Here is a 71,641-nt window from a genome sequence, read left to right as displayed (position 1 = left end):
ATTTATCAACCAAATCAATTATCACGTCTTGGATCAGGAGACATAAAAGACCCGCTAGACTTTCAGAGTTACAGCAAGTGAAATCAATGAAGCAGCCGCTCCTTACTTTGAAATCTATCACACTTGTGCAGCGTCCTGGGCAGCCGTGGTGTATCTCAGGGGGTCAGCAGCACTGAAGGATCTCCACTGTGCTGCTAAAGACTGCCTGGAGGTGTGACAGCCGCCCTCTGATCTGTCAGCGCCTCTGAAGATCTAACGACAGTCTTTGCGCCCCTCACATTAAGTTGCAGCACTTAAACAAGCCACACAGACACACAGACACACAGCATGCCAGCGATTTCCACCATCTTCCTGAAAATAAAGAGCTAGGGAATACCTCCAAAGGAAATGAGGCAGTCCCAAGCATGTTTTGAATAATTTTAAGCTTGTCTTAATTAGACATTCATTATCCAATGGCTCAGTCGGTGCACAGTAGAGCCTCAGCGCAAAACATTTTAACTAACACCCACCATGCTTCACACCTCAAATGTTAGAATACACTGAATGCCATTTTGTACCCCTCAGCAGCAGCTTTGCTGAAATTTGTCAGTCAGTGTTAAGAAATGATCCAGTTACCACGCAGGAATTTTATGCTCGCAAAATTCTATTTTCTGGTCAATTTAGGAGGAGGCTGCATGACTGAGGTGCGAATTAATTTTACTGTCTTTGCACTGGCTTCCTTCCTCATTTCCCAAAGGCTTTGGGTGACTGAACCTGCTACACACAGCACATGGGCAGCAGATGTTACATTTGTACCAGGTTTGTATTGCTATCATTATAGCACTTGCGTCATGCCAGCACACGAGGCTCTATTTCAGACAGACAGTGTTGGGAACGCACCTGTGGCCAAGGACCATATGTATTCGACGGCCACCACATTCCTGTTGCTCGGAACCAGTGAAGAATAATGGGGCTGTTGTTAATTCACTGAGTGCATCCACATGTGTCGGGGAATGGGGGCGGGATGAGATAAAGGCAATAATTCGCAAGACTACCTAGCAAACATGGTTGACCTGACGTCATCTCCCTGGTCAAAACTGGATGCAATAGAACCGCACAATGTGATGGAGTTATGTTGACGTTTCTACTTGGAATAAAGATCTAATTAGACCACAGTTCTCCTCTCCACATGCATATAATGGTACAGGTTGTACCAAAAAAAAAAATGCACGTCATATCTCTATACGATAGTTAGACTCGTCCAATACTTTTGTGAGCATGTCTGGAGTTACTGCAGCCACTGCTGTTGTTATGCTACCGATCAGCAACCATGTAAAACTCTTTAATTCCCTCTTTCTAACAGTACGCAATCCAATCATTACCGGTGAATGGCAGACGAATTAAATGGCCTGGCCTGTATAGTGCTTTACTAGTCCCTAAAGACCCCAAAGTGCTTTACACATCCAGTCATCCACCCACACATTCACACACTGGTGATGCTAGCAAGCTACATTGTAGCCACAGCCACCCTGGGGCGCACTGACAGAGGCGAGGCTGCCGGACACTGGCGCCACCGGGCCCTCTGAGTAGGCAACGGGTGAAGTGTCTTGCCCAAGGACACAACGACCAAGACTGTCCAAGCCGGGGCTCAAACTGGCAGCCTTCTGATTACAAGGCAACCTCCCAACTCTTGAGCCACGATCGCCCTTATTAAAGCACTTTGAAATCACTTTAGAGCCATTAGAGCCATATCGACACCTAAATTCAGTGTCATTTGTTGCATGGTGAACTTAACATTTTAAACTGTTATAAGAATCGCCTCTGTCATAAGCCTGGGGATGTCACCTCTTGAGTGTAAAAGTAGTTAGCTTAGTAAAAAAAAAATGAACAGTGTTAGGTTAGCTGCACATGCAAAACTGTGTAAAGGTGTGAACACTTATCTGTCACTATGTGTGAACAAATTAGTGACCTTCTCACTCTATGACACCTTGGGTAAGTTGCAGCACGTTCCTCCCTGAGCTGAAGAAGATGGATGGATTCAGGGTATGTGTTGCTTTCAAGAAATCGTGCCTCAAATAGTGGCACCAGAGAAAATATACAGTTATCCAACTGGATTTCTCCCCTGAGAAATTTCACAGCAATCCACCCTTGGTACACACTTATAAAAGTTTAAGATCAGTGCCTAAAAATTAAGAGAAGATGTAATGCTGGGAGCATAAAATATGACAACTTAATGAGCAGAGCAGCAAGCCATATGAAATATTTAAAGATGTTTCCATGGCAGGGGTTTTTAATTGTGAGAGAATTCTGTTCTGTCTAGTTAATAATAGAGTTACTAGGTAGGCATGTGAATAGCAGCGACGGCTGGAGATAATGTCTTTCTGCTTGGAGCATTTTCATACGGATCATACAGCCACCATCCAGAGCTGTGACAGTCATGCATTAAACTGAGGAGTTCACAAAGGCGAATGTGTCTCTGCTGACTTGAGAGAGGATGTGCAGATTTTGGCATAGTGAATATGAGCTGCAGCTCGCTGGTCCATACATAGCCGGCAGTCACAGTCAGTCTCCTCATCTTCCCCCAGTAATCGTCCCAAGGGAAGCAGGAACTGACGTGCCGTTAAAGAGACTTTGAAGAGAGGCAACTGTCAGCATAATTGCTTCTGCTTTGTAGCAGTGCAGAAAGGAAGTGCAGATCTGGGTGGGATGAGGACAGAGTGTACAGCTGTGGAAATACATCTCTATGCAGAATGTAAAAAAAGGGATAGGTCGGGCTGTCACTAAGGCAAAAAGCTGTTAAGGAATGTGCAGTTTTTTTCCCCCCAGAAACATAACAAGAAAAACAAAATTGCGACTGTGACTGCTGATGTTTTACACTGAACTATCAGAGTAGATGCAATAAGCAGGAATATATTTAAAATATTTTTAAGGAGTCACATTATAAATGCTAATATTTGAGTACAGTAGCTGTATAAGTAGTGAAGTATAAGTTCATCTTTGACTTTAGTGATAATAACACACACGAGGGGGGGAACCAAGCGTGAAGGACCCTTCAGTGATGTCATGTGCTCGGCCATTGCTAAAATGACTCGGCAGAGGAGATGACCTCATTTCCTGTGTGGCTGCAGTAAAAAGGGACTTTTGGGGACTTTTTCCTTTCTGCCTTAAAGTTGTTATTAAGATTAAAATTAGATCCCAAAACAGCAAGATTTATGTTCGTTTTCTATGAGATTGAATGTTTCTTTAAAGCAGACTCGATTTCAGCATATAAAAGGTCTGAAAATTACACATATGGGTGCATCAAAGCTGTGACATCGATACATGTTACAAATACATTTGCCTAAAAGCCTTTTTGTTCGATAAGCGCACACTCAAACACTCAGTTGCACAGTTAACAGCAATTTTCCACAGAAGCATTCACACTGAAATTTTCCTTGAATGATTCTTGTTATTGTCTATGAATAAGCGCGTGCCCCACCCTGGTAGCACAACTGGTGCAGGATCAAAAGACTCATGTAAACAACCCATGAAAAGGGTTATGTTACGGATGACACCATCACTTAATTACAGTGTCTTTTACACAAAGCAGATCTTGCTTGTAACTTCCTTCGATATACAACCATGGCTCCAGATGATACCTGCTTTTACTGGGATCCAGTTTATTTAACAGTGAACCCAATAACACTGTTGAAAAAAAGCAGTTTTACCCATGTAGTAAGGTGCTGTTTGTATTTTTGTAAATGTATTACTCTGCCTGATTATAATTCAGTTCAATTCAATTTTATTTATATAGCGCCAAATCACAACAATAGTCGCCTCCAGGTGCTTTATATTGTAAGGTAGACCCTACAATAAAACACAGAGAAAAAAAACCAACAATCAAATGACCCCCTATGAGCAAGCACTTTGGCAACAGTGGGAAGGAAAATCTCCCTTTTAACAGGAAGAAACCTCCGGCAGAACCAGGCTCAGGGAGGGGCGGGGCCATCTGCTGCCAGTTCTCACATCCAGCTAGTGTCCCTCACTACTCATAAGCCATTTAACTTGTGTCACATGAGTGGCTCAAACTTAAAAATTGTGAGCCTATAAAGTATTTGCCTCCTTTTTTGTTATAATATGATAAAAAAAAAAAAAAAACATACTGAATTCTGTATTTAATCAGTTTATTTTTGGTCTAATATTTGTTTGAAGATTTGAAACATGTACGTGCTACAAATATATAAAAAAAAATATATGAAAAAAATCTGGATGGGAGCAGTAGGTCCCATGTAATGCATGACCTTTGACATTATTTCTGCTGTTTTTCATTCATAGCACTTTTTTTCATTAATGCTTGAATGTTTTCAGTCCTTGAGATTTTAGGGTTTCTTTTTCCAGAAGTGTACCTTGTTTTCTTTCCAGACTAAATTACTGCCATAACATTCACATGCTGACTTCATTTTCTTGAGAAACCCTACGGGTCGTGGATGTTTTTAGAGCCATCGCTTTGAAGTTCTCACCTGTTTTAGATGAGGAAGTTCATGTTTGCTCGGGATTAAGTGAAGGGAGAGGCATGTGGGTTGGCAGAAATAGCTTCAAACACTTTCACCCATTTTTAGGTGGGTGGATGAGACTTTGGGGTCACCGCAAAGAAAAACAATGACATCAGGATAACACCCCACACCTCCCCCACCATCACCACCACCACCCACACACTTCGCAGCGGTCAGCCTCGGCTTCTGTGATGAATGGGACATGGCCACCTAAAATGATGTCACCCCCTAAGCCGCTCTTTCGTTGTGTCCCTCTGGGACCCCTCTGGGACTCTCCAGGAGCACCTGCACCTGTGGTTCATAAACACCCACACATATATCAAGGGGAAGTTTCACAGAAAAGGCCACAACTCAGATGTTAATGTTGGGTGGCATCATGAATGGAAAGGGCCCAGACCAGTGCATCACAGCATTCCTTTTACATTTAGTCAGAGTTTTCAGGGGAACTCCACTTCAGGAATGTCAGTGACCTTAGTGGCTAAAAAAAAACTTTGTCAATGAGTTTGAGACCTTTTGACATGATGACAGCCTTACAATTGTTTTTGCTCAAACTGATACTGTTTTGAACTGCTATTAATAACCTCATATTTTATAACTTATAAAATAAGGACCAAAATCTGTACTTATACATACAAACACACAAAGGGCATGTTAGGAAACTCACTTCTTTGCTTTCTTGCCAGGAGTTTCATGGAAAGACTGGTTCTCTCTGATAACCCCATGGGACATTTGGGGCTGTTTTTTACTTTGCCGGCAGAAACACTACAATAAGTCTGAGGACATTGTGATTAGACCTGAGTTTCTGCTGTGTCATAGGTTGCATGATAACAACAGAGCTGGAAAGGAGATGTATGACTTCAGGCTATGAGGTTGAAAGCACCCATTTATGTGCTCTTTTTATACAAAGGCACACTAAGCTTAGACACAGGCTTCCTCTGGCAGACTACAGCTCACAGCACTACTGATGAAAACCTCCAGAACCCCGAAGAACAAATCCTTTGTAGCTGCCTGCATATTCGCTTTGGTTGTTTTGGTCTTTTACTTTCTTGTATTCCTATTTAAGCCTCATCATTTTCTCTCTACATTGCTTCCTTGTGTGTAGATAATTGCTTGTTTTTAAAATCATTTTGCTTTGCTGTTTTCAATAAAGCTTGAACTTCAGATGCCCATGTTTTAGTCCATTTCAGAGCTATCTACAGTTTACATGACTAAAGTCTTTTTCAAATCTCTGTTATGACTGTTTTTCACCACCTCGTGTTACAATACCTACATTCATTTTAGATTCAGATTTATACATTCTTTTTTCCCCCACCTTTATATGTTTGCTATTTCACTGAGTTTCTTCTTTAGTGTAACTTTTAAAATGACTGCAACACAGTCATTTATCAACTTTGGGGATAAATAAAGTATTTCCTATTTTTTTTATTCTGGTTCCTTTTTTTGTTCTGTTTTTGTTTTCCTCTTATTCTTATCAGTGTACACTTACATCACTCAAAGTTCCTTTTTGAGAACTTTCTTTAAAAATTTTATTAGGTAGGAAAACATTTAAAGCATTTATAATTTCTCCTTTAGCACATGCTAAAGTTGCTAATTGAGTAGTTATAAGTTTTAGACAACACAACATGACAGCTTGGCTTTTTATTTCACAGGGGTAAGAGATGGACATCACCCACTGGTTTGCAACTTTTAAAGTTTTTATTATACCTTTATGAAACCAGAAAGTGGTATTTAGGGACAAGTGGGAAAAGTGCTAAGTCAAACTAGCTAGCTAGCATATTGCAACTCAGCATAATGACAGATACTTGCTAATTAGTCCTAAGTTAATACAAATAAAATGCTAAAATTTACTAGAACTTACCAAAACCGAGGCACAGACTTCATGCAAGGCTGTAGGAACATGAACTATAACACCACAAACAACATCAGATATGGAAGCTTGTTTCTGCCACCGGAGAAAGACCCCATCAGAACAAAGACAAAATTTAGAGTTATTATCTCAAAATGTTAACTGTTTTGCAGAAATGTCTGACTAAGTCATAATTTAATGTTTTAGGATAGTAACCCAAAATCTTGAGTAATAAATAAATAAATCTGTGGTGGAAATAAGTTATGGATCCATAGAAAAGGGATCCAGTTCATGTAAATTAGCTAAGATGACATTCGGAAAAGCTGTTTTTGGTACTTGGGTGCTGGGTGTATTTTTTAGCCCTGAACACTGCCGCATCACTTTAAAGGTGATGTGTGTAGGTTTTTTTTTTTTACCATAATAGGCATATATGTCTTAATTCTTTGGTTTTTAACCATATATTAGTTTTTAGACGAGTAACAAACACTTTACAAAACCATAGCTGCTATAGGGATATGCAAGAGACTGGTTATGTATTCAAAACGTCCCTGAAGCCTTTGCTCCATGTTCCTCAGTTTTCCCTGAATCCTGTCATATTGTTAAAGTTACAAATTAAAAAAAAAATACCTGGAAGTACAACCAAAACTGACTGGGAAGAATTTATTGGAAAATCAATAGGCATGTGTACTTCCTCCAGTACCATCCAAGTTTCTGCCATCTTTGATCTCTGTTTTCATATGTCTTCAAGTTAACTCTATATTTATTTATTAGAAGTATATGTATTTCCAACTGATGATATGATTACGTCATGTGTCCAGTCAGCAATGTTCTGAGATAATAAAAAAGTAATAGTATGTTGCTTAGTTTCTAAAGAATCATCAAGGGGAATCAAAAAGCCAAAAAAGAAGAAGAACAAAAGAGGAAGAGAATTTAAAAGCTACACTGTTTGAAGCTGTGCACATCAGTAACTGATTAACTAAAGCCAGTAGCCTTATTAGACAGTGGCACAAATTTTCTGTCTTCACTTGAACTGATTACCTAGAAAGTTCCCCCAGAAGCGCTGTACCTGTGCTGTGACTTATTAGCATAAAGTACAGGAAACCTGAGAGTGCTTATGTGACTCCTCAGGTGCTCCAGAATATCTATGCATCTTAATCAGCGCTCCTGCTATCCATCCAGCGCGGGGAAACTCTGCTGAAAACAGCTCAGGGGTGATAGAAACAAGCCCACTCCTTACAGACATTGATGCGTGTCTAATGAGTCCATCAGCCTGACAGTGCTGCATCCCAGGGGACCCTCCGTTCATGATTACCACTGTGTCACATACCAATGTTCCTAGATTGAAAATGCCATCTGTCATTACATCTGACTATGTTTACCAAACAGGGGCGCGAGGTAATTCATGTGCAAGTGCACCTGTTTGTTGTTTTGGCAAATTAAAACAACCTCTCGTCACATGTCGCACCACTCTCATTTCCTCTATATTCTCCAAAAGTCAAATGCTGTAATTTTATAGACCCAAAGGAGTGCATAAATGTCACAAGCCACCAGACTATGAATGATTAACCAGTTTTACCTCAGGAGCACATGCTGTACATTAGTTTGAAAAAAAAAAAAGGATTTGCATGCTGTTAGTCATCAGCACAATTTTCACACATAGCATGAGGCAATCATACTGAAAATGATGTATATGTCAGAATTGAAACAGGATCCCTGGGGAGACACGGTGATGTGGAACCACTCATATAATATAAAAGGCTGTTGCACACCACACATCAAAAACCTCTTCATTTCACTTAATGCTGAAAGGTTTTAGCACTTTAGATTCCGTCAACACTCGGAAAAAGCAATTTCCTTTCGCTCTGAATACGGTAAATATTTTCACTGTGTCTCCTTTGCTATGAATCCCCACCTCAAGTCTGAAGATGGAAAGCTTTTCATCAGCTGAGACAACGGCAGCCACATAAAGAACGCTTTGCACATCGCCGTTCGGTAATTTACTTTTATCTCCCACTACGTACAGGTGCACTTCTCTTACTGGAGGTGAAAAAAAAGCAAAATGAGGTCAAAAGAGGTGAGAAAGAGTATGTGCAAGAGTGGGTGGTTGTGTTTGATTTGGCAAACTGGATTTAACGAAGCACGCTTAAGCTCTTTGAAAACATAATCATCAACTTTTTGCTGCATAGGAAGTGAAGCCTGCAAACCTGCTATTACACATTAATTACCATGTCATTATCATGTCATATGACGATGTCAGTGTTGATGATGTAACAAATTTTATAATAAATGTTACATAAAAAGTCACAGCTGTAATGGTCATGCAGCTATAAGGTAAGTCATCCTTATTGTGTTGTTATTTACACACAAAAACTCGCTCACATGGCATTTAGAGTACACAGCCTTAAATGTGAACATCTAAAAAGGAAGTGGGACTAAAAGCGTCAGAATTGAGAAACACATCGTGAATTTCCACAGCTATACAGTGTGAGAAACAAAGTGGCGTGTGTTAGACTTCAGCAGTGTTTAGCTGCCATGCTGCCTTGTTATCGCTCATGTTCATATTCCACTCTCATCCGCGGACAGTTTTTGTCTTTCTGCAGTTTGTAACATGTGCTCCTGTTTCTGGTCGACTTCCTCTAGGTGTTAAGGGAAGCCTTCTGTGCCCCGTGATTCAAGTGTGTGACATACAAAAAGCAATCATATGATAAGACAGACGCTTATGGTTTCAGAAAGCTCTTTTTGCCCAGATACAGCCTGTGTGTGTGTGTGTGTGTGTGTGTGTGTGTGTGTGTGTGTGTGTGTGTGTGTGTGTGTGTGTGTGTGGCAGTGTAGGTGGGGGGTGGGAACTTGTTTACAGCTCACACACGCTGCTTAGAGTCCTCTCGACAGGGGAAGAAAGACGGCGTAGCAGAACTTGGCAGAGTGAAAGTGCAGTGCACTAGCGGTGAGTTTTCAGGGATAAAAATACTGCTGGTGAGCAGCCTCGAGCTCAGCGGTAAGACTAGAGGAGCAGCAGCCTCTGGGCTTTGAAGCATCACTTATCTATGGCAATCGGCCCAGTGTGCTCAGGCAGGTTCACCAAATCTCCATAAAAATGCAAATTGCCTGTAAATCTTCAGATTAAACTTTCTGGAAGTAAAGTTGAGGGGTTTTTTGTTTTGTTTTGCTTTTTTATAGCACTGAATACAGCGATCACGTGTTACACCGGATGATAGATATTGATGTTTTGTTTTTCACAGGCATCTTGTTTTAGAATAAAACTCTCCCACAGTGCACTTTATTTTTCTTCTTTTTTTCTTTCTTTTTTTTTTGCAACCAGCACAAGGCTTTGGAGAGGATAAAACCACTTAAGCCATAGCTGCTCACTATAATACACAGTATATTACATTTCTGGAGAGAAATGAGGGTTGTGTGAAGCCAGGGAAACCTTAAATGAGCAGATCCTAAGGGTGAGGAGCTCAGTGAAGGACCCATTGCCAACCAGCCCTGCAGCCTGGCAGCTCTGTGCTTGATTGGTCTCGGTGGGAAACCGGAATAAAACGAGGGCAGAAATCCCATCTTCATGCACGTGCATGCACACAGTCAGCATAGACATGCGAGTCTGTACCCATGCTGGCAGATGCACACATTAAAAGTGATGTGTAGGCTTTAACAACATAAACCACCACTCATATACAATCTGGCATCCTAAAAAAAATCCCAAAGAGTGGGGAAAGAAAAAAAAGACAGGCATGTCCATATCAAAATCCACACACACACACACACTCCCACATATTAAAACACATCACACCCACGTTCAAACACATGACACCCACACACATTAAGAGTCTCACACATCACAGCTACAAGCACAGCATGGGGGGTGGGTTCACATTGCCTCTTTTGCTCTGTGCCTATTCAAAAGCTAATTCTCCTGCACTGGGATTCAAAGAGCCTGGCCAGCCACCTGCACCGAGGATGGGGAGGGGAGGGGAGGGAGGAGGCCAGGAGTGGAAGGAAAGCAGGAGGAGGAGGAGGAGGCGGCAGTGGAAGAATGACATCACCTTTCCTGAAATGTCACCATTATCTCAAGCCTTAGCTTTAGCTGTCTACAGAGGTGACATCATCCTATTGGTGCCCCTCCCCCCTCTGTTCTCTCCATAGCTGTGTGGGGAGGGAGTGTGCTCATTTGCGTGCATGTCCAAGAAGGCGTGAGTGAGGGTGTGCAGGAAAGCATTGTCGAGAGAGAGAGAGAGAGAGAGGAAAACATGAGAGGATGTTTGTCTGCGCTCCTTCTTTCACGCTTCATACCGACAAAAAAGTAAAAACCCTCATTGCTGACAATTTAATGACTCTTTTCCTTGTCTGCTGTTGATAATATCACACTTACTTATGCTTGAAAAAAAAGAGTTCAGTTTCAGGAGATATGTTGCTTTTATTGTACATACAATGCGAAAACAATATAATAAAATAATGCTGGAAAAAAAAGTGAAAGACACAGTTTTAAAGCTTTGTTAGTTGTTTTGGGTCATTTTGAAACACAGTAGTTGACATTTAAAGTGGACATTTTTTTTAAATAGCTGATTAAATGTGCTGGTGTTTACCAAGCTGTTTACTTGGACTGCAGTTGCAGCACAATAGAAATACTGATTTAAAAACTTGAGAAGGGAAATTAAAAAATTACAGGGATGGTTTCCTTTGTATAAAGTCCTTTTTTTCTTGATTCGGCATGCTTACACCTCCTAGAGGACCAGATCAGTACAGAGACAACATGCGAAGGGACTCAGTTACTCAGTACATACTAGAGTGTACAAGAACAAGAGGAGTGACTGAATTTAGCATCAAATGCACAAGGACAGTGACTTAGCCATCATTGTGGTTTGCTTTGATTTTATTGCTAAGAGAAGAAACAACCTTACCCGTGCATATTCCAGGAAGTTAATGAGTATTTTCTTCAAACTACCTCTGGTAGTTTTGCAGGGAAGGATGATTTTAAGAAATTTAATTTAACATGTTGAGTTCAAGCAGTCAGAAGGTTATCAAGTGGAAAGAATTTAAGTGCAAGGGTGGTCTGAAAAATCTGTTTTTATATTTTTGAAATTGCATCACCTTGACTTTGCACTCACCAGACACTTTATTGGGTACACCTTGCTGAAAGTGGGTTGGAACCCTTTTGCCTTCAGAACTTCCTCAGTTCTTCATGGCACAGATTCAACAAGGTACTGGAAACATTCCCCAGAGATTTTGGTCCACATTGGCACGATAGCATCGTACAGTTACTGCAGATTTGTCAGCTGCACGTCCATGATGTGAAACTCCTCTTCCACCACATCTCATAGGCGCTCAGTGAAATCTGGTGACTGTGGAGGCCATTTGAGTACAGTGGCAAACACTGATGATCTGAGCTTTATGACATGGTGTGTTATCCTGCTAGAAGCAGCCATCAGAAGATGATTACACATAAAGAGATAGGCATGGACACCAATGATACTCAGGTAGGCTGTGGCATCAGTTGGTACCAAGCTCACTCAGAGACCATTGTCTGTAAACCCTAGAGATGGTTGTGTGGGAAAATCCCATCAGATGATCAGTTTCTAAAATAGTCAGACCAGTCCATCTGACACCAACAACCAAAAACATTCAGAGCTACCTTTTCTCTCCATTGTCGTGTTCAGTTTGAACTAAAGAGTTCTCTTGACAAGAGAGTCTGCCTAAATACACCGACTTGGCCGAAAGAGTATATTCATTGTTAAGTTGAGAAAAGATTAGCTGAGTGTTAACTGACAAGACTCCTAAAGACTATTGAGATTCATTGGAATCTGTCTCCCTCCCCTCACCCCAACTTGAGGCTGGTTCACCTGGAGGTTTTTCTTCTGTTAAAAGGGAGTTTTTCTTTCCCACCTCCTTCCCATATAAAGGGCCTTGAGGCAACTGTTGTTGTGATTTGGTGCTAAATAAATACAGTTGAATCGAAATTGAATTAAATTTATATATTTAACTCCATAACTATATTACTCTCACCCATTAGGATGCGGGACCTGCCTTGGTCATATCTCTTGGTTTACCAGTGCAAGGATTGACCTCTGTCATGGTATTACACCATTCGATGCCCTCGGCAGCTGCCGCTACTAAAACACACCACAGCATGCCAGTCATGCCATCACTCCCCTTTATACATGTCCCAACACTCCCTGAATATGCCCCCTCTGGATGACATCCCACAAATGCCTTTAGACCTCGTCAAAGCTGCAGCGAGGTGACAGGTAAATATGTCAAGTCGGTTCTCGTGTGCAGTTGAATCCAACTTTTTCATTGCTCTTTACAGCCCTGTTATTTGGCACCGAAGAAAGGTGGAGGAGGGTGGTGATTTTACATGCAACCAAAGGGTTTTTTTACACCCCGAATAATTTAATATTTAATCACTTCTAACACGTGTGTGACCTGGAATTATAGCAGTGAGTCATCCCACTAACATATTATGAGTCACAAAATCAGTGCCCCATTCACTCTGGCTGGACTCGGAGCAGTTCGGGTTTTATAGCTCAATGAAAGCAGTGATTAATATACACGTGTTGGAAACTTTGTGCTAATGCACGGATTTACATTAATAATGGAACCAATGACTCCTTAAACGCTCTGCAGTAGGGCAGCTAAGCCAGTTGGTCAGGGGTTAAAAACTGAATAAAAAAGAGAGCGGCTAATTGCATTCATCAGATGGACTGAAACATGACTTCCAAATGAATGCTAACGTTGCTCCCTATCTGCTGGATGTGTTAACGGCATTAATGTGTCAATGGGTGTTTTTTCTTTTCAGAGTAAAGTGCAACACTTTCGCATTTAAGCACGACTTCTTGGTCACACTGCCAGACTTACCAAAAACACTTACGTTTGTGGCTCGTTCCCTTGAAATACTTTTTTTAAAATTATTTTTTTGTAGAACAAACCACATAAAATCCAACTAATCCTTATTTATGAGTCTATGTGAAAATAAAAATAGTATTTTTTGTGTGTTATCAGCCCATTCTAAGCCATATTTCTTCCTAGCCTAGCCTATCTTTAACACCCTGCTGTTTTTGGATGTTTTTATTATGGGGAACCTATACCTATTTAACCTATTTAATCACCACTATGACCCTTACTCTCCTCCCCTGTAGGCTCTTAATTGTATATTATTTTTAAACAACAGGTCTCCATTCAGCACACTACTTTAAGGACATGCATGGGGAGTTCTTGTGCATTTTAACTTGTTTGCTAAAGCTGTTATGGAGGGGGCCCCCCCACTGCTTCTCACCTTTATTGTAATGCGGGGCCAGCTTTATAATCCAATCCTGGCCCAGGCCACTTCACACCTCAGTGAGAACTGTGACCCCATGCTGAGTTTGGATGGGATTCAATGACCAGTTTTGTACAGGGCACACATACTCCCACACACACATAAACACCCAGGACCTACACACCTGCTACCCAAATCAAACAACACCCCCCTTTTTCTTTTTCTCCTCTGCTGTTCTCTTTGTCTTGCAGATGTTCACTCCATGAGTCAAAAGGTGAGCAAATAGAGAAATAGGGAGAAGCCAAAGCTGACCATTACTCAGAGCGGTGACCTCAGGGGTCACAAGTGGTGGAATATGGGCTTGATGACCATCAAGGGAAAGATAAATATCTCAGACGTTATTAAGCAGACAGAAGGTAGATTTAGTGTTTCTGCAAAGGGCCAGAAAGGGGGAGACCTGTAACATCAAAGCATTCTTTCTTAACCATATGCACAGCAAGCGTTCAGGGTGGGGTCTGTGGTCATTAGAGTGGGATGCTTGAACGGGAGTGGGAGTCATTAGAGCATTTATAACAGTTCATCTCTCATAAAAGAGCAGACTCTAAAAATAGGGGCAAGTCAAACAAGTTCAGCCTGTGGAGAAATATTTGCTCTCCGGGCAGTCAGATGTTCTGGGCAAAAGTGTGAACGCTTTTAAATATAACTGCCTGTACTTCAGGAATCCTGTAATGTGTGTTATGAAACCCCGTGTGGATGGAAAAGGAACTGTAAGTAAAAACTAACACAACCGAGACTGCTGTGCTTTCCTTGTGTAGACCTCCAGTGTCGTCCAAAAACCCTATAAAACATTTCAGCGAGCATTGCTGATGTCCCCTCTTTTGGCAATGCTTTTGTTCCCTATACGGTATTTTGAAAGCTGGCTGTGAGTAAAACTGGCTCAAAAAGTTGCTTCTCAAACACATTTTTAAATATTAACATTGTCACCAGCGTGAACTCTGAATGCACTTTCTTTAGGTTTCATTATATTTGACACAACGCTCATCCTCACTGCTGCATATTTATCAAACGTATACATTTTATCACTTGCCAGTGACATCTATTATTCACCAAGCCCTCCCCCTTTTTTTTATTCTTTGCTGTAGCATCCAGTCCTGTTTTTCTGTGCCTGAGGGTTTGGAATAGCTATGTGGAACAGTGACAGCTGTAAGGGAGTTCAAGTCTGGGGCAGAACGGGACCAAACCACACCCACTATCCAGCAGACTGGAGCAGAGTCAAGGGCAAGAATCTCCAACAGGTGCCCGTTAAGCTCAGATTTGTATGCATTCAGACAGTAGCAGCCACCGGTGGGCAGACAGGCAGTGGTAAGAGTCAGCAGTTACAATGGTTTGCGATCATTAACTCTGATTTTAAAGATCCCCCGACTCCTGCCATGAAATCATTACCATCAAAGCTCCCGCTTCCTTTATTTGTGCCCTTGCTGGGTTGCCACCTCTCTGCATGGAGCTGTGCCAGTATTTGGAAACAGAGAGCACACAGCTGGCTTTCTGACATGCAGAATAGCTTTTGCACAACTCCCTTGGGAGTCAGAGGTGTGCGAGGGAGAGTATCATATATGTTTTGACAGTGCACAGCAAAGGAGCTAATAATATGATTCCCTGTCCTAGTCAGTGTTTCTCTGTAAGCATGTAATGTGATATTAGAATTACAAACCTTCTGCTATTTTTTATCACGTATTAAAAAGCTGTATTTTGTTATACCGTAATGACAACTGAATAGGAAGTTAACCTTCATTATATATGTATGACATGTATGCGTACATATTTTTTATGCAGTGTCAACAAGCAGGAAGTTACTTTCAAAAACACATCACTCATGTATCTAAGCTAACTGGCCATTTCATTAGACATAACTGATCAACTGTTCATTAACTCAAATATCCACTCAGCCAATTATATTTAAAGCAAATCAATGTCTTTAGGCATGTAGAAACGATTGAGGCAACTTGCTGAAGTTCAAATGGAGCATCACAATGAGGAAGAAAGGAGATTTAAGTGATTTTGAAGGTGGAGTAGTTGTTGGTGCCAGGTGGGCTGGTCTGAGTATTTCAGAAACTGCTGATCTGCTGGGATTTTCCACACAACCATCTCTAGAGTTTACAGAGGATGGTCTGAACAAGGGAAAATATCCAGTGAGAGGAAGTTCCCTGAGAGAAAATGCCTTGCTGATGTCAAAAGGCCAGAGGAGAATGGCCAGACTGCTTCTACAGAAGTTTAGTGCAATTGCCTTTAGCTACAACAATGGTGTGATCACTAGCCAAGCCATGCAGAAGACACACAAAGCATTGAACTTTGAAGGGGATGCGCTACAGCAGCAAAAGACCACATCAGGTGGGACTCCTGTCAGCTAAGAACAGCAAACTGAGGCTACATCATATCTGGACAAAGACGGAAAAACATTGCCTGGTCTGAAGAGTCTTTATTTCTGTGTTAACACTCAGATAGAAGGGTCAGAAAGTGGCATAAAAAAGATGAAAGCACAGATTTAAAAACTGACTTTTTTCTACGGTACAGTGTGCTGCTTGTGTAATAGTGTGGGGCATATTTAACCACACCCTACCTGAATATAATTGTATGCCCACCCCTTTATGACCACAGTGTACCCAAGTGCAAAAGTAAAATGGCCGGTGAGTATATTTGTTTAAATATAAATTGTATTTGCACCAATTTGTACGAGGATGGAACAATGTAACCATTTATAGATCGAGCAACCTTATAACGCCCGTCCCTAGATCGAATTACCTATCTAAAGAAAATTATAGGTAAGTGGTAAACACTGTTGGCTCATTTGCCTCATTGCGGCTGGTTGGCTGGGACCTCTATGTGGAGCTTGCACGTGCTCTGGTTTCCTCCAGCAGTCCAACTGGGAGGAAATTAGTTAAGTGGTGATTCTAAATTAGCCCTGTGTACCCTGGACAGGGGCTGGGATAGGCTCCAAACCCACCGCTATCCTGCTAAGAAAAGTGATGCTTTGGACTGTATGTATGCGTTAACTAAATAAAGGGTTAAAAGGAGATAAACGTCCTTCAAACCTGTATTATCCTAAAGACTGTCCTTCTGCTTATAATCAACGAAATCAAAAACCTCAACAGGAAAGTTCAGTGTAGATGAGTCCACTTTTTTATAACATGAGCTATATAAGGAAAAAATAATAGCTGATCTAAGGTCGCGTGAGACAACTGCATTCAGGACTTGAGTTATATCTGCTATACAAATAGTTGGAGTTTGCAGGTTGGCGCTTAACGTCAGCCCGATATTTTTGAGCGTACAGCACCCTCTGGTGTTCAGAAGATTTAGCTACAACATAACACCAGTGAAGGTGACTTAACGTAGAGGAAAAAGTTTGTTAGACGGGAGAGAATAAATATAAGAATATTTCAGGACAGGGTTTGTGCAGATTTGATTTTAAAGAACTCGGTTTCTCTTTGCTTTTTTGTATTATATTTCAAAAATCATTCCTGGGTCGTAAACAGTTCAAAACTGTTGGGGAGACAGTTTATTTATCCCGGATCATGAAAGACTCCTGAAATAAGGAAGTGGACTCACCTTAGATCAGCACGCCAGAGGTGAGGGAGTGGCTACCTGCCCCTTCTGCTCGACTAACAGTGCGAGAGAGGCGAACTGACGTGCACAGGGCTCTCCGGGAGGAATTGTACTTTCCATAAAGCTTTTATTCTCAGGGAAGTTCAATCAGAATCAGGTAAGACTCAAAGATTAACTCGTGTTTATGTTTCTGTGAGCACAGGGGTTTCCAGATACTGCTGAACAAACCATTATGATTAATCCGAGTGTTTGCCATAGGCCCAAATGTACTGTACAAGTTAATAAAAGACTGATTGGCCAACATTTATACGATCGCACAAGCATGCAAATCCAGAATTTGTTTTATTCATTTTCATTCTTTAAACTATCCACAAACGTGAGTTTTAAAATATTTTCTATGACTGATAGGAAAGAGAAAAATATGTGAGGCTTGTGCAAGTGTGTTTTCAGGATAAGCAGCTGAGTGTCACGGCAGATTGTGGAGTCCTAGCTGCTGTTTTTTCACATAGAAAGAAAACTTTGTTCATTATCAAAGCATGTCTGTGCAGGTGAGGAGGCAGCCCGCTGCATTCCAGTGCCTGGGGTCATGACGTTGCAATATGCAGACCCTCAGCACAAATGTGTTTAGAGAGTAAGCCTGCCTGCCTGCGCTGCGTTTCCAGCAGGAACAGAGGTTACACAATAACTGCTGTAGTTTTATCATCTCTACAGGAGAGGAATTAACTTTTTTTTACTCTCAGATATCAAGAGTAAGATTTGTTTCTAATATATATACACACACATAGTAAAAAAGGTAGGTAAGATAGGTAAGATAATGACTGGTGAGAGTTTTCCGATACCAATTCCCAGAAACACCATGTGATGAGACTTGTTCAAGGAATGGATGTTACTGTCAGGTGTGCATGTCATGACAGATTTTGGGAAACACAGTGTCTTCCATATACACAGCTGTCTGGCTGCTGCTTTAGAAAGAAACCCGAGAGGCTGTCAGAGGATGTGCAAAATAGAAAGCCTAACTAATATCAATACTAGATTTTTATTTTATTTTATAACTTTTCACTTAGGCCCAAATAAATGTCAGTAAAAGTGAAGGATTCAGTCATTTGACTGAAAAACAAAATAACCCTATCAGAGAGTTGCAGAAATTTCAGGAGCGGGCAAATCAACAGCCTGGTACATTCTTAAAAAACAATGAATGCACTGGCCACCTCAGCAATACCAAAAGGCCTGCAAGTCCACAGAAGATGACTAATGTGTGTGATGACAGGATTATTTCCATGGTTAAGACAAACAACTTCACAACATCTAAAGAAGACAAGACTCAGGGAGATAGGTGTATCATTGTCAGTATCTACCATGGAGGCGTCTGCATGAATGTAAATATAGAGAGTTTGCAACAAGGTGCAAACCGACAAGTTATTCAAGGCAGTGAAATGGGATATTCTGCAACGGGCAAGTCAGTCAACCGAGCATGCTTTTCGTTTATTAAAAGAAAAGATGACAAGCATCTCTCAGCAGTAATTTAAAACGCATGGTCATATCTTTAGATACATGTTTGCTTTAATGCAGGAGTCATTTAGATGCTGAATAGGAAAGTTTACAGCTAAAAGGAGAGGTTGAATGTAGTGAACAAACTTTAAATTACTGCAAATTATAAACTTAAAAACTTGAACTTTGTTCAAGAAAGGCAGTGCCTAAACTCAAGATTGTGAAATAAAAGCATCAAATATTTCATATGAGGATTGGTATCTGGGTGCTGCTCCCTGAGCCTGGTTCTGCTGGACGGTTCTTCCTGTTAAAAGGGAGTTTTTCCTTCCCACTGTCACTAACTGCTCGCTCAGAGAGGCTTTTTTGATTGCTGTTTTCCCCCCGTTTTTTTCAGGGTCTTTACTTTGCAGTATAACGTGCCTTGAGTTAACTGTCCCTGTGACTGGTGCAAAATAAATAACACTGAACCGAACAGCAACTACTGATATAATACTTACTAATGAACAATTAATTAAGGACTAAAAACCTACCATTATTTTTTCACAATTATATAAAAGAGATCACTTCACAAGCTTGAACAAAGATATTTAATCCATAAAACAATGAAGAGAGACTGTTTTTATTTCAAGCAACTAACTGATTAATGAACTTGGAGTTGCAGCTTAAGTGTTACTGGTCTCACTCTGATGGGAGCTTTCCAAATAGACTGAATGTAAACAGGAGTAAAGTTTTATATGCAAGCTTAAACTTAGCAAAAAGCCAGGTCGTGGAAAAAAGCAAGTTTTTACATAATAAAAAAAGGATAAAAGTAATCAAAAGAACCTTACAGTGTGTTAAACATTCCCCAGCTGCGTGTTGGTGGCCATTATTTCTCTGAGACCTACTGCATTGCAGAATCAGTTTAGCGTTTCTGTATACCCTCCACTGTCCTCTAAGTGCAGCCTTGTTTAAAGTTTCTGCCTTGCCACTCATTTTCTTGTGGAATTTCCTTCTCATTTATCAGCGTCCATACGCCCTCCTCAGTTGATGCTGTTTTCATTAGATCCCAGCGGAATAATAGCGGAGACATACAGCAGTAACTCCTCTAGATAATTGTCTGCGGTAATGAATATTTCCACTTATTGTCCCGCTGAGGCCTCTGTTGTGGATGAGTGTTGAAAGAGTTAGTTCACTCCACCTCGCTCTCAGTTTGTGTAAAAAAAAAAAAAAGCCTCCCTGGAGAGAACAGTCGTTACCATAACAACTCAAGTGCCAGCATGACAGTGTGTGAGCGGCAACAACGCGTGTGCCTGGCAAGTGTCACTTTTGTTCACTTATGAACCAAAAAACTAAAAAGAAAACAGAGTGTTTTTACAGACAATCAGAAGAAAAGACTTCATGGTTGTCTGTGATTACTTGGGGACTTTTAAAAAGTGTGTGTTTGTGTGTGCGTGTTGACTTTTTTTGAGAGCTCATTCTGCCTGACATTACTGTCCTTCTCTAGAATTGGATGGCTCTTTTCCTATAATCAAGAGAGCTCACTGCCATTAAAACACAGGAACTTACTTTGAGGTATCTGAACATTATTTCTAAATGTATTAATTCATCATTGATATATTAATCTAATCTATCTGATTGTAAAATGAGCAAAGAAAGGCAACAAATCTAACCTGCCATTTTGTGGGAAATTATTTTTGTTAATGATTGAATTGAGACTTGCTTTCTTCATTCCTTTCATCACGATAATTCAAAAACCTAAAAAAAAAAGCATAGGTTTTTTTTTTACCATCAGTCTGAAAGTCAGAAGGAAGTAATCTGCAGTTACATAAGAGGAACTGAAATCATTAAAAAGCAATAAATTGGTCTATCTGAGTGACACAAGTGCTCAGTTGACTATATTTGTGTGTTGTCAGGTTTTGTTTCTTTTTATTAATTGTGACTCACCGCCAACAAACAAAAGGTTTTTGTTAACGCTCGCCTCTTTCCAGAAATACTTTGCTTGGCTTTTAAAGCCAGTCTTTATACTTGGTAAGAAGCCCAGTTTAAACAGGGACCTGTCCATGTCTGTGCCTCGTTGTTCCTGATTTGTGTGTTGAAGTGTTAAAAACTAAATCTAGTCTCACACGCTTGCCCAACAGCGTGTTTAAGATCTTACGACAACCAGTGGTCTTGTTTCAATGATTTTTTTTTTCTGTCTTGTTGTTGCTGTTGTTGTGGTTGTTGTTGACCCTATGACGTCAAACCCTTCATGGTATACTGTGTAATAAGCCTTATGCAAATATTTTGTCACAAAGGATTTTGCAATGGTGTTTGGCCATTTGTAGCAGTATGTAATGTTTAGATTTACTGACAGCAACCAGTGGAATCCACATGTTCAGTCCATGGATGCTTTTTCTTGGAAGTAATTTTAAACTTCACTCTGTCTCTTGGAACCCCTCTTTCAGGCTGCCCACACCCAGGTGATGGTGTAACATGCCGCCTTTGCTTCACACTCATCTTCTCTTTTTCTTTTCTACACATACACACACACACACACACACACACACACACACACACACACACACACACACACACACACACTTACACACTTACACACAAACACACCCACTCAGCCCTGCTGGGGAATTCATGGCCTCAGGCTAACAAACACAGTCGAAAAGCAGCAGAAAGCCCTGAAAGAATTAACGCTGCTCGGCTCCCTCACGGACTAACAGCGTGGAGTTTCAGTTGTACGGAAACACCTCATGACAGACAGAAGACACTTTTCCAATCGACAGTATTTTGAGGTACGCGTGTTGCAGCTAGTTTCTTTTGCTCTGTTTGCTGAGCCTTCAGTTTCTGATTGGTCATAAGAAGGTAAGAGCTTCTGTGCATTTATTTATTTAGTTTTTGTTCACACGGTAATTCCTGCCTTTATCTGTGTCACGTAACTTCGTTGGTCACAGGGTGTACAGCACCCTTGCTTTTCAGAACAGCGAACAAATTATCGTCTAATTCCAAAAGTGTTTTTATAGCTGTTATTTTATCACAGCCATAAGAACTGTTAAAATCTCAGATCACCAAATGGTGCAAAATCTCCTGTTGCTTGAATGCGTTTAAAAATATTCCTATCTGCTCTTGTAGGATAGATAAATATTTCTACATGAAAAAGAAAGGATTTTTTTTTTTTTATCATTGCATGTTGTTTTAACAAGCCATAATTTTAATTCAGGACAGCACAGCGGTGCAGTGTTTGGGACTGATTCCTCACACCAAGAAGGTCTCAGATTTGAATCCACCGACCGGCTGGTACTTTTCTGTGTGCAGTTGACCTGTTCCTCTTGCTCTCTCAAGGTACACTGTGGATTTCTTCCAGTCCCAAAATGCTTGTTAGGTCAATTGGCGATCCTAGATTAGGGGGGGAATATGAGCATGACTGGTTGTCTGTCTTGGTGTGTTAGTCATGTGACAGCTGAAAAAAGCTCCACTGGCTTCAAAACCAAAAATGAATTAAGATTTAGTTAAATGTTATGTATATAGTCTATGCCAATCTCATGAGCAAATCATAGTACAAGACCTAAAAACCTTACTAGATTTAAAAAAAAACATATATAAAACATTAACAATTATTATAGAAGGAGGGGTCTTTATTGCTTTTTAGTATTTTGGATTTAGAATGTCAGGTCTGTATGCTCAATGTAATGCTGAACCAGTTAGCATATCTTATCAGTTTTGGTGGTAGGCAGATTTTGACACCTTCAGGCTTAGATAGTTATTCCAGTCATTGTACTAAACAGAGCATCACTGGTGCTGGATTTTTGGGTCTGAATCTGAAACCTGTGAGTCTGTGCCACCATCTATTCAGCTGAGATGTGTACTATGCTAAATGTGCTGCAGAAAATCCACATTATAGTCTGGCCTGCTGTGTCAGACAACTGCAATATTTCCAAATTACTACAAGTATTTCTGATGTAAAAGGTTTTTACATCTGAAATCAAAAGACAAATTATTAAAAACTGATAGTTTTGTGACAGGCCAATATATAGCTCTAAAGCTAAGCTAACTGCCTGCTAGCTATAGCATACTGTACATGAATGAGAAGAAACAGAATTCCTAGAATTTCAAATGATTAAGTTATCCTTTAATAAAACTCAAAGAAGCCAATTTCTTATACTTAAAAACAGGATGGAAAATGCCCAACACAATGATGTTATTGTTGCTAGTCAGTAACTCAATGATTTTTGGTTCCCAGTGGATTTCAGTATTGTTGTGTTGGTTATATTGTTGGTATTGGTTGGTTGCACACTTTTACTGTCCTTTTCCAATCTTTACACATGGAGGTTAGGCCGTCACTTTCATACTGCATACTGTAAGTGCAATTACTTATGGATTTAAGGAAACTTAAACTCCAGTCACTCCATTAATGAAGTACTATGTCAGACCTCCTTTTGCCTTCAGAATTGCCTTAATTCTTCATGGTATAGATTCAGCAAACTTCTGGAAATGTTCTTCAGAGATTTTGGTCCATGTTGACAGAATAGCATCACACAGCAGCTACATGCAACTCATTAGACCAGATAATATTTTTCCAATTTTCTATTGTCCAGTTTTGGTGAGCCTGTGGAAGTTGTAGTCTCAGTGTGCTGTCAGGAGTTTTAACATTCAAGGGTTTTTTTTAATTTAATGAGCATGCATACCAAGCTTATGCATAACCTTGGTATTTATATCAACAGTTGTGTTAAAAACATTGCTACATTCCCCCGGTGGGCTAGTAGTCTCTGCAGTTGGACCGCAAATGGCATTTAACACCAAATTAATAGAAAGTTTAAAATGACCATAAACACGTGATTAAAATGTATGTTTGAACAAAGCAACATGAATTATATGTTATTCTTTTGCCTGACAGATTTTCTGTGTAGCTTCTCAGTGATCCAGATCATGGTTAGCCTAAGGACCTTGGAAAGAAAGCAACTGGACCTCTAACTTTTGTGACAGTGTTTCACCTGTCTTTGGTATACTCTTTGAACTGTCATCCAAAAGACGGCTCATTCAGCTGTGAAACCAAATGGTCAGGAGTTCCAGGTATTTAAACCCTTAAGAGGGTCCAAGCTCCGTAAGAGGGTTGTTGACCCACTATGAATCATGTGCGTCATCACATGAGGCAATGTATGAAAAAACATGTGGGTTATTACCACCAGAGGTTTCACATGCAATCGCTCTGAGACCTCGCCTTACTCTATCGACCTATTGAGGTAACCTGACACAAGATGTGTCAGGTGACCTGGGGTTTTAAGCTTCTGGGAAGTCATTTTAAAACTGCATTGTAGGAGGCTGAGAGGTGTCGTAAGCAACCTCCTCTTTTCAGTCATGGTCGTTCATGGTGGGTTGTGGTGTGAGCTAGGAGGTTGGCAAGGAGCTTGGAAATGTTGTAGGTGGTTGAGTTTATACTGCTAACTAACTGTATACTTCTAAATATGTCCTCTTAAGGGACTCTCCACTATTTTGGTTTTAGAACTTCCACAGCATGTCTTTTATCCTGTCTTCCTTCTCTCACCCCAACCGGTCATGCCAGATGGCCACTCCTCCCTGAGCCTGGTTCTGCTGGAGGTTTCTTCCTGTTAAAAGGGAGTTTTTCCTTCCCACTTTTGCCAAAGTGCTTGCTCATAGGGGGTCATATGATTGTTGGATTTTTCTCTGTATGTGTTATTGTAAGGTCTACTTTAGAATATAAAGCACATTGAGGCGACTGTTGTTGTGATTTGGTGCTGTATAAATTGAATTTAACTGAATTGAATTGAATTGAACTGAGGCAGCCTCTTGGATGAAAGGTCAAATGTCTCCACAAAGTCGAAGAAGTCCAATCACTTTCTTCCCAAGCTATTTAGACAACACATTTTATAACAAATCATTTGCAGGGAAAGAGTGAAAATGAACTGGTAGTTAACAGGTGGCAAAAGGAATGTTGTTAATAGAGAAACAGCGTTTAGTAGCGAAATATTATGGAGATGAAAATGCAAAGAATTCAATATTTCATTGTACTTGCATGTTTGTGAATGGCTGCTCTCAAACCGGTTTGAGAGCAGCCATTAGTTTTACTCCAAAACCTTGCAGGTCCTCACTTGAAATCTGGTTGAGAAAGAATGTAATCTGGATATCTCAGAAAAAATGATATGAATCATAGCAGCCACATGGCAAAAGATCACAACTTCAAAGTGAAGCATCGCATGACTGTAGTAGTATAATGAAGCAACTCACAGAACAGTGTGTCCTTTTCTTTTGAAGAAATTATTATCACTCAGTTCTTCCAGTTAAACCTTTGTTTACCCAGATGTCCATCTAAAAAAAAAAAAGCACCGTGTATATAAAGTATCGTTTTTCTTTTCTCTGTTTAAAGGATGATTTTGATATGATGATGCCAGCCCAGCTTTGACAATGTATGAGGTGATGTCCGGTGACACCCTGTCCTGGAAGGTGCCCAGTCCACGACAAAATGAAACGGAGGCTGGCCCTGAAGCACAATTCTCTGGGGATGGTGGACCTGTCAAAATCCTTAAAGTGTGCTTCTGCACCAACAACAACCTGGGCAAGAATTTCAAGCTGGTGAAATGTGACAACTCCTGGCAAATTAGGGTGAGAGTGTAGCCCAGAAAATATGGGGAAGAGAATTTCATTGTCAAAAAAGACGAAAAGGGAAGTGCCAAATCGTGTTTCCACCACTTAATGTTATAATTTTATCGCTATTACATATTTAAACGAGTTTAAACCAGAAATTTCAATAAACTGAAGGATGACCAAAAATCTTTTCAAAAAGTAATTTTTTAAACTTCTTTTTTTCTCCTTCAGGCTATCATTCGTTCGATTCTGGTCAGCGGGCGTTTAGGGCCAAACGTTCAACACCCAGGATGCTATGGCCTCATGCTAAAGCACCTGAAGTCAGAAGAACTTCACTGGCTCCATCCAGACCTGACTGTCGGAGAAGTGGAGAAGCGCTATGAGAGCAATCATCTGGAAGCTGAGTGGAGGTACTGATGGACTATTAGGATATTAATTTGTAATTAACATATGTACTTTTTGTAAGCTTTATTGTATTGAGTTTTATTTGTAAGCTGATATCTATATTTTCCTTTCGAGCACAGATATGACCTTCGTATCAGATACATTCCTGTGAATTTTGTGGAAAAATTCAAAGATGACAGATCGACCTTTGTGTATTTTTACCAACAGGTAACTGTATTTGTTATGGAAATGGAAATGGTGGAAATGGTTTTCTTTTAATTTAAAGAGTCCTGACTGACTTTGTTTGAAGTTCTATTTAGAATTGCTTTGTTGGTATTCGCATAAAACTCAAATTTGTGTATGTTATTATAGGTGCGTAGTGATTACATGCAGTATCATGCCAGTAAAGTCAGTGACGGGATGGCATTGCAGCTTGGCTGTTTGGAGATCAGGTGAGTCACTGCATTCCTTACCTCGCTGTGAGTGTGAGGTGACTGAACTGGGTGTATTTACTGTACACTTTCCAATTGTCTCGCTCTTGCAGGCTCTTTCATAACTTAACCCGTGTTGCTGTGCTTTGTATTTAATAGAATGATCAAAAGCTATAGAATAGTTAAATTGCTCACATTTGCCTCTATTTTTATTAATCATTTTGTACCTTTATTCTCACTCTGTTTTCACAGGCGGTTCTACAAAGACATGAATGCAAAAGGTCTTGAAAAGAAATCTAACTTTGAGCTGCTAGAGTAAGTTTTTACTTTCTGTACAGTACAAAGAGTTATCGCTCTAATATTACATTAAAGGCTTATAAATCCAGTTTAACTGGTGTTGTTTAATTATGTTACCCTAAAAGTGACACTTCATGGGTTTTGAGCCCTCAGCTTCAAAAAATGATTAAAAATGCCTTGAATTAAACTAAAAGACCATTTTTTAAATATTAAATCAGAATCAGAATACCTCATTAATCCCTAGGGAAATTATGTAATACTAAGTAAAAGACAAAGAAAAAAAGTAAGACAAGTCACAACATGGAGGAAAATCAGGACCAATTCAAACAGGCTGAATACCGGTTGATGCAAGCTCAATATAAAATTTAAATGACTTGATGATGATTTAAAAAGCCGATACATTATTATATATTATACTTATTTATTTCTTTGAGACACCCTAAATATGTGTAGCTATTTATTGTTCCTTACCAAAAAACTTTGACTGAAATTTTTATTTATATTTATTGGCCATTATAAATGCCAGTACCAACAGTTTGACAAACAGCTAACATCGGCAATAGATTGCCTTTCAAGCTCTAGAGTATGTTTTTAATTCTGAATATTCTTCTAAGGTTTTTTGTTTGTTTTACCAATTTAGAAAAGAAGTTGGCCTTGTCCTTTTCTTTCCACAGCAACTGATTAACAGCATGAAGGTAAATTTCTCTAAACGTGACTTAGTGTGTCCTACCTAAACAGGCACCCACAAATTATGATACTTCCTTTGCAAATTAATATTGAGTCACTATTGTGCAAAAGTGCAAGTTTTACCATTTTCAAATCTCCGTGGCTGTGATCCAGCCTAGGCCCCTGCGGAAGATGATTCAACAAACATTTCAGCAATTTGCAACACTCAAGGAGGATGACTGCATGATCAAGTTTTTTGAGACGCTTAAGGAGTTCGTCAGCTACGATGAAGAGGCCTTCCCCTGTGAACTAGTGGTGAGCAGGAACACGATGTTCATCTGGAGCAATGAATCATGTCTTATTCATAAATAACAAAATAGACCTCGTTAAGCTTGTCCAGAACTCCAAGATCTGTAGATTTACTGTTTGAGGTATTAATGTTTCAAATGTTTTTATTTGTGAATAGCAAGGCTGGAGTCTGTCGGTGGAGCTGGTCGTCGGTGGGAGAGGAATTCGCCAACGCACACAGAAGGATTCAGCTGTAAGCGTGATTACGATTTTGTTAATCTTGCACACAGGTTTAACTTCATAATTTAATCATTGCATTCATTCCTTTTGTGTGGCAGGCTGTGTTTTTAGCTGACTTCAAACAAATTAAGAAAGTACAATGCATATCGCAGAACGATGGCAAGGCTCTCCTAAATCTTGACATAGAGGGCGCGAAGCAAGTAAGTGTAATATTCCTCCCTATAGTTTGAAATCTTAGGGAATGTCACTCAATAGCTTCCTTTGTTAGGTACACCTCGTTGGGATTTGATTGGACTGTCTTTTCTCTTCAGCACTCCCTCGATTATTTGTGGCACAGATTTGTGAAGGTGCTGGAAACATTGCTCAGAGATTTTGATCCATATTAACATCACAAAGTTAATGCAGATTCGTCGGGTGCACATTCATGATGTGAATCTCGCATTTCACCGCTCTAGTGGATTAAGATCTGAGGCCATTTAGTACAGTGAACTCATTGCTATGTTTAAGAAAGCAGTGAGCTTTGTGACATGTTGTGTTTCATCAGAAGATGGGTACACTGTGGTCAGAAAGGCATGGGCATGGTTAGCAAATGTGTTGGGTGTTGAAACTATGTTCAGTTGGTGCTAGGTCAACATGTACCAAGAAAAGTTTCCCCCACACAATTACAGCATCACCAGCAGCATGAACAAGGCAGGATACATTTATGCTTTTATGTGTTTTAGACCCAATTCTGACCCCCACTAAGCAAATGTTGCAGCAATATTAAAGATTCATTAAACAAGCATTTTTTCCTATCTTATGTTGTCCAGTTTCGGTGAGCTTGTGTGAATTGTAGCCTCAGTCCCTAGGTCTTAGCTGACCGGTGTGGCCTCCTGCTGTTGTAGCCCATGGTAAATGGTAAATGGCCTGTATTTGTATAGCGCTTTTACTAGTCCCCCTTAGGGACCCCAAAGCGCTTTACACACCCAGTCACACACTGGTGGAGGCAAGGTACAGTTGTAGCCACAGCTGCCCTGGGGCAGACTGACAGAAGCGAGGCTGCCATATCGCGCTATCGGCCAAAACCAGTAGGCGGTAGGTGAAGTGTCTTGCCCAAGGACACAACAACCGAGACTGTCCGAGCCGGGGCTCGAACCGGCAACCTTCCGATTACAAGGCGAACTCCCAACTCTTGAGCTACGATCGCCCGATTTGCTTTAAGGTTTGATGTCTTGTGCATTCAACACCTACTTGTGCCGTTCTATCAACTCGAACTCAGGTGATTTCCTTCTGACCTCTAGCGTCAACCAGGCATTTTCATCCAGAGAACTGCTGCTCATTGGATACTTTCTCTGTTTGGACCACTCACTGTAAAGTTCAGTGTGTGAAATACTCAGACCAGCACGCTGAGCACCAACAGCCATGCCACATTCACAGTCACTTAACTCTATTTTCTTACCTAGCTCACCTTATTTTAATGTTTGAGCTTTTGCCGGTCTACATGACTAAATGCATTGCTGCCATGTGGTTGGCTGATGAGATATTGGTATTTTCTAAACTGGCCATTCAGTCTATGTATTTTTGTGACATGCCATTGTGTCTTCATTGATAGCGTCTGACCATCAATGTGGCCACGGTCGCTACGGCTGAGAACATGATTGATCTTATTGACGGGTACTGCCGCTTGGAAAACAACACAGATGAAAGTGTTATCCACCGACCAAATAAAGGTGTGTAAGATTCATCTATTGTTTTCTTGACAATCACTGGAGTTAAAACTTGCAATAAAGGGCAACATATTGTTTTTAAGAATTGACTATTGTCTTAAAAGCTGTTTGAAATATATTCTTAAAAGTAAATCTGGATTCTCATTACTACTTCCTATCCTAGATGCCAATGCAAGAACCTCCCTACCTGAAATTCCTACTGGGTAAGTGGCTGTTTTACTGACTCATGCAGTCAGTGCTCTAATTTGAACATTTCTGACTTAGGCTTTCCCCCATTTTGTCTTTTCCTTGGAGCAGCAGAGAGACGAGCTCGCTCAGACACAGTATGGGTGAGCTCAGAATTTTAACAACCTATGCTGTACACTTTTTAATAGTTAAAAACCAAATTCCTTTTAATAGTGACGTTATTATGAAGACAATAAAAATGAGATCTTTTGCATTTTTAGGTTCAGATATCTACTGTGAGATTGATGAAAGGCCAAAATCAGGTTCGGAAAAGTCTTTATTCAATTCTGTTGCAGGATCATACCTGTGAAAACTCACTTTTTAATGTTCACAAATGTTACTGTTGCTCTGCAGTTGTGAAATACGGCATCGAGCGAAATGACATCGTTCTCGGCCGAATCCTCGGCGAGGGTTTTTTTGGGGAAGTCTACGACGGAGTATACAAAAAAGCTGTAAGTTTACAGGGTTTAAGCGCGGTGTGTTACAGAGCATCTGTAAAATACACGATTGCATTAGAAATAAATGGCAGCACGCAAAGTGAATGTGCAGTAACATGTGTTTAATTGGACAGCATGGTGAAAGAGTTAATGTGGCAGTGAAAACCTGCAAAGACTGTTCACCTGACGTGATGGAAAAATTCATGAGTGAAGCAGGTACGCAGAGAAAAAGATTTCTAAAACAGCTGCTTCGTTCACCACAACTGTGCCAGCAGTAACTGACAGAGTTGTCCTGATAAGTTGTGATGTTTGTGTTTGTCAGTAATCATGAAGAACCTCGACCATCCCCACATCGTCAGACTGATTGGAATCATAGAGGAGAATCCCGTGTGGATTGTCATGGAGCTTTATCAGTATGGGGAGGTTAGTCCTCATTTCCTGATTGGTTATAGAAAATATGCATTTAATATATGTTCTTTTTTCTTTTTAAACTAGTGTAGCTTCTGGATGCCACAGCAGATGTTGCACATGTGAATTCCTGACTGATTAAACGCATTATTGATTTTCTTGCAGCTGGGACACTACCTGGTTCAAAACAAAGAAAAGCTGACAAATACTACCTTAGTGCTGTTCAGCCTGCAGATCTGCAAAGCTCTCGTCTACCTCGGAGGGGTTAACATGGTACACAGGTACATTTTTTTATCCTTTTTTTTTTTTACATCTCTTCTTAATTAAAAAATGAATGCTTTTATTCAAAAGAAAGGTTACAGTGTTATAAGCTCTGCCTCCTTTGAGCATAAATGATCATGGTCTGACATAAAAGTAACACCAGCTTAGGCGGGTATTTCAGATATCCTTGTCCCCAGCATCACTTTCCAGTTCCTCCTGGGGAATCCCGAGGAGTTTCCAGTCCAGGAGGGATTATATATCTCGACTCTCGACAGTCGAGATATATAATCCGTACTGTGTCTTCTGGGTCTACCCGAGGGTCTGCTTCTCAAATGTAATCCACACTTTCAGCTTAAGAATTACAGCCATTTTTACACACACTCCTCCATTTCCAGAGGTTCAAGTAGTGACAAGCAGTTTGATGGCCAGATGAGGCATGCTTCTTTGTTAATTCATGACAAACAAAGCGGACATAATATCTCAAGTTGATTCAAAGAGTTGGATTTGTATTGTTGGGTTTTCTCCCACAATGCACCCTGCTCAGTCGCCTTTTGATTGAAAGTGGGCGCCACGCAGGTAACACAGTTGGTCTGCAACTATTTGCAATCGGTCCACCAGCTAAAAAATTGAATGCAGCCTTTTTTCCTAGTTGCAAGGAGAGGAGCCTACCATCGTATTTTAACTCTAGTGTGACTGAGTGATGAAGTCGTCACATTTTGGAAAAACGTTGTTTTATTTAATCTTGAAACATGTAATTAAAAGAGGAAAGTTGTACTGAAACAGCAGAACAACATGTTCCATTGAGTTGTCTGCAGACTGTTTGAGTGCACAATTTCAGGTTTTAGCATGCATTATTTACATTTCCCCTGAATCTTACCTACATTATCCACCTGTACCCACATAAACATCAACCTTTCCTCCAATCCTGTCCGCTCACAGAGACATAGCAGTTCGGAATATATTAGTCGCCAGTCCGGACTGTGTGAAGCTTGGAGACTTTGGTCTATCGAGGTACATAGAGGACGAAGAATACTACAAAGGTAAAAGAGACACTCATGAACTAACACAAATGTTTCATGCAATAAACATACAATATCAGCTAGATTTATAAAATACTTTAACTGTAAACGCTTCTGTTATGTTTTTCCTATATTTTGATCTTGTTCACATTACTGTTTTAAGTCATGTAATAATTTTGATCAGAATTTTAGATTAAAGCATCTATACAGTTAAACCACAGTCTGTTATGTCTCCTTGTCAATAGAAAAATAAAAGAATATTTAAAACAAATACACAAATTAATCAACTTATTTGGAAAAATCTTTAAAAACCATGACTTTGACTATCTTGACTATAATACAGTGTGCTAATTTCTTTGCAGCATCTGTGACCCGATTACCAATCAAGTGGATGGCCCCAGAATCCATTAATTTCAGGCGTTTTACCTCAGCTAGTGATGTGTGGATGTTTGGTGAGCTTGTTACGCATTTACCTACAACAGCACGGTGACATTTTGAGGGTTTGGTGCACAAGAGACTAAGAAACACTCGCACATAGAAAAGGGTCAGGTTACTGGTTAATAATCAACCGAAACAAGGGCTACACAGTTTTATGACGAGGCAGGGATTATTTAAGCTGATATGGCTCTACATTACAGATAGCGTGCACACACACACATAACAGTGGACTCTGTTATTCTTCTTTTCTTTGTTTTGCTTTTTTAGCTCAAACACTGATGGTTTACATGGGGGAATTTTAAGCCACAGAAGGCTCAGAATCCCAACCTAACAGCCTTTCATGTGTATTTACTCCTAGTGCTTTTACAAAAGTACTGAAACACTGGCATCCTCTGACCTTTGAGGCCTAAGAGAGTGAGGAATTACCTTTATGATGCCTGACTATTTGATATCCTCCCCTAATGTAAATCAGCTTTTCTAAAACATAAACAAACACAAGGCCTAGGACCCTGAACTAGCCTGACAAAGACTCCAATCTGGCCCACTGGACGACTTTGGAAAATGTGAAGCAGGGCATAAATTTTAGCCTTTTCCTTCCTACTGATAAAGACCATGGCCATTCACACTAAACCAATGCAAATAAGTAATAGAGTTCCTGCTTTTTCATTATATGCTATAAAATTTATGATTTTTACAGCTCGTCCCCGGAAAAAAAAAAGATATATTCTGTTAACTGATTAAAAAAAAGTTACATTTTCCAATTCCAAGTCAGTCTGTGCAGTTTTCTGTAATTTTCACATTTATTTCTTACAATTTAAGCCCAAAGCAGCCATATAATGACTAAAAACTGATAGATACTGTTGAAATTGCACTTCTTTTTCATGATTAAATATTTTAGAGATTAAATGTGTAGTTAAATATCTTTACACTGACAGAAAAGGGAGTTTCTCTCATCCGGCCCACTTAAGATCAAACTGGGCTGTATGTGGCCAACAATGTAAAATGAATTTGTTCTGCACTGTGTGTTTTCATGCACTGAATTCAACCATACTTATGATTTCCATTATGAATTTTTAAGCATGAACTAAACACTATTATTGACCCAGATCTGTAATATTTTCTCACAAAATACATCTTATTTAGTTCATGTATTTCTTTTTGCAACAGTGACTGATACAACTGTGGACATAAAGTGGACTGAAGGCTGATATAGCTAAAATAAAGCTATAGGATATACATTAAAAACATGAGATATATTACCATACCATAATTTATTTATATATCACTTTATTATAGCACTATATTAGGTAGATTCTGACCCAACAGCTGCTTCCTGTCGGAGAGCCATGGTTTGTTTTTAAGTACAAGAATGAAATATTCTATTTGATCTGGGCAGCACGGTGGCATGGTGGTTAGCACTGTTGCCGCACAGCAAGAAGGTCCTGAGTTCAATTCCAACATCAGGCCGGGGTCTTTCTGTGTGGAGTTTGCATGTTCTCCCCGTGTTTGCGTGGGTTCCCTCCGGGTACTCTGGCTTCCTCCCACCGTCCAAAGACATGCAGCTTGTGGGGATAGGTTAATTGGAAAATCCAAATTGCCATTAGGTGTGAATGTGCGAGCGAATGTGAGCGCAAATTGATGTCTGTCCCTGTGTGTTGGCCCTGCGACAGACTGGCGACCTGTCCAGGGTGTACCCCGCCTCTTGCCCTATGACAGCTGGGATAGGCTCCAGCTGTCATAGCTGGAGCCAGCTTTTCTCCTGAAAAGGAGAAGCGGAAGCGAATGGATGGAGCTTCATCTGGTGGAAAAATAACTTTTTTGAAAACTGCAATTAATGAAAATAATGAAAAATACATGAATAATGAATAGTTATAATTATTACTAGCTCCATTACCAAGCACCACAATGACTGCTTCAGGTGGCATTTGTTTGTCTTTGTTTGCTATTCTTAATGCATTGAATTTCATCCTTATTGCCTGATATTTTCTATTTGTAGTCTATTACACAATCTGAAAATGAATAATTAACTGGAGAGTGAACATTCCCAAGCTTATTTTTGTTTCTGTGTTGATTTCTAGCTGTGTGTATGTGGGAGATAATGAGTGGTGGACAGCAGCCGTTTTTCTGGCTTGAGAACAGAGCTGTGATCAACCAGCTGGAGCAAGGCATCAGACTGCCCAAACCAGATAACTGCCCTCCTGCCCTCTACTCACTCATGACCCGCTGCTGGTCCTACGACCCCAGTGAAAGACCCAGTTTCACTGAGTTGGTTATGAAGATCAGGTAATTCTTTATGCATTATTAAAAGAAGTGATTATGAAGAATACAAATGGATTGAGATCCTTTAATTAAGGCTTGGTCAGTGGGCCCAATCTTTTTCAGTTGAAGTTTGTGATTATCTGCATAAGCAGATATTGGCCTCATAGTGCTATGTTTAAAAAAAAAGGTTTATTTTACTCATTTCTAGTTTCATATTTCTATTCTTGACTCCACTAGAGAAGTTTTTTTTTTTTTTTATCTTCTTGTAGCCCATCACTTTAGCCATTGACTGAAACAATGATTGGCTTCTGATTGGCTACAAGTTTGTAGTAGTCTGAATCTTGAGCAATTGGCTCATAGGGATTACATGATGATTAAATCATGATTAATATGAGAATATATCCTGTCTATATACATGTGACGGAAAATAAGGAAAGCCATCAACCTTTTACTGTGTAGTTAGGTTCATAATCTGTTAGACAAAGACGGCATCATACTTCTGAATTTTCAACAACAGTAAAACTGGTAAAATCCAAAGTTGTTGGATTTTAAATCAGACATAATTATTTCCATGGGTAAAAAAACAACTTTACATCATCATCATCAAGAACACTGTTAGAGACGTCGGTGTATCACTGTCCCAGTCAAGAGACGTAGACCTCAGTGGAAACAGACAAGGTGCAAACCACTGGTTACACACATCTGTTTCCACGATTAGAACCACATCATAATCCAAAGCCTCACAACAGCTGTCAAACATGGTGGAGACAATGTTCTGGCTTGGGCATCTATGGTGGCCAGTGGAGCTCAGTCACTATCTATGGTGGCCAGTGGAGCTCAGTCACTAGTGTTTATTAATGATATGACTGGCGATAGAAGAAGCAGGATGAATTGTGAAGTGTACAGACCTCAGATTCAGCCAAATGCTGCAAAACTAATCAGTAGGCAAACGGATTATGACCCAAAGCATATGTTGGGTCTGTGTTTCCACAGGCCCCGCTAGTTTAGAGACTTATTCCTCATGAAGAACACAAGACAAAACAGAACATCTTCAACCGGTCTTTAACTCGCTAACGAGGAAAGGCTTTGGTCAGAACCAGGCTATGGAGCTTAATGCTCCTCACCTATCTCTAGCCCAAGTCTGTCAAAGCTTCACTCGCAGCTATTTATTCCCATGATAGTTACAGTTTACACAATACAACACAACACAAGCACCTCCCACCGTAAAAACCCCCAATGGTTCTAAGATAAGGCAGTGTGTCTGTGTGTGTGTGTGTGTGTGTGTGTGTGTGTGTGTGTGTGTGTGTGTGTGTGTGTGTGTGTGTGAGAGACCTCCTGCTCACCAAAAGGATCATAAAAGCAGGAAGCTTACAACACAAGAAACAGATCTTCCAGATAGAATGTATCTACAATAAAACCTCACAGAGTGGCTGGAGAGGTGGTCAGGATCAGAGGAATCTCTTTGATCCTACTGCTTGAACTAAGACTTTACAAATTTAAGAAACACAATGACAACATTCAACAATTTGACTTAACAGCATACTGCAAAAGCAACCCAAGAATTTCTCAAAACAAAAAGATTGGATATATTTTGTCTGTGGCCAAGTCAGTCAAAAGAGCATATTTTCAGTTACTGGAGATAAAAGTGATGTCATCTCAACGTAGGTTAAACAGCATTTTTTGATGTCCATGGGTTCTAAACTTCAGGCACTGACTGCAAAGGATTTTTACACAGCCCTTAAAAGCATTATCTTTAACAGTGATGTCCACAAGATGGAGAAGGAGCAGGAAGCGGAGAGAGAGAGAGACAGAGTGCGTTCCACCAAATTTTTCGAGTCCAAGTTCAACATTGACCCCCCGCCTAAGGTATAAATAATTTTTAAGTTTACCTACTGCTCAGTCTTAAAATTTGGATGTAACAAATTACATTTTTATAATCTTTTACATTTCCTGAAGCCTTCAAGAATGAAACCAGCCCGGTTTGGGAACACACTCAGTATTGGTCTGCACATTCAGGTACTTTTAAGCAACTTCTAGACACATCCTTTGAGGTAGCTTTAATTTTTTCCATATATAAGTGTGTGTCTGTTTGTATCTGTGCAGCTCAATGAGGCTCTGTGTGCCAGCTCACCTGACCTAGCCAGCCCATGTGACTATCAGTCTCCTGTCGACTCCAGCAACACTCTCTCACTACCTGCCAAGTCGCCCCGGCGTCGCAGCATGGGGGTAAGAGACACTAAGCACTTCCTTTAAAGGTTTAGCTGCACAACCTACTAAAGCACTGTATTATACTGTGTCGAATCAGGATACTCATGCGATTCTTTGTTTTAGTAACATTGTAATTACACTTCTCCATCGTTGTACTTGTAGGAGAACGAGTTTTTCAGAGTGGAACGGAACACCGGGGAAGATGCCCAGCTCCTGTGGCAGAAGGAGAAACACCAGATACATGAAACGCTCCGCAAGCAGAAAGAGCAGATGATGGAGGATAAAAAGTGGCTGAAAAAGGAGGAGAGACTGCTGGTGGGGAACAGAGCATCCTTTACTTTTGTCAAACCCCTCTCTGTGTCTCTGTCCTCCTCTGGTTCCGAATGCAGTGTAGCTGTGAAGGCTACATGGAACGAGGCACCATTAAATAATATCAACCTACTTGTCCATCCAAAAAGGCCCACTAGTCTTAAATGGAATGTGCCCCTGATAACAGTTCCAAAGAGAGGGTCTATATCTCTGTTGTATAAAATGAACTTGCCTGTTTCTTTGCAGGACCCCATGGGAGTAGAAGATACTGCCAATCCAGAGGTAGGTGTGCTCCTGTACAGAGTGTAATTTTAATTACAGGCAGTTTAGTGAATCAATTTAGTTACAATGGAGACATACATTTTTTTCAGATACCTAAAATATAAACAAAGTAAATGTTTTTTTTTTTTTTAAACATTGTTGTCAGTCCAGTTGTGACTGTTTGTGATCACTGAAAAATGAGCTTCGTCATAGGTCACATTTCCTGCAGGGATCAGTATAGACCACTATTAGTCAACTTAGTTTAAATCTTTTATTAGATATTTTATTAAATAGAAACTTGTGCACCTGAAGTCTATCTATCATGATAAAATTATTATAATTGCCATTGTCTGATGTACGGTGGCCCTGTGAGGCCAAACAGACTGTAAGAAAACACCATCAATAAGAAAAGTGCTGCAAAAGCACACAAAACACCCACGGAAATAGAAAAAAAGAAACGAAAAAACAGATTTCCAAAAGCACAAGGGAAGTATTTCTGGGGAGACAATAACCCGACGGACCAGTTGCAGAAACCAAAATATGCTAGTGTGTTTTAATCTCATGATTCATGTAATACTGATGATGGATTTTTAGGCTAATAGTTAGGCTAACACACTTACCGCTCATCTTTTCTTTGCGATAGATCCTTCACTTCTTTTAAGAGTCTCCCAGCGCAATTCTTAGCATAGTTTGGTTCCTGCAACTGGTCCGTCGGGTTATTGTGTTTTGTGTACTTTTACAGCGTTTTTTTTATTGCTGGTGTTTTCTTAAGTTGCAGTCCATTTGGCCTCACAGGGCCACCGTACTAAACTACTATACTACATACAACTAAAGCTTTACTACATATTTGTATCACCAAAACTACTATAACGGTCCAGAGCTGCATAAAATAAACACATGATATACGTTATTACATTTTTAATTATTATATATTTAATATTAATAAAATATTTATATATAAAGTGTTATTATAACCCTAGAAAATAATGTATGTTTGTGTCATTTGACTGTCATTTTCTTTGATGAGGCATCCACATGATATATCCTGCAAAGCCTTTCCCCTTTTTCTTAATTTGAAATATACATTTATGACAGGAAGTGTGTTATTTAAGAGTATTGTCACTTTAATTGAGCATTTTAAGTTTAAAAAAGTATTAAAAGGCTAATTTATCAAGTCTAGATGATGAGCAGTGTTTAACAAATGAATTAGATGACCTGTCATAAAGAAAACATGCAAATATTTTAGAAATCTGTCAAAAACTTGTTTAAAGCCGAAAGTGACATTCTATGTGCAAGTTTGAGGCAGCATACTGGACTCCCCTGAGGAGTCAGAAATTAATCAGACATAACATTCAACCACTAAAATGAATTTTCCTGTTCATGAATAACTGACATCTTAATCAAAGAATAATAATGTCCCGTTAGAAACGAGCACCTCCCTGCTTTTTATGAAACAGTACATTTAACAATTAATGGATAACAAGAATCATTTAATTTTAGCATTAAAAATATCAATTTGATTAAACACCTTGTTCACACTGGTGTAATAATCAATACAGAAACACAAAAAATGATTTTGGTAATTACCAATACTGTTAATTTAGGGCTGCAGGGGCATAAACGTAATACTGGGTTTTTTTAAGCGCTTTTCTCTACTTAAACTGACCAGCTGATTGGTCTCATATAACTATCAGCAGCATCAATTATTATGATTACTTTTGTGCGTTGTTGTCAATATATAATGCGAGCTGTTGATTAGAAAGTGTAGAATTGTAAAAATTCCTCATCTCGTCCTCATGAGATCCTTTTGTTCTTTTAGCCGGCTGACATCGAGATTGGTAAGCACTCAAAGCAATTCACAGATTCACATCTAAAATGATCTAAAGATGTTCCTTCGCTCCTTTTGTATTTGATCTGCTATTTCTCCTCATCTGTCATATTTTTCATCTTTCTGCCATACAGCAGTGCCTGAGAAGCCGCCACGACTCACAGCAAAGGTAAGCAGATTTAGTTTTCTTAAAATTATTTTTAGGCCATAGAAAAAGATCATTTAATTTAATAGCTTTGATTTTTGGATGAAAAATTATTCATAATTTGTCCTTTTTTTTTGAAAGGGCATCGATGCCACTGTTTTATCTAAGTAAGTGTCTTGTGATGTTATTTAGTATTTCAGTTCTTAAAACCTATTTACTCCTTTTTCAGCCTGCGCCCACAGCTGAGCTTGACCGCACAGATGACAAAGTATATCACTGCGTCATGAACTTGGTCAAAGTAGTCGTCCAGCTCAAGAATGACATTGCTGGGCTGCAGCCAGAGCAATGCATTACCCATATCAAGGTACACTGAGACAAATGATCTGCTTTGCACTTCAGTGTTACAGTTTGTTGCTGCTTTAATGCCAAATTTTGAAATGCAAAGACAAAGCTCCTGAGTCATTTCTGTATTGATTTCTGCCCACAGTCTGTTGGGATGGCATTAAGAGATTTAATTACCAGTGTGGATGAGATACTGCCCACCTTACACGGGTCTGTGAGGACTGAGGTACAGTATGACAGCATTATTTTATTATTTCATTACCTTTCTGTGCATTTTTATCCCTTTAAACACAAACAAAGCAAAAACTATACAACTATTTTATCCCTTTAAATCAGGAACCATGAAAAAATTGCCAGAAAATTCCATTTTCTTTTTAAAAATAGTGTTCGGTGAACCTCCTGACATAATAAAGAACATTAAATATGATTTTGAATATATGCATTTTAATTTATATAATATTTGCTACAAAACATTTTTTCCAGTTTATTTCTTGAAACTTTTTACTTTAAAAAAAAAATCGCACTGATGTAGAAGTCACAAAAACTCATCAAATATGATACACTTGCCTTTAAAGTTCACATTTTTGGAGGGGGACACCCAGAATCCATATTTTTGCATCATAAAAGTACTGATGCAACAGCAGATTTCCTCAGCCGAAGAGCTGGCGAAACGTAAAACTCAGTCATCAAAGCGCCAATCTAAACGACTGATCCATTGGTCTTCTGTAATATCGCAGATCGAAGGCACCCAGAAGCTGCTGAACCACGACATGGGGGAGCTGATCAGCAAAATGCGGTTGGCTCAGCAGAATGCCATAACCTCTCTAAAGGAGGAGTGTAAGAAACAGATGCTGGCTGCCGCACACACTCTGGCTATGGACAGCAAGAACATGTTGGACGCTGTGGATCAAGCAAGAGTCAGGGCCAATTTAGCAAAGCCTGCTCCCCCCTAAAAGACATTAGTTGTTTTTTTTTCAGTTTCACATCAAACTAAATAGGGACTTCTTTTTTTTCTTAATATGTGAAAGTCAAAAATAACATTTGTGCATTGTAAAGCATGCATTTTTAGTTGGAACACATCGATCAATCAGTGAAATGAATCCTGCAGCATCACCGGTACTTTGGATAGCCACTGTCACGTTAATGAGAGTTTAGTTTAAATGTGATGCTACATATGGATGCATGTGTATTTTTAGGTAATGCGATAATACAGAAATGTGTCATTTTCCTTTTGCGGTCCCCTTGCATCATGTTTAGGATGTCAGTTATGCTAAATTTTAAATGACAACTGTACCTGTGTGTGATTGGTGAAGTGTTGACTCAGATATTTACTTTAAAAGTTGTATTTGTAAATATAAAATGTGTTGCATGGGAAATGTTTCATGCAAAAATGAAAACACATGCGAACAGTTTACTTTTGTCAGTAGTGAAATGTAAATATAGCATCAATGGCGTTTTGTTGTCGTCTTTGGTTGGCTGTATCGCAAAAAGTTATGGGAATTAAAATCCACCGACCAGTGAAGGAAGCTCCCAAAAATCATATCCACGACAGATTAACCTGGTTTCACTTAAATCCAACCAACATTGCAGGATAAATAGAGAATTTTGTGAACGCTGAAAACTGCCTTTAAAATGACAAACACGACGTGGAGCTTAAGCACAGTTTGGCTGAAGAGTCATTAGGTGATCAAATTACTGCAAATTCTGAGCCATACTCTAGAAGGATGAGTGATTCTAGTGAACTGTAGAGGGAGGGGTGGATGTGTGCCTTGCCATGGCATGAGCTCACTCGTCTGGCTGGATGAGATAAAAATGACCATATAAAAAGGTTAGTTGGCCATTTAAGTGGCATGACTCACACTAAAACAATAAACTAAAGAGCACAGTATTATCCTCGCAAAGACCCAGCAATTCATTGTTGTCCTCTGTTAGGGACATGAGTCTGAGACCTCTGCATAGGGATGGGTATTGATAAGATTTTCACGATTCTGATTCCATTTTCGATTCTGTTTAACGATTCGATTCTTTATCGATTCTCTTATCGATTCTTTTTAAAAAAGGAGAACACTAAGGTCGAATAGCTTAGAACTTTGTTTTATATCTTCTCGTTGAACAAGATAGAAATTTAGGAGTAACATGACCTTACAAACCCAACAGTGAGATCTTAAGAGATCCACAGCCTACGGCCCCAGGGTCCCCAGGAAAAAAAAAAGTAAATGTAAAATAATAAAATAAATATTCTTCTGTAAATAACAAAGTATAACATAAATTATTCTGTAGCAATTACACAAGAATATCCAGTAATGTCCCTGCCTACAATTAAACACATTCACTTACTGAAAATCGGGGGCATCTGCTGTGGCAAATGGGTGCAAGCCTTTTACCACAAACTTAGTCACTGCTTGGTGACATTCGTCTATCCTGGCCTGAAAGGAGACGCTACCAGTAGACTGCAGCGAGAACTGCCAGCGTCTGAGCCAGCCAGACTCTCTCTGTCTCATCATGGTCACCTAAATGCACAGTAATGGCAGGTTTTGTAATAAGGCAGATTGCGCTAACATAATATGCACTGTTAGTTGATTATTTACCTGCCGCATTAACGGGAGAGGACGTGCAAACGTTACCGCTGCTGCTGGGTTGAGATTCACGAGTCCGGAGCGGAATTAAAAACACGACATTCATTTAAGGTCATCGTGTGTTTTGTGAGCAAATGCTTTTGCATATTCGTAGTGTTTCCTCCCTTAAGTGAAATATCTACTTTGCAAGTATTGCAAGTTGCCCTGTTGTCATCCGTTCTGGTAAAGTATAATCAAACAGCCGCCGTGTTTCCTGCCAGGTAAATGACGCTCCGCAACGTGGCGACGTCATTCGGGGCGACTGGAATCGATAAGAGAATCGTTTGCAAAAATGGCAAACAATTCCAAGGAATTGAAACAGTGGGAACCGGTTCTCAACAAGAACCGGTTTTCAATACTCATCCCTACCTCTGCATCAACCACAATTTATGCAATGTACCTGAGTCATACTGTAGTGTCAAGAGGACATACTGGGATTTCTATTGATGGCACATATGTCGGGGTTGGGTTAACAGAGCGCATGGACTTTCTTTTCAAAATGATGGGCATTGCAGCTCCAGATTTATTTAAGGGAGATTAAATGATATGATATATACACAAATATAATTCTTTGATTTAGTTGGATTTCATAATTTTAACACTTTCAAAACAGAACTTTCATTCCCAGTCCTTTGTAGTGGACAGCAGGACTTACCAACTTCCATTTGTAAGTGAGACGAGGAGAATTTTACCCAGAATTGTAGACAGGTTCTCAGACTCATAGCTGTCTGGGGATGAAGTGTAGGAGGGCCAGGTATTAAAGCAGAAAGGTGAAAGTTCAAAGAACCTACCAGCATTCGAGAAGCGTCACTGTCCAGTTTTACATCGCCACAGACTGAGGTTGCCGACCAAGGAAGAATCAACAGAAACATTTCAAGACAAAGATTAAAATATTTGGCCACAAAAGCAAGAGGTATTTTTGGAGGCATCAAGGTGAGGCTTTTCAAACCTAACAACACTGCATCAACTGTCAAGCATGGTGGTGGTAGAATCATGCTCTGTAGCTGTTTTGTTGCCAGTGGTACTGGTGTGTTGCACAAAATGGATAGCCTAATGAAGGGGGACTACCTCAAAATTCATTAATCCGCTAGATGGTTAAACTTGGACACAGTTGAGTGTTTCAGCTAGACAATGGTTGTGGAATAGGTAATGCAGGCTAACACTGAGCTTCTGGAACAGCTTTCCCAAAGCCCCAACCTCATCAACTGAAAATTTGTGGATTATGCTTAGAAGCCACGTCTATGCAAGGAAACCAACCAATTCAAATGGCTTCTGTCGGTTCTGCAAAGAAGAGTGTCCAAGTATTCAGTCCCAATTATGCCAGAAACTTGTTAATGGCTATCAAAAGTGTCTGTTTGAGGTGCAACTCTCTAAGGGACATTTCACCAATTATTAGTGGAAGTGCATATATATTTAAACCTGTATGTATATTTTTGACTGTGGATTAGAGAAAACATGAAATAAATTCAAAGATCTGCACCCAATTCTTGTTTTTTAAAGTCATGAAAGATGTATGCTGTATAACCCCCCACCCATCCCGGAAGAAGAACAATTTTTAAAAAAAAAAAATCATTAGAAGCCAGCATTACCTTGAAATTCATGCCCATGATGACTGCATGTAAACTTCTTAATACCACTGTATAATTATCTACATAATGAGGTCATCTTAAAGCACAAGGAGATAGAACCATTTACATATATTTCAAGTCTTTACTAATGATCATTAAGTGTAGTTTCAGAGTCAGTTCTTTTATAAAAGAATACAAAAAATACTGTATAAGAATTATTTTTTTCAAAGGTCAGTAAACAGTGTGCAGACATATTTTCAAATTTGTTTCATGGGTTTTTATTGTATAGTATGCTCAATCAAAAATACTACAATTGTTGCAGCATCGCCAGAAGGAAAAAACCTGTGCTGATGCATTTTTTGTCTAAACCAAATCACCCCAACGTGTATCCAACATAGTCTATAATAATGAGTGTTCATCCCACCATACACAAAGAGAACAGTGTCTGATAATCTGATAATTAATCTGATAAAAAGCAACCCGGATGGCATTGTTTACATATTTAATTCTCCCTATTTTTTAAACGTTCACTGGTTTACCAGTATCATGGCACCTTGAACGGATTGTGATAAATTTACATGCATTTGTTGGCTCCAGTGGATGATAATAAATCTTGCAACGCAGACTAAGCGCTTCATTTTTCAGTTCATGACTGGAAACCTTTAAAAGTAGCAAACGAATTCAAAACTTCATGAAGCAGTTTTGAGCATCACCACTGACCAATGGTGGCAAATTAAATGGAAAATGATTATATTTAGTCATTTGTCCAAGATCCCCTTCGGAGCAGCCAGTCCAGTTACCCCTGCTAAAATCAGACTAGGGATGCACTGAGGACTATATCACATTTGAATGTCCATTTCTTGAAGGATTATTCACCACCATCCAGAATATGTGGTGAAAGAAAACTTTGCTTAGAATCAAAGAGAACAGATTCATGACAAATATTGTTAAAATACAACTCAAATGTAGAATAGGCTCTGGTACTTAGTTTACAGGTGACAGCCTTCAGTGGCGTTAAGGTCAGGATTCAGGAAGGTGAATTTGTACATGTGGTTTAGCAGTCCACACTCTTGGATTGCTAATGTTTGCTGATGCATTTTCTGGACATATCAATGGTCAGACAAAAAGACAGACAGATAACCATGAAGCAAAGAGCATGACAATAAGACGAATTTAAAACAAGCTTGTTTTCTTAATGTTTTAATCTCCATCCTTGAGCCTTTTACAACAAGCTAACATTGGGATGATAAACTGAGTTTGATTCAGAGTTCGACTTCTGCTAAGACAGTAAGATGACAAACAGCTTTCACTGATCCCCCTGCTATCAGTGAATGCAAATGTATTAAGTTGTTGAGTTTTAAGCTGCAATCCCTTAAACTATAGGAAAGAAAAATGTGATCACTGTGACACCCTGCTAACACAGCCGTTGGCACTACATATTTAACTAGCATGATATGCTAACATGCTAAGAAGTGATTAACATTTGCACATTAAAATACCAACATTAGCACAGTTTTCAACAGCCATGTTAACTTTAGTGAATGTTAACATGCAAATGTTTGCATTCAGGTCAAAAACAACCTGAGAAATGTTACAGATGATGCTGAAGGAGTAAACCTGAGGCTGACAAAGTGCATCTGAGATGAAACTTGAGCCAAGACTTTATAGCTAACAGTAAGTTACTGAGTCTGATCTTCCCTTAAAAATGTAGATTGTAGTTGATTTTTACCCAACTGGGAATAAGAATCTGAAAATAGCAGAGTTGTCTCCACTATTCATAAGTTATATTTGGTGACGTGTAAAGAGCACAACGGCCTTTTGAGGACACCTGGGTTGCGCCGAGTTACACAAAGTTGAGTCAGATTACCCGACTTGAAGAAGAGTTCAGCTACACTTTAAAGTATCTTTCAAGAGGAGGTGACTGTGAATTCAACCCTTTCCCAGAAGCCTTAAATCATGCCGGCTAGCCACGGTGGCAAGAACAGACCAATTGTCCCAAGCAGGCAGACAATAATGAACATCCACAGGAAGATACGGTCAATCACCATGGCAACATACTTCCAGTCCTCTTTCACCTGTGCAGAAAGAAGTAACAGAGAAGGGGGGGAGAACAAGAACAGAAAAAATATCATGAATTTAAATAATAATTGTATTGTTTGCTATGAAGAATATGGTTCATAAGAAAAACTACTCATCACACAAGCTATGTCATATATTCATGCACATTTCTGCACACTTTTGCTGACCCGTTCCTTCTATTTTCTTCAGTCAATGCGATTTGCTACAACCTGTCAACTGTTAAACAGTTCTTTCTTAGCTGCTCCCAACAGTAATTTCAGTGTGATGTTAGGCATATAATGGGATTTAGCTCCATGCATTACTGCTCCATGTATCTGCCCTTGAAGTTTAATATCTGTCTCCAGAAAAGCTCTCTTCAGTCACTCAGCTGCCAAAGCCAGTTTTTATACCTCTTCAGTAACTTCCTATATATGACAAAAAAAGTTTTTTTTTTTTATGTAAAAGTTACTTTTCTAGGGCAGAATGGTGCCTCACAGCAAGAAGATTCTGATTGAGGCTGAGGGCCTTCTGTGTGGAGTTTGCATGCTCTGCTGTGTTTGTGTGGGTTCTCTCCGGGTACTCCAGTTGCCCCCCACAGTCCAAAGATATGCAGTAAGTGGGATTATGTTCACTCTGTTATTCAAATTTGCCCAGAAGTGCGATCTTATCCCTGTGTCAGATGGTGACATATCCAAGGTGTGCCCCGCCTCTTGCACTATACTAGCTGGGATAGGTTTTAAGGATAAGAAAGAGTATGCTAAATTTCTTATGCTTACTATTTTGTCCATGAATACTCTGCAGGCTTTCTGCCTTCCTGTCTGGTTTTTCAAATGCAGTAAGAGGCGCAATATTGATAAAAATTGAAATAATATTTTTTAACAACCAAAGGGAAGATGTTCAAGTTGTTTTGGCAGGACAAAGTCTTACTGAGAGACTAAGGACTGAAACACTAAAAGACTGAGTTATCAAACTTCAGTATATACTGCTTATTTTGGTTCTTATTGTCAGGTGTCATGGTAAACTGAGAGCTTAAGATTTATTTATTTTTTTTACATGCTCTGGGTATCAGTATACAGTTAGGTCAGACGACACAAATGCAGCTTTGCTTTTGCAAACCATCTCAGTCAGTAGCGGTTTTTGATACGGGCGACACGGGCGGTTGCCCGGGGCGGCATCGTGGTGGGGGGCGGCACCACGGGCATCGGCAAAAAAAAAGAAAAATTGCTCGTATTCATGCTGCCCCGACATCAGCCAGCGCATATTGGGAATGGCACAGGCACTGATCGGTTTTCTATTGCTCATTTGCTGGGAGTAAGGGCGCCCTCCGTTTGTGAGGTGCGCCTGCTGCTTGCGGCACAGGGAGGAGAGGGCGGGGCGGTGGGGGATTCTCTGACCGGCTGGAGCAGCGTCTAATAACCAACTCGCAAAATAAAACAAAATAAAAACAAAACAACAAACAGATATTATGATACAGACTTATAATTTGCACCGATGTTTTTTCGAAATTCTATACGAAAAGTGAGCGCGAGCCCTCGGTGCGCCTGCTCGCTGCTGAAGTCAAAGTAAACTTTATTGTCATCTCCGCTACATACAGTCCAGTATATAGATAGACGAGACGACGAGGCTCCAGTTACAGCAGTGCAAGTAAACAAACAATATATATAAGAAGAGTAAGAAAATAAATATGCACTTTAGGACTCGGGGTAAAGGGATCAATAACAATTTAAAATTTACAGTTTGATGATTTAAAGTCTCACACAACCCGTCGAAAGGGGAGGGGCCTGCTGCTTCCAAACAGAGCACATTTCATTCATAATGTTGTAAATCCAAGCCTATTATGTATTCATGATTTGAATCCTGGGTTGTGTGAAATCCCAGAAATACACCTTTGACAAAGTGAATCTGTGAACTAAGGTGTAGGTGTGTTAGGTTATATTGTGGTGATGGTCGAGTTGGGGGATGGGTGTTCATACTGGAGTGCAAAATTAAAACCAATGGAAGATGGACAAGAAAAGTTCAAAGCCATCAGGTGCTCAGTTTAGAAAAAAGAGAAAAGAAGAGGAGGAGAAACGAGCAAAAGATGCACGTAAGCAGATGTGTGATTGGATAATGGCAGCTCATCCTGAACCAATCAGGATCAGAATCAGAATAATTTATTAATAATGAATAATAATAATAATAATAATAGATTGGATTTATATAGCGCTTTTCAAGGCACCCAAAGTGCTTTACAATGCCACTATTCATTCACTCTCGCATTCACACACTGGTGGAGGCAGCTACGGTTGTGGCCACAGCTGCCCTGGGGCAGACTGACAGAAGCAAGGCTGCCATATCGCGCCATCGGCCCCTAAGGAAATAATGTGGGTTATAGTTGCTCCAAGAAGAAATGGTAAAAATAGCAACAGTAACAGACTAAACTCCAAACAATACATTATGTTACAGATTTTACTATTAATGAGTCATTGTCAGTTGTTGATTTGTCCTGTTCTCATTGTATGACGAATTATCATGGCTGTTTGGTAGCCGTTTGCATACAATGCATACTCTCTCTCTCTTCATATGTGCGAAATTCAGTATGGTTCCGACAACAGTTTTATGTTAATGTATAATCCTTAATATGTTTTATGTGTGTGTGTGTGTGGGGGGGGGGGGGGGGGGGGGCGCCAGAGAGTGTTCGCCCGGGGCGCCAAAAAGGCTAGGACCGCCACTGATCTCAGTGGATTTTAAATCAAAGAATCAACATGAGATTAAGGTGCACACTTTAACTCATGGGGTTTTACAAAAGTATTGCCCTAACGTTTTAGGAATTATCTACATTTTTATTCACAGTACCCCATTTGCTCTTATAATTAAAAATATAAAGATTATTTTAATTCTTGGATGATTCTCATCTGGAGACTCTCTGTTAGGCCTCTACTGCAGCCACCTTCAGTAGCTGCTTGTTTGTGAGTCATTCAGCTTTATCTTCAGCTACGGGCTCTACTGCAGTGACTCCAAAAGTGTAGGATGGGTCCCCCTGTGGCCTGTGAAGGTATTGCAGGCCTTAGTATTAAAAGAAATTGCGTTTGAAATAGAACTACGTACAGTTACGTATTTATTTTGCATGGGAATAGTCCTTTGCATGTTTGTATTTAACAAACATGCAAAGGACTATCACTGATATTAAGAGCTGGGTCTCCAGCTATGGCCCGGAAACTAAGCAGCATTGTTCAGTGAAAGAATCCTGAAGGATGGCCATAAAGTCCATAAGGTCATGGGTGCACTCTAAATCCTGGTTTGCCATTTTTCAACATTCACATTGTGAATTGTTGCATGTACCATCGACAGGCCATGCCCAAACACTGCTCACTAATCACCCTGCTTACTAAACTCAGTTCCATGCAACTTCTTTCTCTTTCCTAAAATGAAATTCAAGATGGGGCCTATTTTTACACGCGGACAATATTCAGCACTCACTGAACAGCAGGCGGTCAGGACAAAATTTCCAGGGTGCATTTCAAACATAGGAGGAACACTGAGAGTCGTCGGTGGCTTGAAGACAATCTTTATGTGTATGGCAGCCAAATTTAACTCGCGTATGATTTTTAATTTATATAGAGTAGTAGGAATTTTGATTGCGCCTTGCACAGGTATTATCTAATCAACATGCCCAGAGTATGATTTTGTATCAAAACTGAGATAAATGTAAATTGGAATACCATCAGTAATACAAATGAACAAAATGCCATTCTGCTTTTATATAAGATGCATTATTTCCTTGATACTCACACTGAAGTCAGCATCCTCAGCCCTCAGGTGGTCTGCAATGTAGTGCACCCCTTCTAATGCACGCATGACACTTGGTGAAAGCAGGAAAGCTGACTGTGACACTTTATTGTCAACTTTAGCCGGCCGAGGAGTGGAATTACCTCTGGTTCCAGTTAAGTGCCTGTTCCCCCCTGCCACCACCTCTTGTCGGCTCTGGATGTTCTGTGGGGTTTTTTGTTGTGGCGGAGGAGTTGACCCTGGAGGTCTGGGAGAAGGAGGACGGAAGGAGAAATAGGATGTCAGTGTTCCCAGCTCCAAGTCCTCATAACAGCTTCTCTCTGGGTCTTCCAATGTGGTCCCATCTCTTAGCCAGTTAGCTGAGGTTCTAATACAGTTGCCCGATTTATACCCGGCTATTCGGAGCTGGCGCCGCTCTGCCACCGCTTCCTGTTGAAGGAGCAGCAGCCTGCGACGGCGGCCATCCGGTGCGGGCCGTCTCATGAACAACCAACGTGGAATCAAGTCCAGGAACACAGAGTGGACCCAGTGGGGCATCTTGTGAGTGCTGGGAGAGCGGTGGTGGACGTTGAGGACAAAGACGGTGATAACGATGGACAGGGTGACAAAAATCATGGTGAAGAGGAGATACTCGCCGATGAGAGGGATAACGAGGGATGTGGACGGTATGATCTCCGTGATGAGTAGCAGGAAGACAGTGAGGGATAACAACACGGAGATACACAGGGTGATCTTCTCACCGCAGTCTGACGGTAGATAGAAAACCAAAACCGTGAGGCATGAGATCAGCAGACAGGGGATGATGAGGTTGATTGTGTAAAATAAGGGAAGACGTCGGATGATGAAGAAGTAGGTGATGTCTGGGTAAATCTCATGGCAGCAGTCATATTTCTTTGTATTATACGTTCCCACTGCATTGATGATGGCCCATTCGCCGCTCTCCCAGTAGTTGCTGAGATCCACAGTATTTTCAATCTGCTCCAAGTCAATTTTGGCTTTGTCGTAAGTCCAGGAGCCAAATTTCATTTTACAGTTTTGTTGATCGAAGGGGAAGAAGGTGACATCAATGCTGCAAGAGCTCTTGTAAATAGCAGGAGGCACCCAGCGAATTTTGCCCGTGTAGAATAGGTGAGCTTTTGTCATGTGGGTCACAGCAAATTCGCCATCAGCACTGCAGAAGGAGAAGTTTGTCATATAAGTCATGGAAACACACAATAGACCTCATCTTAGAGTGAAGGCTACATCAGATAAGAAATCATAACCTTCACTGTGATCAGTTCTATTCCCCTTCTTCTTTCCTGAGATTTTATTTCCTTTTCCCCCTTGTTTTTTCATTTTGGAAACTATGTAGTGAAAAACTGTCTGTAATCTCCCCTCCATTCACCACTTTAATGGCAACACAAGCTTCAGCAGAAGACGTAATCATACGTCCTTATCATTTAATCAGTCTCACCTCTTTTAATTTCACATACAGACTGTGATTACACGAGCGCGCCGGAGCAGAAACCTATCATCAGCGTGCTCAGTTTAATCTCCAGGAGGTGAATTTAGGTGACGGGAGAGGTTTCTCAAAAGTGGTTTTTGCAATCAGTTTCCCACTGGAGCGAGAGACATGTAAAGGCTGCCTTCAGTTTGACGAAATGAAATGCACTCCGCCAATTTTTACTAACAGACGTGCAAAATTTAAAATGGGGTATCTTTTTTCATTTTGCTCAATGAAACAGATAATAAAGAGCTGTGTTTACATCAGCGTGTAAACTATACCGCACATATCTCAGAAGGTACAAATAAAACCAGCCACCCAATCAGGACTGGAAGAAACATGAGAAAGAGGAGCAAACCATTGTTTTCACAGACCACTAGATGGTGCCATCTTCTTACACATACCATTAAGGCAACGGGCGTGAGTTTGGACTCCTTTGTCATGCTACAATAAGAGCATAGCTGAGCTGTTAGACAGCCCTAAATCTGCCATTACAATCCTCTGAAGCATTATGGCAAACTTTAAAGTGTTCAGCAGCGTCTCAGTACGGTAGAGAGAAATAACTGTGATTGGTTATGTAGTTCAGAACTGAATAGACTCAGAATCAATTGTTTGACAGTATATTAATCAGAATAAAAGATTAATGAGTTTAGTGAGTTTGCTAAAAAAAAAAATGCAACAAATATCAGAGTAAAGCTGTTTAACTGAATATCAGATACTCGTTTCTTGAACAATTATAGTTATTTTACTCTCATACGCTCATTTGCACAACTGAGCTTTACTGTAGGTCTGGGTGTTTAATAAAGAGTTAATTAGATAATCAAGAAAAGAAATGCAGTAACCATTACATTTTATCTCAGACTCACTTGTTATAGAGGACGATATCTGGTACCCATATGAGCTCTGACGGCACTCTTATGGATGTCACGTTGTCATAGTCAGACGGTCTCCAGCGAAGCTTGTAGTCATTCCACTCCTGCGAGACACAACAACACGAATCAGTCTGGAGGGCCGTGGCCCCATTTGTATTCATCATATGAGTCATTCACTTCAACAATGCAAATGCCTTTTTGCATTCCTAACATTTCATGTCAGCATATCCCCTCCTGAATATAAAAAAATAAATAAAATAAAGTCTTAATAATAAATCAACACTGACACTAGATTTCCTAACCTGTTTAAGCCACACGTTGGTTGTCATCATTTGGTTCTTTTCATCCTGAAAGACAGACAGATAGAGAGCGAGAATGATGGAAATATTGTTAAAGTTGTCAACCGGGGGTTCAGACCAGAGAAATATGTCTGTGTTTCTTGGTATTTTGTAAAAAGGAAACTCAAATATAACTTTCTGCTACTTTAATGACTTTATGGAAATCCTATACACAGCTTCCTTCATAGCTGTGGGATGTAGTGTACCCGTGAACAGGCCTATACTGAAACCAAACCAAAGTTTGAGTATATACTGTACTGGCATCACTGTATTTAGTCAATGCACAAAAATATCATAACCCTATCATCACCGATCATGAGGGTTTTAGTGATGAAGACATCTGAACATTGTTGTTGTTGTTCCTAGAGTATTTAAAAGTAGCATGGGAGGCAGAGCCTTCAGTTTTCAGGCCCCTCTTCTGTGGAACCAGCTTCCAGTTTGGATTCGAGAGACAGACACTATCTCTACTTTTAAGATAAGGCTTCAAACTTTCCTTTTTGCTAAAGCATATAGTTGGGGCTGAATCAGTTGAGCCTGAATCCTCCCTTAGTTATGCTGCAATAGGCGTAGGCTGCTGGGGGATTCCCATGATGCACTGAGTGTTATTTCTTCAGTCACCTTTCTCAATCACTGTGTTAATAGACCTCTCTGCACTGAATCATACGTGTTATTAATCTCTAACTCTCTCTTACACAGCATGTCTTTGGCCGCCCCTCCCTGAGCCTGGTTCTGCCGGAAGTTTCTTCCTGTTAAAAGGGAGTTTTTCCTTCCCACTGTCGCCAAATTTGTTGCTCATAGGGGGTCATATGACTGTTGGGTTTTTCTATGTATGTATTATTGTAGGGTCTACCTTACAATACAAAGCGCCTTGAGGCAACTGTTGTTGTGATTTGGTGCTGTATAATTAAAATTGAATTGAATCGAATTGAACAATCATTTATTTTTTCTGAATGACACTAGAGCAGGGGTAGGCAACTCCAGGCCTCGATTGCCAGTGTCCTGCAGGTTTTAGATGTGTCCTTGATCCAACACAGCTGATTTAAATGGCTAACTCCTCAACATGTCTTGAAGTTCTCCAGAAGCCTGGTAATGAACTAATCATTTGATTCAGATGTGTTTAATCAGGGTGAGATCCAAAACCTGCAGGACACTGGCACTTGAGCCCTGGAGTTGTTGGCAAACACTCACCACATCAATAAGCTGGGCTATGGAGAGTCCAAACTTGACAATGACGACGTCGGAGATATTTGGCACAGGTCTCGACCACTTGTTGTATCCAGCGAACAGGGTCTTGAAAAGGTCATCTTCAGCATGTGAGTGGGTCTTCTCGTCACAGAGGGCTGTGGATACATTACTGGTGTAGTTAGCCATTTATAGAAGACAAATGCAATAAGTGAAGTGGGTAATTTAGGAATTTGTAATATTTCTATTCTCTTGTCGGTTAATATATTTATTCATCTCTCTTGGATCTGCATCATAGAGTTTGTTAACATTTAAATAAGCTAACATGGGGCTGTTAAAACTACAGGTGTATGTGATAAAAACCTCGCCTGTATCTTGACACTAAATGCATTTTCACTTTTTTAATGCATTAATATTATTGGTTAATATTTAATGGTATGGCATTCTAAGACAGAAACGGGATGAAGGAAGAGGAAGCTGAATGGTATATGTTGAGATCACATCCATGTTCTGTCATCTGTGTCTCTCCTAATCTTCACTTAACAAATACTAGTAAATCTGGCTGGCATCTGGGTTGCTTTTGGGAGCAAGAGAGAACTGCGAACATGTCGTGCTTCATCACAGAAGCCTACTCTAAACATCTAAGACTTTTCTTTGTAAAGTCTTATCGACTTTTCACATCTTATCAAATCTTTTGATCTCTTGATCTCGGCTCCCCTTGAAGGCTGCCTGCTAGAATCTCTCAAGCTGAGAAGGTGGAGACAAAGGAAGCGTCTCTCCTCCCCTCGACAGTAATACCATTTCAGCTATACAATCTCTAAAGTCTTATTATTATGTATGTAAGGCCTCGCAGTGAGAGGCAGCTTGATTAAATTGATTCTGAATATGCACTCTAGACAGATTTGTGTACAAGCTGGGACTGAGTCACCGTATTGTGTTTCTGCAGAATGAAAAGCATGAAAATAGACAGGAATCCCGTCCCTTGGGGATTACTGCTTCCACCTTCATCAGTGTAGTCAGAGTCAATTACACACATCATTACTCGCTACTGTTAAGTGGAGGTGAGCTAATTTCTCACCAGTGAAGGGTGTTTATTGTTGAGCTGTCTGTCACTCTGTGTTACGTCTGATGCATGAAACAATTAACTGATGCTTCTGATTTGGAGTGGAGGCTAACGGTTGGGTGTATTTGTCTAATTTTTTTTTTTTCACATACTGATGCTGGGAGATTAGGCATATATATATATATATATATATATATATATATATATATATATATATATTGATGATTATATTATGGCATTTAAGGCTACGTTCACATTCACACTGCAGGTCTTAATGCTCAATTCCGATTATTGGATCAAGTCTGATTTTTTTTTGTCTGGTTGTTCACTCTACAAATAAAATGTGACCGCAAATGCGCTAGTGTGAAGAGTTCACGGCCCTCAAAGCGGCCCGCATGCACAAAAGAAGACATCACACACAACGTGCTCTGTTTACGGAAGTAAAAACGGCGGCTACAGAACTAGTAGGTGTTGTTGCAGCAGTCTATCAATTTCTGCGCAGTCGTAACTGACAGAATTTTGACAAATTAATTAGAGAAAAAAATGACACTGAGAAAAAAGAGAGCCCGTGCTTTAACGATGGCCGCCATGCTTTCTCATTTGTCTTCTCCGGCGCTGATAATTGGCGTCTGTCTTGTGTCAGTGATGTAAAAGACGGATTTACATCACTGACACAATGACATGACCATTCATACAGCAGTCGCTTTCTAAAACATCGGATTCAGTACCACATACGAAAGTGACCAAGGTCGGATTTGAAAATATCGGATTTGTGCTGTTCAAACTGTCATACCATGATCGCATAGGGTCAAAAAAGTTGGATTTTATGCGCTTTTGCCTGCAGTGTGAACGTAGCCTAAGACTGACATTGACACCAATAATTGGTTATTTTTGAAAAACACAAATTTCTTTCAGAAAGGTAGCAGTGGCTGGAGCCTATCCCAGCTGTCATAGTGCGAGAGGCATCCTGGACAGGTCCCCAGTCTATTGCAGGGCTAATACAGAGAGACAGACAGACAACCAGTCTCACTTACATTCACACCTATGGGTAATTTAGAATCATCAATCTACACTAATTGCATGTCTTTGGACTGTGTGACAAAACTGGAGAGAACCTGCACAGACACAACCCCTTGAATCAGGGTCAGTTGGTTGATTTGAACTTAGGCCCTTTCTGCTTTGAGGTAACATTGCTAACCACCGCACCACCATGCAGTTAAAGTTCCCTTATATTTATTATGTGTGGTTGTATATTTAGTCATTCACGATTCACGTGACTGCGCTCGGATCAGCTGGTTGTTGTGTTTATGGCATGCCAAATGTGTTGCTAACAGGGAAGTTGTAGAGCGCCCTCCGGTGGACAAAGTATTCAACATCAACACTCACAATATAGTTCGACTCTACTTTTTAAAATTAAACTTATCAGCCCGTGTAAAACAATAAATCTGCAAAATCTGCAAATAGTGTTTTATATTTGCTATTACTGTACATCTACCTGCCTAGGTACTGGCACAATGCACCTCTTAAACTGTCACTTTATTGTTTGTGATGTAGCTGCACTCCTTCGGTCCAATTGTAATGCCAACTAACGGCTTAAAAATATATTGTTTTGTTCATGCTAAACTACCCACTATAAAGTCTTTACAGAATGGCAGATTATAACTTTTAGATGGTTTTCGTATGGTTCTCATTTAGAATTCAGTAACAACGAAAATACGTGTGTGTTCAATAATGTCAAAATATTTAAGGAGCTTCTCGGATGAGAGGTGAAACGTCTTCAAGCAACTTAAAGAAGTCCAGACGCTTTTCTTTGCAAGCTCCTTTGACAATATATTGCCTTATTGTTCAATTAGTCAAAGCAGGAAAAAAAATTATTGTATCAAAATAAAAAAATAAAAAAACTCAATTAAGATGTGATTACATCTACATGTCACTAATACACCAATGTTTCTGGAGCTCTGTTTGTTAGCATAGGTTATAATAGGGTCCACTCAAGTGTGCTACCATCAAGGGACCTTCAAATGAAACCTTGGACCACCTTCATCTGGCATCAGTCATGATTGCTTAACCAAGGACACATCACTATCTGTCTATGGGTGAGTTGTGGCTCTGTTGACAGCATTAGCATGTATTTACAACCTGTAACTGTAGGACAGGCCACTAGACGATGACCACTTGATGGACTTACATGTTGCACAGAGCTAATCCAAGCAAAGCATGCAAAACTGCTTCAGTGAGATTTATTGCCTGTGCTAACTGAATGGCTTGGTTTGGTTTGGTTTTACCAACAAAAGGCTGCAAAGGATGCAAAATTTGGCAAGGTCCTTCTTCTCTTGTTGATGCAGTAGTTTGTAGAAAATATACATTAGAGGTGGTAATCAATATGTGAATTCACTTTCAATTTGCCTAAGGTACACCTGGGCTCATGTCTTGTTATCATCAACTAATTTCAATCTGGCAAACAAGCAGGCACTAGAGAATTCCTATCTGCTATCTTGACAGTCGGGGCAGTGCTTATTCATCTGTCCGTGCATCTGGGAAAGACCAGATGTGGCGCTGGAAAAAAGCCTCTTTGGTGCCACATATCAAACCTCGTGCCAGGGGAGAGTTGAAATGAGGTGACACCTTCAACATCCGGCACACTGGGCCCAGTATATTTGGACCTTAGCCAAGTCACTTGGCAAGGTGTTTAAAACACTGACCAGTTTGGATCATCGAGTCAGCAGCTTCTCTGGCCAGAGGTGCTTTTCATGAAATTGGGCTGTCAAATAATTACAGTAAAAAGTTTACTAAAAGAATGCCGCAGATCTTTTCTTTGTGTGTGTGTGAAAAACTACAGGGTTTAAGTCAGAAAGCTGAAATCTATCTATGTCATACCAATAAGCATATGATTATGTAGTCTACCTACACATTTGATAACTGAAGCATACAGAGACAGAGTAAATTTGGTGCTTTGAAACCCTTTTCAACAAGAACTCATTTTATCCTCGATCTCTGTATGGGAATGCTTTTTGTCTGCACATAAGTTGTGACTGCAACTGATAATTTGTGATTGCAAATTCTGACATCCATGTAAAACTGGACTTCCAGAGTAGCTAACTCGGCTTCAGTGTCAAGCTTGAATGAATCAAACACTGTTTCCACAGAAGTATGCACTAGACCGTAAGAAATTGTAGCATAAATCGTTTCACAACAAAAGCAACAAATTGAGGCACAATCTGGCATCGACTGCTCCAGTCGTCTCTCAGTTTCTTCCTTTAAAGATGTTTCCTTCTCTGGTCCCTTTGTAGCTTTTTTGAAACAAGATTAACTTCCTCTGAAAATGTAGCAGCATGACTATCAGCTGTTGCACCAATTTGTGTGGCTCATTTTTCGCACTGTTATGTTGTCCGCTGTCCTGCTTTTGTACAGAAAGAAGCAAATGCCTTCATTTATCTCTTACATTTCTTCTATTTATCTTTCTGACAACAACTTATTTTCTCATAAGCTAAATGGCTGCTTCTCTGGACGTGAACGTGTTAAATGAAGAGGTAGTTCCCAATGCATGAAACAGACATCCAGCTAAATGTGAAAATAGGATCATGAGCCTTTTAAGTAGTCATGCCCGAGACTGCAAATTTCTGATACCAAGCAAATACTGGGTTAATATTGCAGATACTGATACAAATACTTTTAACATAGAAAGGTATTTATTTATAAATGGCCTTTTTTCTCCTTTTTTATAATGCATGTTTGAGGTATATTTTTCCATAAAAAACAGATAAATAATTTATTTAACACAATTCAGTGGGCTACACACTAAACTTAAAGGAAGGAAACAAACTATCGAACGTATCGCGCTAGTATCGATCCAATACCGATACTAGCAATGGCATCAATACTATCCCTGTTTGGATCGATGGATCACCTTTAATTTTGAAAAGTGCCGAGCATAACTGAACAGTAAGGTTAGAATATATTTTTCCAGTGTGTGACTTACTTCTTTGCACTTGCTCAGTTGCTCATCTTTCAGAACCCCCATGGTTCAAACACACCTGCTATTATTGCTGTCATTAACATTAGCCCACTAGAAAACATAGTTGTAAAAGTACTTACCGGCCGGACTCAAGAGTAGCGCCCAAATAAAAGCCGTCCCGGCGGAGAACAGGTGGTTGGATCCCATTTCGTCCTCTTGACAGCAAAGAAAACTTCACAAGAAAGCACGGAGCAGCTTCCGTCCACTGTCGAAACGCTATGTGGAAAAGTGTGAGCAACATCTGTCATCTTCGCAGCTGAGAAGCACGTTAGGACCACATCACAGCTACTGTCACGATAACCGCTTTCAAGTCTGTGGGCGGGGAATGACAGCGACAGCGTTCTGACTGACTTACTTTAGATCTCAGCATAGATAAGTCTCCGTCTCTGCTCACTGTCAGCGCTGTTTGGACCGGAGGAGAGCGAGTACCGTGCCATCAGTTTCCGCGCAATGAGCGCTATCCATCACTGGGTGCTGAATCAGGGAGCGGCACTATAACACTGTGTGTCCCAGCTTTGCTGTAATTGCTCATACCAGCTCATAAAAGTAGCTCTATAAATCTGTTTTCAGGAAATCAATTCACGGAAAGTAGTCGGATTTTCTTCTGTGCAGAGAGAATCCAAACAAATGCGCCTGTTACGCAGGGTGCCAAGAATGTTGCGTCCAATGCGATGAGTCCTGTGAGTGTGTTCTGTTTTAAAATTCAAAGTAGTAGTTTTCCATGACTGGCAGCTGGACAGTGTAATAAGTGTAATATGTAAGGTTGCCGAAATAACAGGAGGAGATGCAGGGCACGTCTGAGCATTTGCCTCTTTATCTGGCACCTAAAGCGACTCGCTCTCTCGCTCTCTCTCCCTCTCCCTCTCTCCGTGTGTGTGTGTGTTTGTGTGTGTGTGTGTGTTTAAGAGACACACATACACAGAACCAGTGTGTCTAAATGCTGACCAGCTATTCAAGAAACCAAGTTAAAAATGCATTTTAAAAAGTTATGAGCCTCGACTTTAATACAAAAATTATTCTTTAAAGATCCAAAGAATGAGTGACGAGTGACGTGAAGCTGAACACGGCACAACATGGTGCGACATATATTTGGAAAACAGCTAGAGGGCAGACCGGGTGAGTGAAGTTTGTACCCCAAACTACTGATGAGCACAGGAGCTGTGAAAACACCATAATGAATATTTTTGTTAAAAAAAATGTAAGTGTAAAAAACATCAAACAACAAGGTGCTTTATTTATTGCTATTTATTTATTTTTGCCGTTTATAAGATTGAACATAAATCTATTTTCTAAACTCGTAATAATATAATGCTACATATTTTATTTAAAAAAATGAAAAGGCATCCCCCTTCAGGAAGTCCTACCGGGATTAAAGAGAAACCTTGTTTAAATAAGTTGCCTAAGCCGGGAAACTGTGCAAACATATCTTGCATAGACAGTTTATCCTCTTTTCCCCCTCTAATCATAGGATCTGTCTTAATATTTATATGGAAACTTATCCCCATGGATATTTCTCTTAAGAAAACAAACCCTTTATTAGTTGTTCCAGTCCCCTCCCTCACTTATTGTTGCAGAAACAAAATCTCTATTACCACATAGTCATTATAAGTATATCCCAGACTCCACCCTTACCCTGGAACCAGATGGCCAACCCATAGCTTCCCCTGGAGAAGAGTAACAGAGTCATTATGTTTTGTTCTCCGAAGGCCCATCTATTTTGATCCATAAACACGGAGCTTAGCTCAAAGCTGCACTGCATGCTGTTCCCATATTTAACCTCACAAAAACTCCACGAATAATGCGTGGATGGAAAATCATATGTCATCCGTCCTGGGGATATTCATCTTCGTTGACTGCTTCAGTTGATGTGAAGTCTCACCTTAACACACTGTTGCATCCCAGCACTGCTCAGCACATGTACGTAAAAATACAATTATAAAATGGCGAGAGGGTATATTTCCTGAATTTGGGACCTCACGGAATGCCAAACATCATTCACAAGTTCAAGGATGATGCGTAAACACTTTTCAAAACACTTTTCAATGCTTTCTCAGCGATGGATTTTCACAATGTCTTTCATTTGCTTGGTGAATGAAGCGTGCAGGGCCTGTGCTGAGCTCTCCAGCCTGCTGGCGATGTCCGCTGCAGCACGAAGCATGTCTTCAAAGGCCAAGGACTCCTCTCTGATTCTGCTCCGAAGGACCAACAGTACAGGTGGCCGGCCGAGTGAGTGATGACAAGGAGAAAGCACCGGACACAAGAAGAAACAACAGCAGAGGGTAAGAAAAAGAAAATGTGAGGACATGATAATATAACGGGGGGATCACATGCGCTCAAGAAACTATCACTTATATGCCACCGGGTCTCTTTGTGATACTTTTTGTTGCCTATCTTTGTTCTTCTCCTGCCCTTGTTATTGTCTGATTGAGTTCATCTTCGCCTTGTTACCATAGTTCCCTTGTGTGTATTTAGTCCTCAATCTTTTTCATTTCAGTGCCTTTTTCCCTGTGTCACCTGCTGATTATCCAGAGATTTATTTCTTCTAATTGCAGGGTGTTTAGTTACTTCCAACAAAACCCACCTGTTAGTCTGTTTCTCTTTTATATTAGAAGTAGTTTTTCTTTACACAGGGCGTCAGGTTCAGATACCTAAAATGAGTCTCAGTTTGGTAAACAATTACTATTTTATTAATAATGATTAATGTAGTTTAATCTAGTTTTGCTTTTTGTTTATATGGGCAGTGTTTTAATTTATGATTGATGGAAATGGTGAAAAATGGTTATCAAATTTTTCCAATGCTTGTGTTTATCAATTAAAAATTCCAAACCTCAAAAAAAGCCAATTTAACATAAATCATAAATCTAAGAAAGGAAAAATATTGGTAAATATTCAGAATTTCACATTTCAGTAACCAGCAACTGCCTGGTGATAGACTGAAGTCAACCTACATCTTTTCTTTTTTTACGTCATCTTTCCCCTCACTATCTTCTGTGTATGTGCTACCACAGTTAATTAATCTTAGCAACAGAAACAAACGGCCTTTTTTTTCTTTTTCTTTTTAACTGTCGTCTTGACATTTCAGCTGTTAACTTTATGACGTTCGGCACAAACAAATTTAATTTACTGCACTTACTTGTGGATCCCAGACAAGGAGTCCGGTACGTCTCCCTCCAGCTGCTTTTTAAGATCCTCTTCTGCTTTTTCTACCACCTCGTGCCAGCTCTTTTGGTCCTCTTGAATGCCAATGACATTTTCCTTGATCACATCTTCATAGCACTGATCTCCCAGCTCATTCCCTACAAATTGCACCAAGTTTTCCATCACTGCCTTGTTCCCATGCTGTATGGCCTGCAGGTAGGCCAGCTCCTCTCTCTGGGCCTTCAGCCTTCGAGCTGAAGCAGTGTTGGTGCTGAAGTGGACCGAGCACCTGTCTGGCTGGGGCTCGTGGTGGAGCACAGGTGTAGGTGACGGTGAGGATGCTGCCGATGTGGTCCAGTCGTGGCTGTTTTTGACCTTCGGTTGGTGATGAGCTGCTGGCTCATCACCAGCAGCCTGCAATGTGTTATTGGTGGCCATTATCACAGAGTAGATGTCAAAGCCTGAACCCCAGTCCCCATCTCCACTTTGGCACAGTGCTAGGGTTGCCATGGATACCAAAGCCAAGATGACGTTTGTCCAACAATATCGCATGGTAACCTGAAAAGAGGTAGAAGTGAGTGACTGTGAACTTGGCCAACTGGTGAAGATAATAAAACTGAGTGAGATAAATATGCAAGTGGGCTGGTTTACTTCACTTACATACTTAATTAATAAAAAAGCTGGGGTACTCTTCATGTTGTAAATTAGAATTCATAACATACAATGCATGCATGTAATTTGAATCAATGGCACAAACGGCATGTATTCAGTGCTGAAGCTGAGCTTATTTACATCCTATTTACATTTAAGATATTTTTATGGTCTCACGTTTGGCGGAAACATTTCTAAATATGCAGCTGCGATACGCAAAAAAGAGTTCTTAAGCAACAATCTGCAGGAATATGGAAACTGAAGACTTCATTTTAAACGTGCTGCGCCTGCTCTGTTGAATTTTTAATTTCACAGTGTGCCAGATGTTTTCATTGTGTGAAAGACTGCACTAATTTGGTCAATCAACCGTTGTGAACAGGCAGCCACACCACATACGTGGACTAGTATAACTGAAGGCTGTTTTTTTTCTTTCTTTTTTTTTTTTTTGAATAAATAAATAAAACAGCACTGTTAAGTATTTTTTCTAAATGTAAATTTAGTTTCATTTGTTGTTGCTGTTGAACTTAACGTGCCTGGGCTGTCTCAGATGCAACGCCTCTGCCCCACGATGTTTTACACTCTGTAACTTGACACGTCAGCAGCTAACTCGGTTAAGCTGCAGGTCAACAGCTCAGGGTCGCTGCGTTCTCACCCTCGTCTGAAGTGAGAATGTTTTGTTTCGTTTTGTTCTAGTCAATAAAAAATGATGTCTTCCTTTGCCAGAAAGCTAAACAAGGACATCCAGGTGATGCTGAAAAATGATCTCCAGCAGATAACGAGTTTAACAAGTTGGAACTGTTTTTCTAACTACGAGTTAACAGCAAGAAAAGCCAGGTGGTTATTCAACATTGAAATGTTTGCTGCGTCATGCCATGTGCACTCATGTCCCCCGATTACTGATGCTGATCGAACGGGATAATCCCTTTTATCTGTAGCCCAGAGGATGATTTCCAAACAGAATTGAAAATTTTGCTTTCAGACCCCAGAAACAGCTTGAACAGTTTTTCATGTTACCTCAGTCCTTAAACAAGCAGAGTTTGTGGATCTTGGCCATGTATGAGTGTGCTTTGCATGGCATAGTTTTGACTTGTGGATGCAGTGATGACGATGGTTTGGGGACGTGTTCCCGAGCTCATGCAGTGATTCTACTCCAGCAGTGTCTCCAGCTATTGGTTTACAGCCTCGTCTCTTACATATAGAGATTAGCTGTAGATGATCCCACCATTTCTGATACTGATCATCTATTTGCCCACACGGTTTTTCACAGAATGGGAAAGCCATCCTCATCATTCCATCTGGAAGACTCTGCTTCTTTGGATGCTCCTTTAACTGTACATCCATTTTTTTTTTTTTTTTTTGAGCAAAGGCGTGTGTGCCCTCATTCATCGTGTTGTTATGTGCGGCCGACATTTGTCGTGATTCCTTCTGTCACACTCAGTCTGACAAAGTCTGTCAAATTCAGTGGTGGAAACTAGATGCATCCTCTCAGATGTTCAAGTTTTTAATTTTAATGCTCAGATTGCACAACATTTTTTTGTTGTTTGTGTACTTTTTTTTAAAATAAATAATAAATACTTTTAGTCCCTCAAATGTTTTTTGATTATTTCAGCTTTGCCTGTGCCTTTAAAGGGAAAATGTTCAATTCAAATGTGATGGATTAAACCAAACAAACCCTTTCCATGCTCTGTAAATGCTGTAAAAAACTATAAATAGGGGAACATTTTATGTGGCTTGGGTTGTGGTTATTTACTAGAGCGTGCTTTACATTCTGTGGTTGAGCCATGGCATGGAGTTTTGTCATGCTAGAGTTGTAAGAGCTGACAATTGTACCCTTGCAGCAGGGTGTGTGTGGTTTCTGGTAACCAGCGGTTGTCTTGGGATCTTTCATGACATCTATTCACCTTGTAAACACAAGAGTAAGGGCTTGTTATCCCAAGCTCAACACATGAGAAGCTCTTCCTTCCCATGTGTTGCAGTTTTCAGTGAAACAGCTGCATTGTCACTTTATCATGTCCCATTTAAGGTTCTGTCTTCTCCATCTGGAAATATATATATATGGTTGTTGGTTTTTTCAAACTGAGTCTGGTCTGAGGTTGAGGCATTGCAGACCTTTTTCTGCTGTCAGAGCACATTTGGTTTACTTTCACAGCAGCCTTGAAAGTATTTTAGCTCCCAACAGCTGAACTAGAAATCAGAGTTGCTTGACTTCCACCTATTACTCTGTCTTGCTGAGAAATACAAATGTCCACTCCTGCCAGCTGCACACTGTAAACACGGTCTCCTTTTTTCTCTCTCTCTTTTTTTAAAAGATGAGCTGTTGCAGGGCAAAAGCCCATCAAACGACCAACTGTTGTCTCCTTCTGTTTGTGATTAGTTTAAATGGTGACCTCACACACTGCTTGCTGTGGTTTCTGTAAGACAAGTAGCCAACAGAAACCTTGAGGCACAGACACAGAGCCTGACGTCATTATGTTAGAGTAAGGAGAATGCTTTCTTTTGACTGACAAGCGCATTGTAACAGAATTTTGATCAGTAAAAATCTCATGCTGTACAAATGGGGTTTATTATTTTGACTATTTGAGTCCTTGCAAACAGCTGTGCGATAATGTAGATATCCTCCAGTGTTGTCCTCAAACTAATTGGTTGTATATTAGTTAAAGCCCTGCATACGTCCACACTTTGTGTTTAACTTCTGTGTAAGCTGACTCACTCCAGCCGATTAGATTAACAAGCCAGAGAAACTAGTGGGTGAATTCAATGTGAAACCTGTGATAAGCGGAGAGCACTCGTTCAAAGACATTTAATGCCCTGCAAGTGTGGAGATGCAGCATATCCAAAACTTTTTATCACCGTGAACTTCCACTGCACTCGTTTGGATGTTAATAAATCCAAACCTTATGGCCAAGAGTGACAACTTTCAGCCTAATGACATTATACAGCCAAATGGAAATGCAATTAATCTTGAAAAATGTTATTGTCTCTGCGTTCAGTTCCCGCCGCAGCAGTCACGGACGCGACTCAAAGGACGTTTAGTGGCATTATTTCATTCTATTAAAACCCCCCCTGACCAGAGGCACATGTGCTCCCGTCTACATCACAGAGTGGCGGCAGCAGTTGCCTTTGTCTTTGGAAAATGTCTGAACAGTTTCCACGCTGGCGTCTTATGGTTTTGAAACAGGGTTTGTGTTCGACTCTCCCTGGCCCATAGTGACCTTTTTTTGGCTTCAGTGGAAGGCTCTGTTTTTATAGGCTGACTTTTCTTTTGGCTCAAAATAGAAGAAGCTTGTCTGCAGAGGGAAAGCAGCAATAAGCTCAAACACCAGCATTAGGACACTTTAGCCGTTTGTTCTATGCATTAAGCAGAGTTTTTGTTATGCTATTCTGCTGATTTAAAAACTGATTTTAATTCAGTAAACCCTTTCAGTTACCCTCATAATCAACTGGTCATCACTCTTTTCTGAAGTGCATGTCGGCATCTTTAAATTGTCTTTTTATAGAATAAAATGTAGCAAATCTACATGAAATAGCAGAGAAAAAAGGACAAACAGATTATTGAAATTTGAATTGCTGGAATCAACGTGAAAATGATGTAACTTGCAGAAATGCATTTCCAATCAACTCTCTAAATGTGGCCGTGCTCTCTTCCATGTCTGTGGGTTAAAGCGAACCTGAGTGTTTTTGGTGTCCCTATAATTCAGTCTCGTTGCCCCCCGCCCCTCTTCTCAAAGCCTGAACAGGTGGGCTTCACAAATGTCACAACACACAGACTTGCTACAGTGTTAGTGGGACAAGGAGTCGTAACAGTGGGGTAGCAGAGCAGAGACTGTAGTGTTAAAGCCTGGAAGTTAGAGACGTTTTTGTTAGTACAGTCATAAAACGTGGAGACATTTTTGCATGCACACAACTACGCAATACATGAACACTATGATGTGACCTTTTTATATGCATATGCTTTTTTTCCTGACAGTGAAACAAACTAACAAAAAACATCCCTTTAAATTTCCGTTCAACTCAAAATCAGCCGTCCACACAAACAGCAGCTCTTTCACACAAAACTTTATACAAGTGCCATGAATTCAAATTTATCTACTTCTACCAGGTGGAGTACACAGTGAGAAAGCAGCCACATTCCCATTAATACTGTACACTAAACTCAGATTTTCATAAATTCAATCACCAAACTTACCTGCGTCTGGGAATTTATTCGGATAGAAAAATGCTAGATTCTGCCACTTCCACTCTTTCAGTTACGCAAATCAACTCAAAAGCTCCAGGACTACGATTTCCAAGTGGAGCGCATAAATACTTGCTCTGCTCCCCTTCTTCATGTCAGGGGGAAAAAATGCAGACACACGCACACACAATTAGGGTTTGGCTAGAGAGTGTGGTCGTCTGTGTGCCCCTGCCTGCTGTTGGGAGGGGTTGGTAGGGAAAGGGAAGAGGGGTAGGGGGGCTGGGGGGGGGGGGGGTGTATGTTTTCAAAAAAGGCCAAAACTGAATGATTTCTTTCTTTGCGGTGGAAAGAGGGGCTGGCAGAAGGAGAGGAAGTTAAGGGAGTGTGATCTACTTCACATCTGGGGGCTCTGCATGAGGGTTCCTCAGTGTGGGGGAAATGTCTTTTACGACCATGCAAGATGCACATTTCCTATTTATTAAAGTACATAGTACGGACTATACTTTTAATATGTAATAAAGTCAGGTCTTGCACTGCTGTGACGTTATTGTAGCTTACAATGCAAAAGAAGCAGCAGCGAAGGATGGAGGGTTGAAAACATGGAGACAAGTTTGTTGTATTTTTAGGGGAAAACAATTAAAATCAGAATATGATAAATAGCATTTACTTTAAAATGATATCTTCAGCATAGAAGCTCTGCCCCAAGGAGTCCCTAGCATCAAATAACAGAGCAAAAAAACCCAAACATTTTAATTAATCATGAAAGAAATATACCGGCTGGTAAATGAAACATTAGATATGCATTCAAAAGGCAAATATTTAACTCATATTGCAAGCTTTCTGCTTTATAAACGACAAACAAATGAATTCCAGACAGACATGAATATTTTATGGTTATGCAGCCCATTAGTTCAAAGAAAGTCTATGATTATTTTAATTAGAACAGTGTGGTTACAAGACTGAAGCACAGGCTAGTTTGGATGTTTTAGATGGGAATGATCTGTCCCCGAAGAAGCAAAATTAAATGTATCCAAACAAAGGTTATGAAATCTTTAATTGAATAAAACTGTAGTTTTATTGTCACTGTTATTTAAATTAAATGTAAAAACTTCTTTGTACCACAGGTAAAAGTGACAAGTTACTAAAGAAATCAGTTTATATGACCTCATGAAAGGGTATTCAGTAAACAGGACTATTAGGATTTGCATATTTAGTTTTTATGTTGTTAAAAGTGAGAGGTAGTGTTAATTGTGAGTGTAACATCAGTTGCAGCAGCTGTAACACAATCTAAAGTGTCCAGCTATCTATAATGCGATTAAAAAAGTGATAACAGAGAGTTACAAGGGGTTGCCACATTTCAGCACAGCACCTAAATCAACTAAATGTGAATCTGATATGTCATAAAATTATAAACAGTCATCCTCTTTCAAGGCCCTGTTTGGTGATTTTGAGTAAAGTCACGTTTCAGGAAGTCAGCTTTTCCCCCTTTTTGTGCTCTTGCTACATCACAGACAATATTGATCCTTACCCTGGATATTGAAATGTGGCTTCAGATGAGCTGGAGCAAAGATGGACGTTCATTTTTAGACACCCGAGGAGATTTGGTGTGACTGTGATCTTTCCCTTATTTAAACCAGGGGATGCATTCAGCTAATTAGTATGAAGGTTCAGAGAGTTGCATGAATAAAAGTCACTGACTTCTTGTAAAGTTACCTTCGTCTCCTGGGTTTGTTACAAGGTTACTGCAATAATGAAATGGGTACTCACTCCCAGCTTGCCACTCATGGATGCCTGTAAAGGGTCGCTATAAAATACACTGGCTAAGGATAAATTGCAGGGTAAATATTGTGAGTAGATGTATCAAACGCATCATTTCCTAAACTTAACCAAGTAATTTTTAATGTCCAGATCTAGTGAGTGAGTGAACAACTGGAACAAAGTGAAAAACAGAAAACTGCCAAAGTAAGGTCACAAACAGAGGTCCCCCGCTCTACAAATTTGTGTTACAATCAACAGACAACTCCTGAACCTCCAAATGCAGACTTTATCACTCTTTAAAAGAAGATCCCTTGGCATTCAATAGTGCCTTGGCAGTTGCATCAATGAACCTTTTCCAAGGGATATCTCTGCGTGCCTCTGCTACACCAGTATCAGCGTTTGATGCTCTTTCATGTGACAATGTTGGTTCCTGGGAAATTTTTAATTAGTCACTTTGTGGTTTAAGGGAATTTATATCTGGTAAAAACTAGTGTAAAGAATCTATTATGTAGCGAATGAATAGGACAATCAACAGATATCCGGTCGTTAAGCCTAAACTCCGCTGCAGGTCCATATATCAAACGATCACTATGGCATTACTGAGAGTTGAAAAACTGTCTAAAGTCTTTCATCTTTAATAAAATGATCAGCGTTCTGCTCTACCAGGTGTAACAATTGAGTTTAACATCCAGGCATCCATGAAAACGGAATTTATGACATTTAACAGAGTTAAAAGTTTGCAGGAAGTTAGCTCGCTAGCTTCTATCTAAATACAATATAGCATGTCCTGACTGCGGGGTTTTGGAAACAAATTAAAACGTACAGCTCTGTTATCACTTCCAACATAAATGAAGACAGAAAACTAAACAGCAGTGACGTTTGTAGGGTTACTGAAGTTTGGCTAGCTGGTATATAATGATGTGCTACGTGACCGCTAGCGACACAGCTATGTTAGCATGATATAAACAAGCTAACTTTTTTCCCACTCGATAAAAGTTAACGTGAGTGTTCTCGGTGGTCAGGAACAAATGTAATCGCATGGCAGGATGCTGTAAAAGGACCAAACTTCAGCCAGGAGAACAACTGAGATAATCCATCCACAATACGAGGTTAGTCATTCATATACTGCTGCATGGGCTGGGCTGTAGTTACATCCTAAGGTTTTAAAAACTGAGCTTGATTAGCGGTAATAAAAGCCGAGGGAGGTCAACAGTGATCACTGACTGTTTTAGGAGCTTTTTGAGATAAAATAGAAGAAAATACAAAACAGTAAACATGTTAACAACACAAAAGCCATATTAAACGCAGACTACTTTAGGCCCGGAAGTAGGATTCGTCACGTCATCACTTAACGACCGGATTGAAGCCAAATATGTGAACAATGTTGGATTCTGGTCATAGTACTTGACTTCTTTCACTTGTCAAAGGATAAGCATCAAAACACTGAACCTCCAGCCTCCCCACCCCCGCCGTACCTTTCAACAGCTTCTGGACTGCTGGTGTTAGTTCAGTCAGCTCATCTTACTCTTGCTCCCTCAGGGCTGCTGATCCTGTGTTCCTGCTGCTGATGAACTTTCCATTGTCTGCGGACCTTGTTTGAGGGGTTTCATAGCACAGCACAGCTGGAAAAACTAATAGTTTTTGGTCACTCTCACAAAAAGAGTCATAAAAGATTTTTACTTCTTAAAGTAACACAAGTTGAAAATGATGCAGTTAGTGATCAAACCATTTGTGTCAGGTTGCTGATGCTGGCAATGCTGACAGAGTGCATTTTAACACCAGGTATCAATGATTATGTGCTCTCGCCCTACTTTTACCAAACTTCTTGTGTCTTAAATGCAGATTAGGCAACACATTTTTTAAAAAAGAAAAGAAAAACCTTTCTGGAATGATTACAAAGTGAATAAGAGCAGGTGGATTCACTGACAGAAATATCAATCTTGGAAGTACAACTAAATCTGTGACAGCCGCTGATGGCAACAAATAATCCGAATCCGTTATGGTTTCTGTGATTCATGATTACTACTGCAGCACAGTTTTTGACTCAAGGGCAAAATTTAAAAGGGCAAGAAAGAGATCTATGATTTTTATCTGCATCTAAACTCCAACCATGATGTAACTACATTGACAGCTCCCTGATCTTAACATCTTAACTCACCTCTAGGAAAAGATAAACACATTTTTAGTCAAAGATAATCAGATATTTACTTCTGGTTTGTGTCATGTCACAGTTTCAACACAGTTTTGATGAAAGGACGTAATTATGTTTGACCTTTTTAATAACATAAAACACACATACATATACATAAACATACATAAACACACATATTTAATGGTGCTTTTTCAGTACTGTGATATTAAACTGTATTTTTTGGATGTATTTCTTCCTGTATTTCAGTATGTATTTCATTTTATTTCAGGACACAATGTTGCACACTGCACACTGATGCCATGATGACAAACTTTATTCTGTATATTACAACACCTCGTGTTTATTTCAGTGCATCAGTTTGAGGTGTGGACTTTGACTGGGCCATTGCCACACCTTGATTCTTTTCTTTTTCAGCCATCCTGTTGTCACTGTCTGCATACAGAGGAATTCAGCGACCACAAGGTGCTCAGGTCCTGTGGCTGTAAAAACAAACAAACAAAAAAAAACAAATCACCACTCCTCCACCTCTGTGCTTGACAGTTGGTATGGCGTGGCGTGATTGTGCTGATATGCTGTGTTCAGTTCTCACCAAGCATGGGGCTGTGCATATAGACAAAGGACGTTTGAGAAATCTTGTGGCTCATTCGGACAAAACTTTGCAAACCAAATCTTTTCATGTTTGTTTGTTTTTGTTGGGGTGGGGGGTTAGAAAGAGAGTTTCACCTGGCAACCTTTTCAAAAATGCCACATTTCTTCCATCTTTTCTAACCGTACTGTCATGAACAGTAACATTTACCATGCTAACTGACGACTGGACTTTGCAGTTTCTCTGCATAGTCTGACCTTGGGTTGAATTTGCTGGCATGTCCATTCATGGGAAGATTCACAACCATCTTGAATATTTTCCACTCCACTGGTACTCACCCTGAGTTTCTTTGTTTCTTTCTTTGTTTTATAACAAAGCATTTTCATTTCAGTTTCATTTTTGTTTGAAAAGAAATAAGGACACAGTGTAATTTTTCAGGTCTTGTTGTTCATTTGAAGTTGTAATATATTATTTTAATTATGTTCTGATATTGAGAAACTTGTATTTCAAGGGTTTTGGCACAAAATTATAACCCCAACCTCCTTAGTGTTTGCTGATCCTTGGATTTGGGCAAAAGAAGAAATTAAACATTTGGCTTTCAGTGCTTAAATTATATCTGTAGTGTCACACTACTGTGCTTTTCAGATGCTGTTTTTTCTTTTGTCCATATGCATATTTGGTTGAATCAGCCAACCAACAAGTATTTTAAACAAACCAAAATCATATATAATGCTGCAGAAGTATTCTAAAATCACAAATTCATATAGCTGTACACTCATCACTAAAATGAACAATCTACAA

At 40.0% G+C, this 71,641-nt stretch overlaps 3 protein-coding genes and 1 long non-coding RNA gene across 9 annotated transcripts; 2 read left to right on the top strand and 2 right to left on the bottom strand.

The window, feature by feature from the left end:
* The first annotated feature begins 17,058 nt into the window (after nt 1-17,058).
* Nucleotides 17,059-40,941, top strand: ptk2bb (protein tyrosine kinase 2 beta, b). 6 transcript variants are annotated; one of them, XM_085132798.1, is made up of 31 exons: nt 17,070-17,366; nt 25,050-25,285; nt 25,499-25,677; nt 25,792-25,879; nt 26,024-26,103; nt 26,335-26,397; nt 27,020-27,074; nt 27,220-27,360; nt 27,512-27,586; nt 27,672-27,773; nt 29,165-29,282; nt 29,443-29,482; nt 29,577-29,608; nt 29,726-29,767; nt 29,859-29,956; nt 30,076-30,157; nt 30,264-30,364; nt 30,515-30,630; nt 31,550-31,650; nt 31,992-32,081; nt 34,146-34,350; nt 36,087-36,192; nt 36,283-36,342; nt 36,430-36,552; nt 36,697-36,849; nt 37,090-37,125; nt 38,924-38,942; nt 39,067-39,101; nt 39,307-39,441; nt 39,565-39,645; nt 40,157-40,941. In XM_085132798.1, exons 2-31 carry the CDS (start codon nt 25,088-25,090, stop codon nt 40,370-40,372), a joined length of 2,970 nt encoding a protein of 989 aa, XP_084988924.1. In that variant the 5' UTR covers nt 17,070-17,366; nt 25,050-25,087; the 3' UTR covers nt 40,373-40,941. The 6 variants fall into 6 exon arrangements, with proteins under 6 accessions (XP_084988919.1, XP_084988924.1, XP_084988921.1 ...); XM_085132795.1 differs by lacking the exon at nt 17,070-17,366 and adding exons at nt 17,373-21,532; nt 21,888-23,737 and having other exon boundaries at nt 36,697-37,125; XM_085132793.1 differs by having other exon boundaries at nt 17,059-17,366; nt 36,697-37,125.
* A 759-nt stretch (nt 40,942-41,700) lies between these two features.
* Nucleotides 41,701-59,205, bottom strand: chrna2b (cholinergic receptor, nicotinic, alpha 2b (neuronal)). The gene is made up of 6 exons (XM_085132800.1): nt 58,462-59,205; nt 53,310-53,461; nt 52,086-52,130; nt 51,778-51,887; nt 49,432-50,599; nt 41,701-45,677 (listed from the first exon to the last, which is right to left on the bottom strand). The coding sequence occupies exons 1-6, from the start codon at nt 58,526-58,528 to the stop codon at nt 45,552-45,554; spliced, it is 1,668 nt and encodes a 555-aa protein (XP_084988926.1). The 5' UTR covers nt 58,529-59,205; the 3' UTR covers nt 41,701-45,551.
* LOC146501558 (uncharacterized) lies at nt 53,320-66,481 on the top strand. The gene is made up of 3 exons (XR_014869341.1): nt 53,320-53,434; nt 60,479-60,660; nt 61,736-66,481. It is a non-coding gene; the product is annotated as an uncharacterized LOC146501558 (long non-coding RNA).
* LOC146501559 (uncharacterized) lies at nt 59,624-62,071 on the bottom strand. The gene is made up of 2 exons (XM_085132801.1): nt 61,515-62,071; nt 59,624-60,570 (listed from the first exon to the last, which is right to left on the bottom strand). Exons 1-2 carry the CDS (start codon nt 62,069-62,071, stop codon nt 60,432-60,434), a joined length of 696 nt encoding a protein of 231 aa, XP_084988927.1. The 3' UTR covers nt 59,624-60,431.
* Nucleotides 66,482-71,641: the final 5,160 nt, after the last annotated feature.

Source organism: Neolamprologus multifasciatus, chromosome 15 (genome assembly GCF_963576455.1).
Source record: "Neolamprologus multifasciatus chromosome 15, fNeoMul1.2, whole genome shotgun sequence".
In the NCBI taxonomy this organism is placed as follows: domain Eukaryota; kingdom Metazoa; phylum Chordata; class Actinopteri; order Cichliformes; family Cichlidae; genus Neolamprologus; species Neolamprologus multifasciatus.
Note: the sequence above shows the minus strand (reverse complement) of the source record. Positions and strands in the feature narration are given on the sequence as shown.

Excerpts from the sequence above, each read along its gene's own strand:
- LOC146501559 (XM_085132801.1), bottom strand. The coding sequence starts at position 62,071 with ATGCGATATTGTTGGACAAACGTCATCTTGGCTTTGGTATCCATGGCA. Across the intron at positions 60,571-61,514 it reads TCCTTGTCTGGGATCCACAA|AATCAGAGAGGAGTCCTTGG; the intron begins GTAAGTGCAGTA and ends CCTTCGGAGCAG.
- chrna2b (XM_085132800.1), bottom strand. The coding sequence starts at position 58,528 with ATGGGATCCAACCACCTGTTCTCCGCCGGGACGGCTTTTATTTGGGCG. Across the intron at positions 50,600-51,777 it reads GATATCGTCCTCTATAACAA|TGCTGATGGCGAATTTGCTG; the intron begins GTGAGTCTGAGA and ends CTCCTTCTGCAG. Across the intron at positions 45,678-49,431 it reads CTGAGGATGCTGACTTCAGT|GTGAAAGAGGACTGGAAGTA; the intron begins GTGAGTATCAAG and ends CTTTCTGCACAG.
- ptk2bb (XM_085132793.1), top strand. The coding sequence starts at position 25,088 with ATGTATGAGGTGATGTCCGGTGACACCCTGTCCTGGAAGGTGCCCAGT. Across the intron at positions 29,768-29,858 it reads TGATGAAAGGCCAAAATCAG|TTGTGAAATACGGCATCGAG; the intron begins GTTCGGAAAAGT and ends GTTGCTCTGCAG. Across the intron at positions 30,158-30,263 it reads AAAATTCATGAGTGAAGCAG|TAATCATGAAGAACCTCGAC; the intron begins GTACGCAGAGAA and ends TGTGTTTGTCAG.